The sequence below is a fragment of the Mus caroli genome, unplaced genomic scaffold (genome assembly GCF_978045245.1).
Source record: "Mus caroli unplaced genomic scaffold, Mus_caroli_1 scaffold_1, whole genome shotgun sequence".
In the NCBI taxonomy this organism is placed as follows: domain Eukaryota; kingdom Metazoa; phylum Chordata; class Mammalia; order Rodentia; family Muridae; genus Mus; species Mus caroli.
This window is the reverse complement of record NW_028227256.1, coordinates 184,747,810-184,819,898: the sequence shown is the minus strand read 5'-3', so window position 1 is coordinate 184,819,898 and position 72,089 is coordinate 184,747,810. Positions and strand designations below refer to the sequence as shown.

Sequence of the window (72,089 nt, the reverse complement as noted above, 5' to 3'; positions counted from 1 at the left end):
ATGGTGGTGAAGGTCGCAGAATCTCAAACAGGAAGGGTAAGCTTGAAAGAGCTTGCCTTCAATCCTAGCACTCAGGAGGCAGAGGCAGGCATCTCTGTGAGTTTGAGGCCAGCCTGGTCTACAGAGTGAGTTCTAGGACAGGCAAGCAATGTAAAGAGGCCCTGTCTCAAACAAAATAACAAACAACAACCAAAGAGGAAAAAGTTTGAAAGAGCTTAGAATCCAGCATGATGCCTTAACAGTCTGTTATATACTTAGGAACTGCTAACAGAGTAGATTTTAAGTGTTATCACACACACACGTCAAAATGAGATTTTTAGCCATAAAGAGGAGTGACATTATGTTGCTTGTGGTAAGCTATATGCACGCAAAGATGTGTATATTGGGAGACTAATCCAGTTTTGGAATGTACACATTTTCTCTTATCTGTGTGTCCTAGAATGGACATAGTTACATTAACTCATGTCACATGCATAGACTGGAAGTGGAAATGAAATATCTGTGGCATAGAGGATATGCTGGAGGGGAGAGGGGGGTGTGCTCAGCCTACAAGATATATGTATGAGCGTTAAAGAGAAAATAGTATATTAAAAATGTTTAAAATAAACAAGGTGGTGCATGTATTTGATCCCAGCTCTCGAGAGGCAGAGGCAGGAAGATTCTGAGTTCGAAGCCAGCCTGGTCTACAGAGTGAGTTCTAGGACAGCCAGGGCTACACAGAGAAATTGTCTCAAAAAGAAGAAAAAAGGAAGAAAGAAAAGAAAAGAAAAAAGAAAGACAGAAAAAGAAATGTTTAAAGTATATGAAGTAATATATAAGGTATATGAAGTAATATGTAATAAGTAGCTTGGTTTTAAACCATGCATGCTGCATACACATTTAAAACACATTGTATAGAATAAATTAATTTTGTAGAAAAGATATTTTTTGATGTGATATTCAAAATAAAAGAGGCTAGTGAGATGGATTGGCAGGTAGAAGTGTTTGCCATGCAGGCGTGATGGCCTTAATTCGTGTCCTGGAAGCCTCCGTGGATTCTATAAGGTTGTTGTCAGGCCTCCATATGCATGACTCGTGTCCATGGATCCAGACCCACACCACACATAAACACACATGCAAATTTAAAGTTAAGAAAAGGAAAACAGACTTAAAGAAAAAAAAAAAAAAAAAACAGGGGGAAGGAAGCCGGCAGCGTGAGGCCCAGGCTGCTGGGCAGCTGTGAGGAGAGAGATGGCGTGAGATCCATGGAGGCTGTGAGGAGTAAGATGGCGTTGGATCCATCCAGGCTGGGCTTGGCCACCCGCATCTGCACAGCATGTAGGAGCTTCCTGTCTAAGGTCACACTGGCTTAAAGAAACTGATCCAAAGCCAGGTGAGATGGCTCAGTGAGTAAAAACACACTTTACTGCCAAGTCTGGGAACCTTAGTTTATCTCCAAGATCTAAATGGTTGTCCCCTGACGCCCCCCTCCCCAAAGTGCCAGGTGGCACCCCATCACTATAGATAGAAAAAAATCGCTTTTTTAAAAAGGAAATACACGTGCTTTGGTGTTTCCTAACATGATCTTTCCAACTTAACTACCCTGTTGTCCAATAAGTAGAATATAAGGAGAAGAAAATGTTCAAAGTTAGGTCTTTTATTGCTCCTGTAATTTTTATGACTGTCCAGTATCCTTTAAAAATGCAACGTGGATGTCTTGAGTTTCTAAGTCGGCTCTTGGAAATTGCTGCTGCTTCTGACTGAACTGTGAATGAATCTTCTTCCTACTGCTGTGATAAACACCAAAAGCAGCTCGGAGAGGAAAGGGTCTGTTTGGTTTACGTGTCCCAAGTACTGTTCATCACTGAGGGAAGTCGGGGCAGAAACTCGAGTCCTGGCCCAACGCAGAACCATGAAGAGTGGTGCTCACTGGCCTGTTCCTCCTGGTTCTGCTCGGGCTTCTTTGTACCACCCAAGACCACCTTTCCACGAGTGACACCTCCCATAGTGGGATGGGCTCTCTCACATTAGTCACCAACCAAGAAAAAACCCACAGGCCAATCTGATAGGGACATTTTCTCAACTGAGGTTCTCTCTTCACAGATGGCTCCAGCTTGTGTCAAGTTGACCAAAGACTAATCAAGAAAATGTGATTTTCTGAACTAAAGCCTCTGGGAGGAATGAAACTATTCCACCATTACTTCATTTGAAAGCCTCCAAGGGCCTCCTGCTCCAGAATCTTCTGTCACTCTGACTATGTAGTGTAGGCTGGACTCTTAGCAATCCTCCTGCCTCAGCCCCAAGAGTGCTGAAATTATAGGCATGAGATACCTAATGCTTGCTTAAAGAACACTAAGTACTTTCAGTTTGGAAGCAACATCGGTAACTTCCCAAACAAGTGTGAGTTCTGGTTGGTTATCTTTCTTCCAGCTGCAAGACACCAGGGCAAGCGTTCCTTACATCAGGGCCTCTAGTGCTCCCTGGAGAAGCTTGGCTCTCTGCCAATCCCGGCTGCACTCAGTTCTGCTTTGCTGAGCTGCATAAGACAGAGTAGCTCCTGCTGACTTCCATAGGCACCGCTCCCTATCTAAGCTATAGGCACTTATGTAGTGTGGCTCACAAGTGCATGTGACTTCAGCTCTAAGGAAATCTGTCACCCACTTCTGGCCTCCAGGTGTACCTGCACTGATGTGGGAAACATACATATATACAGGCCGGCATTCATAGACATCAAGTAACTAAATGGATAGGTGGATGGATGGGTGCATGGATGGATAGATAGATAGATAGATAGATAGATAGATAGATAGATAGATAGATAGATAGATAGATAGATTTTTTCAAGAGGACATCTGTCTCTGGATGCTGATATAAGTTGGAGCTCTGTGGTAGATAGCTCAGCTAGTGTGAGCAAGTCCCCAAGTGTGATTCCAGTACAGAAAAATCATCTCAAATCCCTTAAAGTCACTCCAATCCTCAATCCTCACTGCCTCTCCGTTTTCCCCCTGATTTAAACAACCTTGAGTTGAGTCCTTGACAGGAAGATGACTGCTTCTCTGAGCCCCTTCGCTGTTACTTGGTCCTAGACTGGAATGTTCTCCGTCCTGAGTGTCACATTTGCTGACACTCCTAGTTTGGGTCCCATGATTCTCTCTCTTTTCTCATTAGAATAGACTACCTGGAGACCAAGAACAAGATTTAATTTGGGTTCCTCACAGAGCCGGTGGTGCTGACTGGTCTTAACTATGCAGTTCATTCCCAGGAGAGAAAGTCAGAATCTCTTACATGGATCCTAAAGCGTTCTAGAGCAGAGCGAACACAGAAATAGCATTTCTCCGTGGACAGCAGGAGAGGTGACGATTCGGTCAGTGCCAGTGGCTGTTCCTGACAGGAGAGTCAAGATGATATTGATGCCATCGGCTGTAAGGTGTGCTCTGGGGCTTCTGAGGCAGGCCGCTCCTTCCCACTGGGGGTTGATGGGAGATAACTCACTTAACAAAGAGCATTCAGCTGAACACCAGGGAGAACCTAACGAATGGATAACTCTTACTAACCTGGCCAGTTCTGGGTAACAGGTAACGGGTAGGAACTTAAATGCCTGCTACAAAGGAATGAGGTCGTGGAGATGCTAAAACTGCCAATGTTGAGCTCACGGTGTGAGTGGCACCGTTGAGTCAGCCAGGGCCTCAGAACTGCATTTTTGTAATCTTATAAAAAGAAGATAATGGATGATTAAATTTCTTTAAAGAGGACTTGGGGGATGGCTGGGAAGTGGCTCAATTGATAGTCTGATGTGCGTGCACGAGGACCTGAGAAGTGGATACTCCAGCGCTTATGTCAATGCCCCGTGAGGCTAGATGAGAGGACAGAGGCAGGCAGAGCCTCAGAGCTTGCTGGGTGGCCCATCCAGAATAATCACTGGTCTCAAGGTTCAGAGAGAGAGCCTGCCTCAAAAAGTAACATGGAGACTAAGAAAAGCTTTTGATATTGACCTGTGAACTCAACACACACACACACCAACATACATGTATACACACATACATACATATATAAAAATCCCCCAACACAACTCTCTGACACGTGACAGTATCACAATTTGCCTTTAGTGTCTTAGTCTGAATCCATGTGTGCCTTTTAGAAAAGTAAACTAAAATATTTGAGTCTGGGACCATGCATCTTTAAGCACCACATCAGAGGGAGGAGCTGTGGCCTCTGACCAGCAGGCTCCTCATTCTTCCCTCCCCTCGCGAGGTGAGCAGCTCCCTAAGGAGCAACGCTTACTGGGAAGATATTTGCACTGTGCAGTGCTGAATCTGTGCTCGGGGTGGCCATTGGCTTGATCCCGATAAATTGCCCGTTTCCTTGCGATCCTTTGGGAGCGCCCCCTTCTCAGTTCTCTGCTTCCTCTTCACCAACTTTGTCTTTCGTGCTGTCTTCCTGTGTGGCAGAGAAAATTCTCCAGATTTCCCAGGCAGCTGCCGAGCATGTCTTATTCATCACGAGCCCTGTTCTGCTCCCCTGCAGTGACTGCAGATTTCCATGATCACATAGGTAATGGGGCATTTGGGATTTGTGGAAGAGAACTAGCCCTGTTCCCAAAACACTTCCTCCAGTGCCCCTCAGCATTCGGATGCTGCATTCAGTCTGCTCTTATCCATATGGCTTTAGCTGAAATGCCTTCGTGTATGTCCTGTGTTCACTCTGACCTTGCCTCAGGGACTCCCCCATGCCCTTAAAGGCAAGGAGAATATATTCTTTATCCCAGAAAACCAGCTAGGAATGGGCTATGCTTCTGAAAACAACAGGGCAGGGATAACTGATAGAGTGGACTATAGAATATAGTTAATATTTAAATCCAGCTTAGGAAGGCAAAGCAGTCAGTTACATACATACATGCAGACACAGAGACACACACAGATATTCACACACACACACACAAACACATATACACACACTCACAGATACACACACAGATACTCATATATATACACAGAAACACAGATACACACACAAAGACTTTCACATACACAGATACACACAGAGAGATTCACACACACACACACCCTTCAGGTATATTTACAATTTCTTGGAACCCAGGAGCTCATTTCCTGAGTTTGCTTATACGTCAGGGCTCCTCCACAGTGCGGTATCTACCTCCCAAGGCCAGAGAAAGACTGCGGTCTTCTTCCCTTGACACAAGGCGAAGACTAAGCACCTGGAGTGGAGAAAGGATGTCCTGCTGCTTCCAAACCTCTTCGCTGAAGGTGAAGGGGCTTGTTGAAAACATGGCTGTGAGCAGATGGGCCCCTGAAACCATCTGCTATGAAGCAACTAAATGCTCAATGATGCATTACAGAATTATTTAGCTCTCAAAGAGCCCGAAAGTAGTTAGTAATGATGGCATCTGCACAGAGAGCAAACAGCCTATTTATATATGATCTATTACTTCATAAGCTGTATGAAGGCCCTCATTTCTTAAAGCAGCAGCCGTCTTGATTGCAAGGATTAAATTGTTGCCAAAAAAGAAAACCTGTCAATTATCATCTTAAGATTAGCATCTATTTTCTTCCAGTGAGTTACATAAGCTTCTTGTTGAACCCAGTACAGCCATGATTCCCGGTCAGACTAGACTGGTCTAAGGTGGATTGCTCTGACTGTAATTAAAAGGTAAATAAATACACTTTATACCTCCGAAAACCATATCCTCTGGAAATTTCATCTTCTTCATCTTTTCTAAAATAAAGCCTATTAAAGAGGTACATGGCATCTTATGTTTTTAAAAGACAAAACAAATTACAGTAGAGGGAAAAAAATCTCTCATCCAAAACCAGTCACGTTTCAATTCTTTTGGTATCTCTCTTGTGTGTTTTTTGGTATGCTTAGTTTAATTTTAAGATGCTCCCTCTTTTTTGAATGCCCTGCAAATCGGGTGTTTGGATTGGATTGATGGTTCAGTGGTTAGGAGCATGTATTACTCTTACCATGAAACAGGGTTCAATTCCCTACACTCATATCAGAAGCCTCACAACTGTACTTAACTCCAGCTCCAGGGAATCTAGTGTTTTGTCTCTTTAGGTACCTGTATATGTTCACATACTCACACAGAGACAAAGACATACGTTCTTTAAAAGAAAACACGCTGTGCTTATGTGTGTGTATGTGTGTGTGTGCGTGTGTGCTCATTTGCCTGTATATTTGTTTTGTGATACACAAACTGATGATATATTTCTTTTATTCATAACATCCTAGAAATACCAACATTTTGAACTCCTATAGCCACGCAAAGTAACAGTACCCAGCACTGAGCAGAACAGAATCTTAATATATACAACAACAGAGAGGCATCTAAAATGTGCTCTGCTACAAAACAAAAGCCACAGAGAACAATGAGCGGGGCTCTGTGGTTCGTTCTGGACAAGGCAAGCCTGCAGAGTGAAGAACAGATCAATGGCCACTAGTGGTCAGAGGTCAGCGAAGGGGTTGATGAGGGAGTTGGGGGAGGGACTTCTTAGAGACTGTTGGTGTTGGGATTTTGTCTATCTCAATTGAAGGAAAAGTTGAATTTATAGAATCCATGAAACTGCACACCAAAAATCCATCTGATGTACATTTAACCTATTTTAAAGTATATTTCTAATTTACTATAAATTCAAGAACTTATCAAGTCTCAGCTTTACATTGTCTCAGGAATATGCATTTATTCTGTCAGCAGCTACGGAATGGGAATGCTATGTATCCCAGGCGCCCCCCTCCCTGACCACACTGGCAGTCATCTTGCATTCTGGGGGTTGGGGGTGGAGTCAGTAAGGTAGGAGACTTACATATTAGGTCCTGGCAGAGAGCAGAGCAGAAAGGAAGAATGGAGGGAGGACCTCCCAGAGAAACTCCCATTTGCGTAAAATATTGAATGAGACAGAGGGTGACACTGGCTGCTTGTGGCAACCTAATAAAAGTCTCTCAGACACTGAAAGTGGGGTGAAGGGGTCGAGGAAGAGGAAAAGCCAAGAGAGGTGAGAACCAGCGATGTCTGCTGAGGGTCCTGCTCATAGTAAGAACTTCCCTTGGTGTCAACATTTAAGCAGTGGGCAGTAGTACACTCTTGCTGTCACTGACAGAATCATGCTATCTTGTGTGACTAGAGAACATCAAGGTGGTGGCCTCTGTGTGTGTATGTACAGCAGAGAGCGGAGAACATCAAGGTGGTAGTGGTGGTGGTGGTGGTGGTGGTGGTGGTGGTGGTGGTGGTGGTGGTGGTGGGTGTGTGTGTACACCAGAGAGCAGAGAGCATCAAGATTCAATCAAGGTGATTGATCTCTTTGCAGAGGTCAAGTCATCTGAACTTAAACACTGGGGATATCAAGGTGGTGGTGGTGGTTCAATCAACCAGTAAATCAATAAAATAAATACATAAAAATGTCAAATATATACAATGCAATTTTTTTAGCAAAAAAATTGCTTCCAAAATATAGGCTATTATAAAGTAGTGAAAACCAAAACCAAAATAGCCAAACGCTTTAAAAAAAAAAACTTAGAAAATACTTTTGAAAGCAATATTCTAACCTTTCCCCCTCATCCCCTCACCCCAACTCCAGCCACCTTCACTTCCTACCTGCCAATTAGCAGTTAGTTAGTCTCTCAAGTAGAAAGGCAAACTCTAGCTTGCTGACATCCAGGTGGCACCTGCCTCTCATGAACTGTGCTCCTCAGTCGGAGTCTGCCTGGGACTGGACTCAGGGTTCTAGCCCTAATTGTGATCGAATGCTTTTGTATTCTGTGTAAGCTATGGTGGCTCACTCTCCTCACAGGCAGTCCTGGCCTACCCCTCCAGGAAGACAGCCCTGTTCTTTCAGTCCCCACTGGTGCGACATCCACCAAATGGCCTCAGATTATTCAATCAACTCTGCTCTCTTGCCAGTCTAGTGTCAGAATGGGAGAGTGTTAATTGGCCCCTGCAAAATAGGTAGGCAAATTCGAGGTGTAAACAGCAGGCCTGCCAGGCTTCTGCGATGCAGGCCTGCCATTTCAATACAAAGGGATGAGCTCTTCCTCCGTGGGGTCCTCCAGAGCCTTCAACCTTGACCTACAGGGAGCACCTTTTCTACCAGTGACAGGTAATTTAGCTTTCTCGCTAAGTTCTGGGGCTCTCTGGTGGTGAATTATGTATGGTGCTTCCGTGATGCAGACACCTGTCCACTGAGAGCCAAACTAAAGCTGATAGATTCCTCTTAAAGACCTTAGATTAGATATAAACTACCTTTTTCCCCCTAGAAAAGTCGTCAAGGATGCCAATCACTTGGCCTATCCCTGCCTCCATGATTTCAGGGACTTGAGCTTTGCTGAAAACAGACTGGTTCTCAAGTCAGTGCTCAGGCTTCTTCTTCCATTGTCCAAAAGAGTTCTGTGCCCTTTTTAATTAATTAATTTAATTTAAAGTTCCTGCACTTGTGCCCATCAACATGGATTTTAAGATAATTCATTAAACTGCATAAATAAATGCATCGTATTGACTCCTTTTTAGCAACGATGTTTGACCAGTTTTTAAAGCAGCCTTTTGTTTTGTTTTGTTTGTTCTTTGAGACAGGGTCCCGCTACAGAGCCCTAGAGCCCTCCCTGGCTGACCTGGAACTCACTGGAGGGCCTTGAACTTAAAGATATCTGCCTGCCTCTACCTCCCAAGTGCTTGGATCAAAGGCATGTGTTGCCACAGACACCTTGGAAAGCAAAAGCAGCTTTCGAAGTAAAACAATTTCACACCACACTCTATGTGTACAATGTCATTTGGGAGACATAAATATTTCAGTGTGAAAAATAGGTAAGACATAAAGTAAGTGAGGTGGCAAAAAGCCTTATAGACACACACAGGGGCAGGGCACAGAGGACTGGATCTTTGGGGAAAGGCTTAAAGGGCTCAAGATGGGGAGTAGGTGTGTGGTGGGAGTCAAGAACACTGGGCAAGAAGAGGCAGGTAGGCTTCCCCAAAACAAAGCACACTTACACCCTGCTCAGGTGGCACCTGGCCAGTCAGGCTTTTCAAATCCAGATCACTACATCAGTGGAACAAAGTACTTGGGTTTTGGACATCCCTGTGGACTCTTCTATCTCGATGCTATGGGTCATTCTGGTGAACGTGAGCATAGGTGAGCCCAGACTTGAGATTGAGGCACTTACACAGGAAGCTGCCATTATCTTAGGATGAAGAGAGTTTCAGCCAAGCACTGACCTTTGAACCCACTTCCCTTCCCCTGAAAGTGACAGAAGCCTTCCTTCCCCTTCCCTGCTGCAGAAGAGACTCCCTGACTTCCTGTCTATCAGAGCTAGGAAGGGAAGTATGATCACCCTATGAGTCAAGGGCAGGCAGCTCCATTCCCATTAAAGATGGGGTGTAAATGGGGAGGACCCTCCTGAGATGAACCCCTCCCACAGCCCGGGTGCTCCAGTCTCCCTACGGAGAGCAGGCAGTGGAATCTCATTAGAAAACTAATACAATAAAGACATGCAGATCTTAAGGGTGGGTGAGGAGCGCAAATCAAATTACCTTCATTACTTTATTCTGCACCTCGCAGCGCTTCTGCCAGTGGACAATTGCATTAGATCACTGGGGCGATCAAAAGGCAAAAACTCCCTGGAAATTCATTGTCTAAAGCCAGACTAGGGGGCAAGGGAGTCCCAGAGGAGGAGGCAGGAGTAAATTGTGTTGACCCAAGGCATAAATTTATGACATCTATCCACATTCATGTTAGGCCTTTTGCTTTTCAGCTCCCAGGTCAATGTCTTGTTTTATGTTAGCTGTACACACAGGTCTGGGAGGAAGGAAAATAACACTAGCGGGCTATGGAGACTCACTTGACTTTTAGAGCCTTGCTTCTTAACAATGTCTAAAATTCACGAAGCCCTTAGAATTGTCTAACACACACACACACACACACACACACACACACACACACTTTACTGGAAGAATTCTGGACTTCATGCCAATACTTTTTATAGACAGAAACAAACATTTAGAAGGGAAAATGTAAGCATTAAATAAGTGGTCTAAGTTTTGAGGGTTTTTTGTTTTTGTTTTTTTACATGAGAAAAGGAAACTATAATCACGAGTGATGTGTTCTGAGAATTAAACTACAGAAAAGCGTGAGAGCAAAATGAGCTGTGATAGAACTCAACACACACCGTATCCAGCAAGAGCTGAGGGAGGTACTGGGTGCTAGGATTTCCTTCTTGAGTCCATTGATGTGTTGGTTGCACTACTTAGCCTGTTGTGCTACTGGGAAGTGATAGGGCCCAGTAGGGGTGTGATGATTAGCTTTGGCATTTTGACCCAACCTAGATCACGTGAAGATGGTCAATGAGGGGTTGCCCCCTTTAAATTGGTCCTAGGGCATGTCTGCTGTGGGAATGCTCTAAGTTAACTGATATGAAAGTACCCAGCCCACTTTAACACCATTCCCTGGCAGGAACTCTGAACTGTCTCTGTGGAGAAATGGACTTGAGAACAAGCAGGTGAGCTTTCATTTGTGTCTGCTAGACTGTGGATGTGATGATGTGGCTGACTGGATGTGATGTGGCTGACTGTGGATGTGATGTGACTGGCCGAAGTCCTGCCTTCACTTCCCCACCATGATGTAAACTGAAAGAACTCTTTCTTTACTAAGTTGCTTTGGATAAGATATTTCGTCACAGCAACAGAAACAAAACTAGAACAGAGGGGATATTGGGAACACAGCCCCCTTCCTCTCTTTACTTCTTAGCCATCTTGAGGTGAACAGGCCTCCCCCACAGGCTCCTGACCCAATGTAGTTTACTGCCACAGACCCAAAGCAAAACTCTCAAGTGATCACAGAGTAAAATCAAGCTATGAGCCAAAATCAACTTTTCCTCTTTATAAATGCTTTCTCTTGGTTATCTGTCACTGCAACCAAAAGCCTACAAAATACAATTGAAGTTGAAATAACACACACCAGAAAATGAAGAGGCACTCATCTGAGTCCCAGGAAGCAACAGGATGTGGATATAAACAAAGGGACATAGGAGTCAGCTAAAACAGTTCTAGTGACCAAAGCTTTGCTTTAGTATCTTTAAGTTTATGTTCTCTTTTTGCTGCCCTTAGCAACTGCACATAGTAAATGGCGGTTTCTATGGGTTGATTTGTAAGTGAATGGCTTGCATGGAATTCCAGATAGGCCTTGGGCCCAGCAGGAACTTGAATCAAACACAGTTATCTTGGTAGAGTGGGGGTGAAACAAATGGGAGAAAAGAAGTTCTGTGTATGGAAAGAAAATGAGTAAGAGAAAGACATGCAGGCAGCCACAGGAGAGAGATTTAACAATTATACATTTAAAAATGACCCATCTCAACACTTAAAAAGTCCTTTCATAGACTTCTTACAAGTTTTGAGCAAGGAAGCTGTAACTTAGAACATACATGAAATTCCTACACATCCATAGTTCCATACTTAGATGAAATTTAAGTGGCAAAGGAAGACTAGGAACGAAGCATAAACTCTCCGTGCCTTAAACCTGGGTTGTACATGGTGACATCTTTCTAGAAAGGCAATATGAAAAGAAAGCAGATGTGATGAAACACACCAGTACTCCTAGTTCTCAGAGTCTGACTCAGAGTTCAAAATCAGTCTGGTAAGATCCTGCCTCAAAATATAAATAAATAAATAAATAAATAAATAAATAAATAAATAAATAAATAAAATTCAAGTACAGTCACAGTGGAGTGGGTAAACCTGCCAGATCCTACAACCTCAGCCAGTGGATCTAGGTCCTTATCAACTCTGATACTTCAGAATTTTGGTGTGTCCTTGGCATGATAAAAATGACATTTTACCTCTGTGAACACGCTCCTAAAGACCCACAGCCCCAGTCTAATTATAAAGGGGAAAAAATCCAACTATTTTTAATTGTAGGACAAAGTACCTAACCAGCACTCAAAAAAAAAAAAAAAAAAAAAAAAAAGAACTGTCAAGGTCAGCAGAAATGAGAATGTCTGAGAGACTGTCATAGGAGGAACCTCAGGTGGTTTGATGAATAAATATGTCCTAGACTGGGCCAGAATAAGACACTAGATAAAGCCAATGGGACATTAGCCAGTGTGGACATTAACAGTAAAGTATGATCAGTGGCTCATGTATGAACTTAGCAAATCATGGTAATATACTGATAATGGGGAAAGGAAAGGGATGCTTGGGTATCCATGATCCCATGTGAGATGTAGTGGTTTATGGATGATGTTCTACAACAAATGGGTAGAAAATGAGAACAAGTACATATTAGTTTACTGTTCCATCATTATACTTGGAAATTCCATCAATGCCTACTCGTTGAGGAACTATTTCTCTGTACTCTTTAGTTTCAAATATCACATCCTTGGCTATCTTCACACTCCCCATCATAAGAAAAAGTAATTCTCTACTAACTATCCATTGTTTTTCAAAACCTGCTTGCATTAAAGAATATAGACGGGGCACTGTCTTTTTGCTTTTGTTTTCAATACAACACAAATTGCCCTAGATAGCCTGGCTCTTGCTCTCAAAGAACTTCCCATCAGGTCAGAAAGGAGTCAGAGAGGTCTTTGTATCTTTTCCCGTGCTTCTCAAGCTTCTAGAGTACTGTCAAAATGAACCTAAAGATTTAAAATATTAGGGAATCATTACTGGCATCATCTGAAATGACTAGTATATGAAGCCTAATCAATGTGAGGGACAGCCAGGTTGTATTTAAATGTGTTATTACTGAGTACTCCTAACACCCAGCAAAGCAGTAGAGTGCAATCTTTCTTCCCCTGTGGTCACCTACACGACTCTCATTCACTTTGTTTTACACAAACAAGACTTTAGGTCCAAGTGTTTTACCACACCCTCCAAGATAACTGTAGGGATAAAACATTTGGGAAGAAAGGCCTCTCTGGAATGCCATCCAATCCACACAGACTGACCAAGAACTATATGCAGTTGCAAAGGACAATTGGAAAGGGAATATAGAATTTAAAAAAACCAAAACCTTAAAAACAAAATAAGAATTGCAACATTTGCATGATTGATTTCAAAATAGCAAGCATAAACAACACATTGTTTATCTTGATTGCTGGGACTACAACTTTTAATGCTAGTTTCATGGAGAAAAATGAACTTTGACCAGGTCTTACTAAGAGAGTGGTGTATGAATTGGGTCACAAAGTAGAACTCAGGAATTTATAGCAGAGATAACTGGAAAGGAGTAAACAAACGTAGGGGGACATGAGGGGCTGGAAGAGTGGAGAATGTCTGTGGACGACTAGGGCTAGTACTGATGGAGGCCACCGAGAATTTCTGTTAATTTTATGGGCAATCTATTTAGAATACTTGGGCTGGAACACTAATAAAATAATGGACTGGCTGCGACAATAATTTTTCTCACAGGACAAACTTTTGAGAGTCAATCTACAGTGTATCTACCTATCTGAATTTAAACTATATATGCATACATATACATATGTCTCTGACCTTATATAAACTATGTAACCCACTCATTGGCCAATGGTGGTAGAAATCTATTCCATAACATTCAACTAATTATTATCTAAGTATTCCAGAGACAGTAATTTAATAGACAGGAAGCACTAGGACATACAGGACCTGAGAAAAATATTGGGGGAGCTGTCTATATAAACAATGTGATTTTAAAAATTCATGATCTCATCAAGTGTGGTGGACTTCAGGGCCAGTCTCAGATACATAATTAGTTAAAGACTACCCTTGGGTAACATGAGGACCTGTCTCAAACCAAACAAAACAAAAAAACATGATCCCATGTGAGATGTAGTGGTTTATTGATGATGTTCTACAACAAATGGGTAGAGAATGAGAACAAGTACACATTAGTTTACTGTTCCACCATTATACATGGAAATTCCATCAATGCCTACTCGTTAAGGAACTATTTCTCTGTACTCTTTAGTTTCAAATATCACATCCTTGGCTATCTTCACACTCCCCATCATAAGAAAAAGTAATTCTCTACTAACTATCCATGGTTTTTCAAAACCTGCTTGCATTAAAGAATATAGACCATTTCTTCTATAGTTTCCTGATACCATTTATTTGGAGCCATTCAGATCCTCTACATCACAGTACTAAGCATGAATACTGACTAGTGACTCCCAAGGCTGCCACTACATTTCATTGAGGATGACTACTAACAAAGGATTATTTAAAGTACACAGGAAAATAAAAATGCCATTGCATTTCCTGGCCGTGCTAAGTTTAGCAACTAGAACTGTACACTTAAACAGATATTTCAACCATAACTACTCTTGAACCCCTGGGCTGTTATTTATGTATTCCCAAATGCCATCCTTCATCCTGGGCTTCACCCCTGCCTTCCTTAGAGTACCTAAGGTATACTTAAGGACAGTCCCATTCCCATAACAAATACTTGTCCCTTTCTTTTGTTTTCTTAGCCCAAGTTCAGAAAATTTATTTTGCTAGAACAATTTGATATCTTAAGCATTACTGAGCCAACGGGACATCAGAATAAAAGTTGTCTAAAGTAAAGGTACAGCACATTAACAAACAAATGATCCTTAGTCATGAAGTTATAAATGCAGAGTAGGATGGGGGTAAGAGGTGAGTTAATCCAAACTACAACAATCAAGTCTTTAAACCACCTTCTGAATGGGTCTTCTGGATTGTTCCTTTCTTCTTGTCACTTTAAGCTCCCTTAAAAAGTATTCAATGGGGAATCACAGGAGGCACTGTTCTGTGGGTTCTTGAAGCTATATCAGGTATAGTCTGGCTACGTTACATGTAGTGGTTTCTGTATTTGTTTGGTAGAGTGACCTATGGCAAAGCAGGCTCAGTTACCCCACCAGTCAACCCCCTGGGAGCTATAATTTCCTCCATATCCATCACTGTTGTAAAAGCCTCCATAGCTACCTCCACCAAACCCTCTGCTGCTGCCATGGCTGCCTCCACCGCTGCGATTGTTGCTAGCACGGCCACTGCTGAAGCTGGAACTGCTGGCACCGCTACTTTGTCGATAGTCTCTAGCACCAAATCCTCCACTAAATCTGCTCTTGGACCGTCCACGACTGCCACCCTTGTAATGGTGTTCAAAAGCCATGTTTTCTAGCCAAGATGGCACTTCTTGTTTTGCTTCAACAAGAAGATCCAATAAATCTTTGGTAATATTTATGTTCCTCTCGTTGAAGAATGAGGTGGCAAGGCCAAGGTTTCCAACACGACCTGTACGGCCAATGCGATGCACATATTCTTCGATGTCACTAGGCAAGTCGAAATTGATGACATGTTTCACATTGGAAATATCCAGTCCTCTTGCAGCTACTGCTGTAGCCACTAGAATTGGACTTTTTCCTGATCGGAATTGGTGAAGGGCCTCTTCCCTATCTCGCTGAGATCGGTCTCCATGGATACTGGTACAAGCATATCCTTCGTGGTATAAGAAATCCTCCAGAGAATCTGCACCCTTTTTGGTCTCCACAAACACCAATATCAGGGAATCCTTGCCCGTTGCATTCAGGAGGTCAAGCAGAAATGACCGCTTGTCTGCTTCTTCCACCCACACGACTTTCTGTGTGATGTTCTCAGAAGTAGACCCAACTCTTCCTACGGCCAGAAAGATATATTCATCCAAGAAATCCCGAGCCAGCATCTGTATTTCCTTAGGAAAGGTAGCACTAAACATCATAGTGTGGCGGACACCTTTTGGAGGCATGGTGTCTTGCTCAACTATTCTTCGTATCTGAGGCTCAAAGCCCATGTCCAACATCCGATCCGCTTCATCTAACACCAAGTATTTGCAGAAGTCCAGTCCAATCTTTCCTCTCTCCATCATATCTACTAGCCGTCCTGGAGTAGCTACTAACAAGTGACAGCCACGTTCCAAGTCTCGAATCTGCTGCCCAATATCAGCTCCACCATAAACCACACAAGGACGAACTCGAGAGCGGTATGAGAATTTCCTGGCCTCCTCATAGATCTGCACGGCCAATTCTCTGGTCGGAGCCAAGACCAAGGAGATTGGATACTGTTTGCGACGCCCATACTTTCCATTCTCCTTCATGGCCCTCAAAGCTTCACCTGGACCATCCGTATAGATCTGACTCAAGATAGGTAGAAGAAAAGCTGCTGTTTTTCCAGACCCTGTTTGGGCACAAGCCATCAAGTCTCTTTTCTCCTTGATAATAGGAATAGCATGCTTTTGCACAGGAGTTGGGCGTGTGTAACGAGTGAGCTCGATGTTTCCCATAATAATCTCTCCCATCTCGACATCGCTGAAACTTTCAATATGTGGAGGGCAGTTATTCCCTGTCGCCTCAACCGGGATGTCATCATATTTCTCAAAGTTAATCCCAGTGTTGCCTCCGGAAAAGAGTTCCTGTTCCAAGCGTTCGCTTGGTGGGAGCGGTTTCGACCAGTCATCCTCGTCTGCTTTGTCACACCAGCGACTGTTCCCGCCCCGCTCAAATTTGCCAAAGCCACTTCTACCTCCCCGGCTGCCAACGCCCTCGTAGTCACTCCGCCCGCGGTCGTCAAACCTTCCCCTGGAGCCGCTTCCGCCGCGGTCACTGAAGAAACTGGACTTGGCTCTCGTGTCGCTGCGGGACCCGAAGCTGCTGTAGGCATCCTTGTCTTTACTCCACCGTGAGCCGTCTTTGTCGTAGGACGCCTTGGCGGCCTCCCGGTTCCGCAGGTGAGGGGGGATGTAGCGCCCTTTGCTGGCTGTGCTGCCCCCGCTCTGGCTGTCCGGAGACGTCAGGTCTAGGCCAGCCAACTGCTGGTCCAGCCCGAGCTCATCTTCCTCTGCCACATGACTCATCCCTGAAGAGTACGGAGAACTCTGGGGCTTGCCTCTGCCGAGCTACGCTTTCACCTCAGAGGTCCTCTGTGGGGTGAACGGCGCGTCCGTCTGTCCGTCTGTCCGTCCGTCCAGTGGGCGACCTGATTCCCCCAAAGCCCGCTCTGCCGGCGCCGCGGGCCTCCCGTCCCTCTCACGGCCTCTCTCCGCGCTAACGCTATGGCTTCTGCCCGCCGCAGCTCCTGCGCGCCGATTTCTAATCTCGCGAGACTTCCTGGTCAGGCCTAGCGCGCCATCGCCCGCGATGCGGTCACAGGGCCCGCCGCCCTGTCAGACTTACAGCGGCGGAACAGCACTCGGTTGAGTTCATAATGGAGTTAGATGTACACGGCGGCCCGTAGCCCCCCGGAACGTCGATCAACCCGACCGCTGCCCTGTTTGGCTTGAACTTCACCTTCCCTCTACTGCGCGATTTCCCCCGTGCGTGCCTTGGAAGTCCTCAAGATCTCGCGAGAACTCTGCCCTCTAGCAGTGAGGCCTTGAAAGTTCCTGTAGGCCTCTTGGCTCTCCGCTGCTCACTATGGCGTTGTTTGTTTCTTGTTGTGTTTTGGGGTTTGTTCTTCCGTCCTCTCCCGCGCTCCACCTTTTCCTGTCGTTTCCGAGCTGTGGCGGTTCTCCGGTTTAATTAGCTCTTGCTTTCTCCGAGGGCAGCCTTTCTGGGACCGGAGTTAGGCGGAAAGAGGCCCAAAACCAAGAGGGCAGCGGGTCACGTGGCCACAGGTGTCCCGTGGAGTGGCCATTTTGTGCAGTAGGAAACGGTTGCTTGAATACAGTGTTCGGAATGGGGGGCGGGGTAGGGGGAAGGGGCGGTTGGTGGCAAGGGTGGGGTCGGGGAGGTAAAGGGGAGTGAAGAATGTGTTTCCCTTAAGACCAAGTAAGGACAGAAAGCTCGAACCTGTTGACCAGGGGGAGGGGGCCACTCCACAGTTGCCCAGACCCCGCTTGGAGACCATGGAAAGGGCGCTGACAACCGGTGGTAGCACTGGTTCCACAGAGTAAACGACACACGGAAACCAAGAGATGCTGCCTTGCATCTCCTAGTGCCGGGTATTCGGAACCCTTAACTCCTCAGATCCAACCTGAGTGGGATTCACCCCGGATCCGCGACCTGACGTGGCCCTGCTCCTGCAGCCACAGCTCTGCATCTCCCTGGTGTGCAGGTTGAGGGTTGCTGGAGGGGCTCCTGCTCTGCACAAACACCTTGGCCATCCTGCTTAGTATGGGGCAAGGAGAGAGGGCTTGTGTATTTCGAAATAACTCCACGATGGGTGATTTGGGCCAAATAGTGTTTAAAGATGTGGCTTTGACCGTGGGTTCCCTTGGAAGTCTAAGGGATGGTGCGAAATGTGTGCCACTCATTTTTGTGCAAGATATTTGTAATCTGGAAAGATGACTTGGCACTTAAGAGCACTTGCTGCTCTTGCAGAGGAGGGGACTTGGTTTCCCAGCACCCACATCTGATGGCTCACAACTGTTATTAACGTTAGTTCCAGGGGAATTTGATGCCCCCTTCTGGCACCCCAGCAGTCACACATAAAACTGCAAGCACATACATAGACACATAAATTTTTAAAGTGGTTTAATAACTGCAACAGAAAAGATCATTACTGGTTTATTTCATAATAGATGTTGTACATCCTGCTTCTGCCATATATAAATGTTAATTGAAAATAGGGCTTCTCTCTCTCTCTCTCTCTCTCTCTCTCTCTCTCTCTCTCTCTCTCTCTCTCAGAAGCTTTAGAATCTAGGCTAAAATGACTGACCAATATGACCCTATATATTGAATATGATGTATGGGGTACAGAAGAGAGTGGATGAAGGATGTTTGTTTTCATGGGTTCTTCTAGGATCTTTAACCCCACAGTGGACAGCTGATAAACGAAGTCAGTATACCCAGGAGAGCAGAGATCAGAAACATAGACAAAGAGGGGATTCCTTGATCCCATTAAGTCTGAGGTCTGCCTAACCTTTGAAACTGAATTATATGAACTGTTAGGTCCTTTGTATCTTTATGCCATTTTAAAATGGATTTATTTTTTCATGACAGGGTTTCTCTGTGTCCTGGAACTCACTTTGTAGACCAGGCTGGCCTCGAACTCAGAAATCCACCTGCCTCTGCCTCCTGAGTGCTGGGATTAAAGGCGTGCGCCACCACACCTGGCTTTAAAATGGATTTTTAAAGTTACTGAGAACATAGAGTCCCCAAATGACACCAGTATGGGCTACTAAACCATAATTAGTCAAATCTTTTCACCATAAGAAGTGCAGAATAAAGGACCAAAGGGAAAAACACCCTGACCCTGACTTAACCTCAAGCTGGAGACCTGGGCCAAGAAACAGAATCCCACCAATCCTTGAGCTTACTCCAGAAACCCACCCATCCCTAAGCGTGCGAGCGCTCTTAAAGTAAAGAATTGAAATCCTACCAATCCTCACCTTGGAACCATCCATCTTGAAAGCTCCCCACTTCCCCCAAGAGATGCCACTGCCCTTTCTGCTCAGGTCCCTGGTGCTGCTCTACCAAGCAGAGCTATCCACCCTCCTGAGATCCAGTTTTCCTTCCAATAGATCTGTGAGGTTTGTTCTGTGGTGTGACTGCAGTCTTCCTTGATTCCTGATTGCCAGGATATCTCTGGCAGCAGAGATGTGATGTAACACTTCTGCCACAGCCTAGTTTTGGTTGGGAGACCTGCTCCTGCCAGAGCAGAAATGTTACACTTGCACTGGGGAAACCTTTCTGGGCAGCTGGAGCAGAGCTGTTACAAGAATGGAAACAGTATCAACTAGAACTCTGGAAGGCTGCTTAAAAGAACTTTGAAAATTAGGGAAAGGCCAGAGAGGGTCTTTGGGGTAACTGGGTGAGTTGAGTAACTTTATTCTGAATGTCCTGGAGTCTTTACCAACATTAGTGCTATGAACCTTCACTACAAGAGCTTCCTTGATAGCTTTTCTGATATTCCTAGGCTCATGATCATGTCATGGTCAGGGGGTTGGTTAAATGTTTAGCCTTATATTGCTCCAACTCTAAGTTTTAAAAATTCTTCCTTCAAATAAATTATTGGTGTTGAATTTCAGGTTGGTAGCTTTCCAGAATAGCTCTCTTTCTCAGCAGTTCCATGTTTTACTATTCCCCTCCCTTTGACTATAGAAGTGATAGGGTGGAATTTCTGTCATTAGGTTGTAAAACATCACAGATCATCTTGTTGGACTCCTGCACTATAAATAAGAAAAACTCAAGCTGTAAAATATAATCTGAAAGGAATCATAAAAACATGTCATGTTCTGGATTCTAAACCATAATAAGATGTGAATAAGACTATATATTTGGCTTTTCTTCAACTCATTCTTAATCTACAAATGAAAAAAAAATTACATATATAGTGCAAACCAGGACCTATCTTTGACCATGCCTTAAGATCTTCTCTAGTAAAAAGCATGCACCTGGCCTGTGTTTCTCCTCTGCTTCATTTGCTTCTCTGTCTGGATCCACCCAACCCCCACCCCTAAAGAATTTCAGTCACTCCCTACATTTGGCTGCCTCTCAACTTCTGAACTGAACTTCTAAAAGTTTAAAGGGGAGATGCTCTCACAAGGAGATTTGCTTGTCTCCAAGCCGGGCTGTGCCTTCCTTTAATTAAAAATGGTATTGATTTTTCTCTGCTTAATGATAGGCACTAGTCTGCCCTCCTGATGTTCACCACTGACAGCTTAAGTATGAAACAAAGGGCACTTATTCAGCACTTAATGCAAAATTATGACTGATTAAAAAGTGATTTATCATGAGAACTACATCTGCATAGGGTGTGTGTGTGTGTGTGTTACTGTACCCAGAGTTTGGACAGCACAGCAGGATTCTGAGAACAATTCTCTCCCTTTGTAGTCCAGTTCTCTCCAGATTTTCTCCCCTTGTTTCCACACAAAGTGGAGAACACAATATTCACTGAATTCAGGACCATGAAACACAGGAAAAGAATTGCGGAAGTCATGATTGTAGCGTCCAGCAACTGGTTATTGTTAGGATGCCCTGCTGCCTTCAGGAGGGAAAACAACATGGTCTTCTTAGTACTCCATTCTTCTGGTGCCTGCCTTGCTGTCTGCTGTGTGACATGCTGGAAGTGGACACAACACACTGGGTGAAAAAGGACCACTAAAAGATTTAGAAAGATATGAGAACCTAGAGGAAAACAAAAACAACTTTTTAAAGCCCTGTCTATAGCTGTATCATTTTCATACTCTAGAAAAACAAAGAAAAATATCTGAAGAGAGTAGAGGAATAATACATCTATCATACAGAGTAACAGAAAATTTTATTTTTATTTTATTAAATAACTGACTTCTCAGAAGTAATTCAAACAAGAAGAGAATGGAACACTAAATGTATGTAAGTAGTGGAAATATTTTGTTTTTCAATGCTGGGGTGTGAACCCAAGGGCTTTAAACATGCTAGGTAAAGATGCTAAAACTGTGCCAACCTTCATCTTTAACTGAGACTTAAAATGTTAAGAGAAGCAGCCACATGAAGTGATCCTTCAAATGTAAAGGAAAAAAAAGAGACTATTCACACAAAAATTGAGGGAACTTGTGAAAGAATTAAGAAAAAATTAACATGTCACAAATTTAGATCTAAGGACTGGCAAGGTAGCTCAAGGGTTAAGAGCTTCTCTGGCACAGGTCCTAGGTTCAATTCTTAGCACCCACTTGGGGGCTCACAACCTCCTGTAACTCCAGTTGAGAGTTTCTGAGGTCTTCTGGTGGCACACATATGTACATATAAAGTACGGGAATCTTTAAAAATACTTCATATCTAAGAGAAAAAGCAACAGAATAAAGAAATAAATGAAGATTAAAAAATTATTCTTAGGTGCGCCATCTGACAGTTTGCATAAATAATAATTTATGTAGCCCCATATGATCCCCTTTTATTATGTTAATGGATCAAATCCTTGATAGACTAATTATATGTAAGATGTCCTGATATGAGTATTGTGTGGGTTTGGACACACACTTGTACACACACACAGCCAGCAGAGTCCTTATATATGAAATGTCCTTTGTGGATGTCCATGATTTAGTATATATATATATATATATATATATATATATATATATATATATATAGAGAGAGAGAGAGAGAGAGAGAGAGAGAGAATCTTAAATGTAATATAGGATTATATTTAGATTATATATATATTAGGATAATATATGTAAGGTTATACATATAATATTAAGATGATACATCATCATATATAAGATATGATAAGATAATATCATATCTTATATATATAATACATCATCATATATAAGATAATATAAAATTCTATATTATATATAGATTATACACATATATAAAATATAAAGATATTTAATATGTAGGTCCCTGAAGACTATTGCCTGTGCTGTACAAATACCTAAAGAACTAAACAAAATCCCACAAGTAGATAGTGCTGTAGTTCCTGAGATTCAGTGACAAGGGCCTAAGTGGGAATTCTCAACCAGAAATATATGTCTGGTACAGGAAAGGAGTAGCTGGGAGTCCAGTGAGTCTCAGGCTTTGCCAAGGTCTGGTTTTTATTGTTGTTACTGCTATTGTTGCTGTTGCTGCTGTTGTTTTTGATGATATGTATTCTTGAATCTCTGATAAAGCTTGATTGTATGGGTTGCGTAGGTCAATATATCAGGTCATTTGCTAAGTGGGGTTCATGTAAAATAATACAAATTTAGCTTACATTAAGAACTATTGGTCTCTGTGATTCATCATATAAAAGGGACATGAGTGACTTGTTTAAAGATAAAGCCATCTCATGACTCCATAATAACTTATTCCATGAACATCTCACTCTGCATGCCAGGAACTGCTCAAGATGTTAGTATAGTAATGGGACAGACACATACACATATTGTCTCCTGCTCTGAAACAACAGCAAAGTCCGTGTGCTAATGGGGCTTACAATACTCATCGCATTACATACATTACATTCAATGCTCATCTGAATCAGACATGTAAGGGAAAATTCTAGTAGGAATATGTGAAGTGGAAATTTCTGGTTTCTTTGAAGACTCAGGTGTATCACATGATGCTTTTTTTGGGGGGGTGCAGCGAACTTTATTGATGGTATTCAAAAGAGTAGGGAGGGCTCCGTAGGCCCCTCCTGTTATGGGGGTCTGGGGTGGAAATTGTGAGGGAGATGCTCAATGTTGGAGGCCAAGTTGCTCTCAGTGTCCTTGCTGGGGTGGGTGGTCCAGGGTTTCTTACTCCTTGGAGGCCATGTAGGCCATGAGGTCCACCACCCTGTTGCTGTAGCCGTATTCATTGTCATACCAGGAAATGATCTTGACAAAGTTGTCATTGAGAGCAATGCCAGCCCTGGCATCGATGATGGAAGAGTGGGAGTTGCTGTTGAAGTCACAGGAGACAACCTGGTCCTCAGTGTAGCCCAAGATGCCCTTCAGTGGGCCCTCAGATGCCTGCTTCACCACCGTCTTGATGTCATCATACTTGGCAGGTTTCTCCAGGCGGCACATCAGATCCACGTCAGTTCCTACTGTTGGGGGTAGGAACACGGAAGGCCATGCCAGTGAGCTTCTGTTCAGCTCTGGGATGACCTTGCCCACAGCCTTGGCAGCACCAGTGGATGCAGAGTTGATGTTCTGGGCAGCCCCACAGCCATCACATCACAGCTTTCCAGAGGGGCCATTCACAGTCTTCTGAGTGGCAGTGATGGCATGGACTGTGGTCATGAGCCCTTCCACGATGCCAAAGTTGTCATGGATGACCTTGGCCAGGGGGCTAAGCAGTTGGTGGTGCAGGATGCATGGCTGACAATCTTGAGTGAGTTGTCATATTTCTCGTGGTGCACACCCATCACAAACATGGAGGCATCAGCAGAAGGGGCGGAGATGATGGCCCTTTTGGCTCCACCCTTCAGGTGGGCCCCAGCCTTCTCCATGGTGGTGAAGACACCAGTAGACTCCACAACATACTCAGCACCGGCCTCATCCCATTTGATGTTAGCAGGGTCTCGCTCCTGGAAGATGGTGATGGGATTCCCATTAATGATGAGCTTCCCATTCTCGGCCTTGACTGTACCATTAAATTTGCCATGGGAGGAGTCATACTGGAACATGTAGACCATGTAGTTGAGGTCAATGAAGGGGTCGTTGATGGCAACAACCTCCACTTTGCCATGTGGAGAGAAGATGGCAGCCCTGGTGACCAGGCACCCAACACGGCCAAATCTGTTCACACCAACCTTCACCATTTTGTCTACAGGACAAGGCTGGCACTGCACAAGAAGATGCGACTGTCTCTGGAACGGAGGAGCAGAGAGCCACGTGATATTTTTCTAGAAACTGTCTTATGAGAGGATGTTTTGCTGAGAACAGACATGTGGTATTTTTTGGAAGCTGCCTGAAAAAAGGACATGCGATGTTTTGCTGGAGCAGACACTTAAGAGGAGGAGACATGCTGTTTGGAAAGGGTGTAAGTCTAACCCAACAAACAGTAGACAACACTCCGGCATTGATTTGCCTTGCCACTCTGCAGGTCTTCATTGGGCTTTGCTATGCTGGTCTTCACTAAAGATGCTGTGGCATTGGTTTGCCTTGCCTTCTTTGCACCATTGCTTGAAGTGACTACATAGAAACTCACCAAAGAACTTCTTGGACTGATTGGCAGAGCCTCCTGCTTCTTCCAGATGGAACTGCTGTTGTTGATTCATGAATTGTGTCTTCCGTTGGATCGAGTTACCACTGCTGATTCATGTGACCTGGACTGCAGATATCCTGATAACAAAGACTGGAATCACCCAAAAGAACTCTTTCTAAACAGGCCCACATCCTCCTCTGACCTATTAACCTTTCCTGTCTACCACCTCTGGTGGGTGGTGGGCTAGAGATTAAACTAGATTGTGAAAAAGAAAATCTAAGCCTACAAATACGTCATAGCAATTTTAATTCAGGAAGTAGTAGCTGCTGGTGCCTTACTGGGTACATTGCTTAAAACCTAATCAGTATACTCAGAATTTTCTAATGATCAGAAGGACTTGCTAAAGTTCCTTGTGTAAGCAAGCTAGTGAGAGAGGATGCAGGGAGACTGTCTCTGTACTATAGCTTAACAGATTGACCCTTCAAGATTTTAAGCAGCTGCCTGCCTCTGCATAAACACCAGAGGGCGGCACAGCTGCAAAGGCATCTCCTGCTGGAGGACCTGAATGAGGACTGCCTGAGAGACCAAGGATTGGTGACACAGACAATGCCAGCCAATCAGGAACTGCTGTTTAGAAGAGATGCTTTCTGGGGACCAATGGGGCACAGGTGGAGGGTATTAAAGAGCGTGCAGCAGCATTCTGATGAGTTTGTGGTGTTTCTTACCTGCTCCTGGAGTCTATATCATTGTTTCTAGGCCACCTCACCTCCAATCCCCAAGGGGAAGTAAGATCAGGCAGCAGGTGGTCCCCAGCACAGGCAACAGAACAGCCCAAGCCATTGCTGCCTACCACAGTCTGAGGAGAATATGTGGAAGTCTACACATAATCAGCTTTCATCATTTTATAACCCCAGCCCTGTGATTTCAATTCTGTTACTTCATAACTCAGCCCTGGGTTCCTTATCCATTGAATGGGTTACCACATACAGATTTAGGTAAAGATTAAATATGTATTTCATACAGAAGTGAACATTTTAAATATATGCTGATTCTGTAGCATGCACAAATACCTCATACCTAAATCGTTTTCTGACGTTTGTCATACCCCAGGTATAGTTGTTAGTAGCTTTAAGTGCTTGCTGTCAAACCACAGCATATACCTCAGAAAATGTTTTCAGGGTGTGGGGGGAGTTCACTGATACAGCAACCAATTAAGCAAGATCTCCATAGTCACCACAACTTTCTGTGACTGTTACCATTTCGGCATTGGCCTTCCACCAGCAAACGGAAGCAGTTCCTGAAGGCTCACACAATTGGTAGCACACTCGTGCTAATGAAGTACTGTTAATTCTTAAATTTTGCATTACATTTGCTTATTTGTTTCCTTGAGAACACACACATACACACACACACACACACACACACACACCACGCTCTTTAGGTCACAGATTTGTGCTACATGACTGGAATCGGTTCTCCCCTTCTACCACGTGGATCCCAGGGAAGGAGCTCCAGTCTGCAGGCTTGCGGGCCTTCATATGCTGCGACATTTTGCCGGGCATCAGTGTAGTGTTTTTAAATGAAGGTTTAATGCTAAACTGAACATGGACATGGGCACAGAGGAGAGGGAGAGAGAACACTTATTGCAATTTTCACTTTATTACAGTGATGTGACGTTTTCTCCTTCATCAAAGAATGTGAGTACCCATCTTAGACAGTAGCTCAAAACATAGAGCAGAAAGTGACTGGATGGTAAAAGGTTCTCCCAGATCTCTCTGATATTGCTTTGTAGATGTACCCCGAGGATTCAAAACACTAACTTAGCAGAAAATGACTAAAGCCTTCTCTTTCTTCTTGATACACCACTATTTTGGTCTTGGAAATACTTGCTTAATTTAGGACCTCCCATTGTGGCAGAGCTAGCCCAACCCTTTCTTCTCCTGAGTTGTGTCTCTTCCTTCCTTCCTTCCTTCCTTCCTTGGTTCTTCTTTTCTGAAGGAAGTCCCTGCTCAGCCCATCACTCTGATGGAAATTCTACTCCCTGAATGGCTGATGGCATGGATCTGCCACACAGTAGTGAGCATCTCTTTCAGTCACTCTGAGGCTTCCAGAATGATCGGCAGCTTCAGTTCCACCTCCTCCTGAGCAGCTGCTCATTTCTTAGCCATTGTGATGTTGCCCCCCTCTTCCACTGCTCTTTGAAAGGACGCCATCATAGAACATCTTATCACATAATTCAGACCCTCAAGCATCATATCAGAATAGTTTGGTGTTGGGTACCACATTCTTATTCTTGAAATGTCCCCTTATCTGTCCTTGATGCCGTATCAATTCTTGTTCTGTCCTTTGCGTTTTTCTTTTTTACTTACTCATCCTGATTTTTCTAATCTTTAATTTTTCTGAGTTGATCTCCTTACCCTCTTACACAAAGACATTCATAGTTCCCTGAGTTCACTTTCATTTCTCTAGACTGTCATTCAAAGCTTCCCCCAAACCATCCCCAGGGTGTAGAGTGGCTATTGGTCTAGGTGGTGGAAGGCATAGTTCACTTTAGAACTATTTATTTATTTATTTTATATTTGTCCTGAAAACTTAGTAGCATGACAACACTCTAGGAAACACTCTAAGATTTTGACTAACATAAACTTTTGGAAGCCTCGTGGCAAGCTTATGAGGCAGGTGCTATGAGGAGATCTCAGAGCTATGACCGTAAACCTAGGAAGGGTGAGTCCATGCTGTCAATCACATTGCTTCTCAGCCAAGTCACATGCATTCCTCCAGACTCAAGTGTCGGTTCTTATGGACTACCTCAGGGTCACCACAGTGACAGCACCAGACTCCCACTCCACCCATCCAAGAAACACCCGAGCATGTCCCTCCTGTGCCATGCAACCCTGCCAATGGTGGGGATGAGACCACAGATCACCCAGGCGCTTGCCTGGTCACAGTGAGAGCTCAGGGAGTGCTGAGTGGAGACATAGTCAAATAAATGGAAATAATTTGTCAGATTGTCAAAGTTACAAAGAAAAACCAGTGCATGGCAACTCACCGCCCCCCCCCCATGAGCTTGCAGTCTTGTTTCTGTTTGCTCATGAGCCCTGGAAATTAACCACTGGGTGGGGGTTAGGGACACAGCAGTCAGAAGGAAGGGTCATAGGAGTGTGTGCTCTTTGGAGGTCACTCACTGTCCTTTTCTCTTTAAGGGGCAGAGACAAGGAGATGGGCTGGCCTTTTCATAAACCTCTCCATCCCTGCACTTGAACCTCCAAGGTACCAGACAATGGAGCTTCTTGTTGCCATCAAAGCTCTTCCCTGGCCTTCCATGCCATTGCTCGCTGTCAAGACCAGTTCTCTTGGGGGTGACACCTCACACATCTAAGGCGGCTCCCCTGCCCCATGTTACATGGGGTGTCTCAGAGTGGGAAACCCTCAGGTTTGTATTAAATCCCATTTGGCTTGGGCTTCAGCTCGTTCACATTTCACGGGGAACTTTTGCTTCCTCAAACCTTGGTAGCTGCTTATGAATTCTGCATTCACACTTGACTGGGAGAGACCAGGAGGTGGCCAGACAGGCCTGCTAGTGACACAGTGAGCAGCCAGGAGGGGCATCTTACAGTAAGAAGCTCATATCAAGGGAGTATGAGCTCAAGAGAGTTACCTAGGCTGAGAGAAGCAGCAAGAAACAAAAAAATAAGGAGCCTCCCTTTCCTCTCTGAGTGCCTCTAATGACCTAGGGGGAAACTGCACAGCAGTCATTTCGCAGATCCGATGGCAGGTCACTGCGACAGATGTTCCCAGCATATGTACAGAATTAATTACCCACTAGTAAACAAAGTCTGTGATGCGAAGAGTCATTTTGTCCACATTTCTTATGATTTTGCTGTTAGCTGAAGCTTACTTTTTCTGGATCATCTAGATCTCCTTGGATTAAAGCTCTTCTTATTGGGTTCTGAGGAAGGGGTCCAAAGAGAAACAAGAGCCTGGGTCACTAGAGAGGAGGAATAGGTGGAGGAGAGGGGTGGGAGGAGGGGAAGAATGCAGCAGTCAGGACAACAGAGTCAGCCATCCTGAGATGGCTGGCTACACAATGAAGAGTGATTGGCAAATTGTCTGATTAAAACATTGGATGCCAGTCGTATTTTAAAAACATTCTAATAGTTACCTTATATTTAACAGCACTTAAACTTAATTTAGCCTCGTGCTGGGGAACAGCTGCGGTGTCTAAAAGGACCTAACCACACTCAGAGAATGAGTTTCCAAACAGGATTCCTCTTGAGTGACTTTTAAGCTTCTGAACGTATTTCTGTCTGGGGATGTAGAAGAAATTCTGATGTCTAGCAATCAACAAAAGACAAATTAAAAGGAAGGACTCAAGAGCCTCTTAAGTTTTCTAAGGTAGTTATTTCCTTGACTATTTTCATTGTCAACAACAAAAACAAAACAAAAAACTCAACCCAAATACCCTCTAAAGGGCAGAACTGAACCCAGGCCAGTTCAGAACCAGCAGCTCTGTGTTTTGATCCCATTCAGCAGGGCTTTATATTTTTCTGGGAATGTGCTAGGGAGAGGTGAGTCAGAGGCATTGTTTGAATTCTCTTTCAGGACTGGGATATAACTAGGGATTATGGATTCCTTATGCTAGGTACCCATTTCCTGTTCTCTCTTCCTTCAAACTCCACCTGTCACAACTAATAAAAGTCTCTGCAAAACGATCTATGATTTTTGTTGTTGTTTGGTTTGGCTTATAAGACAGGGTATCTCTGTGTAGCCCTGGCTGTCGTGGAAGTCATTCTTTAGACCAGGCTGGCCTCGAACTCAGAGATCTGCCTGCCTCTGCCTCCCAAGCACTGGGATTAAAAAGGCACATATCACCATGCTGAGCTTGATCCATGATTTTTAATGCTACATTGGTATTCATTTTTGCTGCAAGCCACCAGAGTCTGGCCATTGAAAATTTTTGATGTAAAAGTTTCTTGTCCTCACTTCCCAGGGAACTCCAATTATTTGCCTTAATTCCCCCACAATTGAGAGATGGATTATGAACCACTCTTTTGTTTGTTTCTGCCAGCTTTGTTATTTAGAACATCAGCTATCTACTAAATACTTCCTGACGTAGGACTTCAGCTCCTTTGTCTTGGCTTGTTTTATAAAGCACGCCACCTGTGTCTTTAGTTTGGTAATTCTGAGGACAATGAGCTGTAATCTGGGGACTGGAGAGATGGTTCAGTGGTTAAACATGTGTTCCAGAAGCACAAAGACCTGAATTCAAATCCCTAGCATCCATGTTAAAAAGAAGCTGGGGACAACGATGCATGACTATAACCCTGCTGCTGTAAAGGGTGAAGTTAGGAGGGGCCACAGGGCCTGTCGGCTGCTAGCCTAGACCGTCTCAGAAAAATAAGGCAGGGCTGCCTTCTTTCTCTGGACGCCAGGTATGTGCATGAGTGGGTACATTTACCCCTGCTTCCTGGAAGTATGCTTACACTACACACACACACACACACACACACACACACACACACACACACACACACACTTTAAAGGCACAGTCATATTTATATTGCCTTGGTTCATCCGCCTTGATAGATGTTTGTAAGTAAACACTGACCCCAGAGGGTCATAGCGCAAAGATTCATGAACTTGATACAAGTCACCTTGAGATACTTAGTTACACTGTAACAATGCAGGAGCGTTCAGGAGGCAGTCTTCTGGGCATGTTGCAACTCTGCTGCATTTGACTACTCTCTCATTAAGGAAAACAATAGCAACCTAATGCAGATTGTCCATTTCCCAGCTTCTTAATCTCCATACCATTGTGTTTCCATTCCAGGCCTTATACATAATTCAATCCTATTTGAACGTGCTAACACGGCACGGTATGTCAAATATTTAGAAGCGGGTCAAAACAGACCTAGTTGCGGAGAGCTGGGGAGTCCTCAGCTGTGCTAATTTATTATTCCTCGCAACAAATGATTAAACCAATTCTCTGATTAATCAAAACTGTACTTTGGAACTAGCCACATGAGACCGGAATTTTAAATCATGTTATGCAGACTGTGGCAATATAAAGAACAAGATTGAAAAATTAATTCTATAAGAAATATTTAGCAAATAAGCATTAATCTTTTCCCAGACTTCATGAAAGATCAAAGCTACTCTCAAGTGCACTCTGTAAAGTGTGCTCTGCCAGGAACCAAGGAGGACAGGAGTGTGTGTGGTGGTGAGCTACTTCTTCATGAAGGAGATGTAGCACTCTGGATGACATTCCAGGATGCAAAACCTGCATCACTTTTCCTAGTGACTCTTCATGTCCTCACCCCATTCCATTCCAAAGAAGGCTCAGTTCTCATTTTCCACTGCGACCTCCACAAGTGTAACTCAGGAGACAAGGTGCACAATCATACCTTGCATCTAGTCAAAAAATATGGCATTTCCTTCTCCTATGGTTCCCACACATGCCTGGCATACACTACACACACACACACACACACACACACACACACACACACACACACACACTGGAGTACAAAGGTAAGGCAAAGATTTTGTTCTAAGAGAGCAAAGAATACTTATGTTGTTGGTGATGTGGATAACACAGAGATGTGGCTAGTTTGTGAATGGACAGACACTCTGCCTACCATATGATGTGCACCTCATGTTACAGCGGTATATGCTGTTGCATCTCATCATATTATCCTGTTATACAAGAAGGAAAAAGTACCAAAATGCATAGCATCCTGTGGTATGATAGCTCTATCTTTCTATATACAACTATACATTTGTGTTACGCTTTAGACAAGAGGTAGAAATGATACATGCCTAATTGTATAGAGAGGTGGAAGCCCTGGAGTATGAGATCCTGAGTGATGTGTGTTATTCTCTTGAGTGTGGCTATGTCAAGAATGCTAGATCAGACACATGGGAAAATGGCAATGCCCTGATCCCCTGGTCCATGGGTCTCAGAGGGATGGCAATATCTTCCTCAGGGTTTGTGTGCAGCAAATTCCACCATAGTTTCCTTCCTTTGGATATTTACAGCCTGAAGATTGCTTCACTACAGAGACTAATTAAGGCTGTCTCATTCATTGATCCATTGTGCACCATAAGCCCCACCTCCTTGTCCAGCTGTGTGAAATGACCCCATCTGTCTGCTCAGCTACACTGAGCTTAGAGGGTGCTACAGTTTCTCCATCGGGGAGACCAGTTTACTTGATCTCAGCCATTCTCTGTGTCCTTGTGGCTGTTTGTCTTTCCTTCATTCCCTAGTAAGGTCAAATCCTTGAACCTGTTCGAGGACACGGTACCTGATAAGTCTAATGTTCCTTACTTCCTGCCTACTCCAGCCATCTTTTCCCAGTGAAGAAACAGATAGTAAGATTTTCATGCCTCAATACTGTCCACCAAGGTTGGCTTCCCACCTCTCAGATCACAAAGTCTGAATTTCACTATATTTACTTAACCTTGGTTGCTTTGCCTGATCTCTTATCCCACTGAGCATGCTCTGGTTTTTCCTTCTCCAGTTCTATCCAGTCTTTAGGTTTAGCCCTACTGTGGTTATTAGTCACCATTTCAACTCCTCCATTCCCCAGCACTTCAGATTCTAGCTTTATGATGACAGCACATGGAGTTACCTGACTCAGTTTCCTCATCTTCATGTCAAGATTAATCACACTCTACAGTTCAAGTTCTCTAACTAACTGCTGGATCCTTAAAGGAGCCCTCTCTTGTGTTCAGTCCTACCCTGAATGCTGTACCCACTGTTTCACGTCTACTCGTGTTCTCTTGTCACTGCTTGGAATCTCATTCAGCTTATTAAAATATCCCAATGAGGACCATAGGGTCAAGGTTAGCATAGAATCTTCCCAGTCCCCACCTCCTCCCATCTTAAAGTGCATTTTCAGGGATCCGATGCTCTTGCTTGTTGGAAAGAGCCCATGCAATAGTGCTCTCTGCATGAACGGGATTCCTCCTCTCTCCTAGGAAGCGACCCTACCAAGGATTCCAGTTTCCTGTCTCTCAGTTCTCCTTTTCTTTCCGAACCTTGAACCCAAACATGTAGGATACAGAGGGATAACCAAGAGAGGGTTGCCCTACATTTTTCAAAAGTGCAGTTACTACAAAGTCATAGCCATTCGTGGTAAGCAGGTTAATGGGTGGTTACTTTATTTTCTTTGGTGTCAAATTCTTCTTCTATAATGTAAACATTTACCATTTGGTATCAACAGAGCCTTTAGCCTGAGGGACTGCTTTAAAACATCTCCATTTTTTCGCTGGATGCTCAACAGAGTCGTAGATATTTCTCTGAGTTGTGTCTGTGTCCCGGGGAACTCCTTTTCATTTGCTGCACATTTCAATGCTGCTTGCACTGTTGCCTCTTTCAAGGCACAAGAAGCATCGAGTAACTAAATAAACATGTAATTATGGTAAATTATAGAGTGGGCAAGAGGAGACTTCTGTGATTGGCAATTAAGAATCCTGGGCACTGAAAGTAATTCAGTTTAATTCCCTAACCTGAACATACCAACTTCCTAACAAAATTAACATTTAAAACATTAAAAGGCATTTATAAAAATTATGAACAAAACTTGAAGGAAATTAATTTACCTGTAATTACATTAGCAATAATCACTTGATGTTCCAAGCACAACCAAATTCATGTCCTATTAATGAAATGCGGGTGACTCCCCTGCCCTGCCTGCTTTATATTTTATCTTTGGTGGAGCTAGGAGTTAAACTAAGTTATACATGCTAAGCAAGCGCTCTACCACTGATAGGTGTCCCCAGCATCCTTATTCTCTTTGAAAGATGAAACATGCATTTAAAACTACCTATACATTATGAAAAATCTCTTTAATTTATCGACGAGATAAGTTTAACAAATTAAACACCAAGAATGCATTGATATAAAGAGGACCATCTTCCTAAAATGTATATATAATCACTTCTTTTTAGTCTTAAAGGGGCTGCTCATACATTCTTTGTTTCTTGGCTTTTGTTTCTGGTGAGATTCCTTTTTAAGCAAGCTATACTCATGAGTCTTAACTGAGGGGATTATACTAGCATGGAAATTCCTCACTTCGGTGACCTGTTTTGGTGATCTGTTCTGCCACTTTAATAATGTTTTCTCTATGATTTGTTCCAGTACCCACAGACTTTCTTTTCTGTTCCTGATACTGTGCTGTGTGCTGAATCTTAAGAAGAGATTGAGGGGTTCATGCCATGCTTACAAAGACAGTACTCACATACTGTATTCCTTTGGTCTCAGTAAGATCCCCGGATGGCCAACCTGTAAGGTCTACTTTAATTACACATAATGTGGAATACTGACATTGCCCCACTGCTGAAGCGAACTGAAGAAACTTCAGCCCCAGCAATGGGGTGTAGAGCACACCTTTGTTACCAGATGTAGCCCTTGGACTGCCGTGCTGTTCTGTTCCTCACGGTTCCCTGCCTTTAGTGAGCTAAAGTGCCTTAAGCGTAGCAGTCATTGTTCTGAGCAGCATTTAATCCCCTCTGTGTTTTCAAAAGTTCTTAAGCTTAGAAATGAAGAAACTGAGACCCTAGGGTCAATTGCTTGACCAAATTCTCATATCTAGAGAACAAGAAGCTGAGCTACACAACAAGATCTATCCACAATAGCCCTGCCTCCCCTGGAATAATATGCTATTGTGGTAAACACCAGGTGAGTGAGAATGGCTAGTGGACACTTCACACAGAGAAGCAGATACCAAAAAGGCAGAATGATGCACCCGTGGGGAAGGTAAAGCTCCCCCACAGTCATGAGATAGTTTCCTTGGGGCTAGGAGATGGCTCACTCAGTCAATCAAGTACTTACCTTGCAGGCACAAAGCTTGACCACATTAGTTTGATTCCTGTGCCCTACAGGATGAAGGGAGAGTACCTGTCCCAAAGTTGTCTTTGATTCCAGCCAGCCCTCTAGTCTGCATGGCTAATTCCAGTCAGTAAGAGACCTTGTCCCAAAAAAGAAAATGGATGGCCCCTGAGGAGCAATACTTGATGGTATCCTCTGATTTCCACATGCATACATACCCATACATATATGCACACACACATGAACATACATGCAAACACACATGAACACACATATACACGCTGAGGGGGCGTAGGCAGGAGAGGGAGGGAGGAAAGCAGGATGAGAGAAAAAGAGAGAAGATGGTGTTTTTTGGAAGGCCTTTCTTTGGTGAGTAACCCATGAGCTGGTCTGTTTTGTCTTAGCTGCAGCCCCTGGAGACTTAGAACACTGGATGAGAGCTTGGCAGTTCTGATCTGTCAGAGAATGCTCAGTCTGTACACAGAGATTCTGTGTTTGACTCTCTTACAAATTTTAAACTTGTTCAAATGTTGTTAATAGACCAAGACAATTTGGTTTAAGATTCTATACTCATCCAGGAGACAACAGATCTGATCATATTCAGGGAGGAAAAAGTGGTAAACAAGAAAAATAGTTCTGGCTCCCCACTGACTCTGAATTCATTTTGCCTGAAAACCTATTGACTTAATTTGCAATGATTTGGGGAAGTAAGTAGATTTCTGCCTCTGTGACAGGTTTAGAGGAACAACTTTTGTTCCTACAGGAAAAAAAAAAGTTGATTAATATGCAGGCAACATTAACTCAGGCCTTTTACAATCACCAGTGGATCTCCCACTGAGCGGCCACCAAACCAAGACAGCTTAATCTAATAGTGCCCTTAACTTAACATCATCACTTAGCACCCAAGCTCCCAGAGGGCGTCAGGGTGGCCTGAAACAAGCTCCTTGATTCCAGAGGTGAAGGGACCCTGTTCCTTCCTTAGATACCACACCTGCCTTTTCCATCCTTCCAAGAGTGTCTGTGGAAGGCTGCTGGGTCCCTGGCTCTCAGTCTTTCTGAGTGCGTACTCCAGGTCTGCTTGTCCAGTCTGCATCAGCAGGATGTAAGCAATGCTCTATCATAGAGAGCAGAGGAGGCTAAAAGTCAAATGTCAAACAGGGGAACTGGAGAAGGGATGAAGCCAGACATGGTGGTACATTCTTACAACCCCAGAGCTCAAGAGATTAAGGGGAGCCTGGGGGGGCTCTATAGTGAGAGCATATGACCAGGGCAGAGTGGAGGAGGAAGAAAGGGAGGAGGAAGAGAAGGAAAGAGAAGAAATGGAGTGTGAAATCAAGACTATACTATCATTGCAAGATCAATGACCTTGTCAGGCTTCATGGCTGTCAAAATGTCATCAGTGCTTCCTGCTACAGTGTACTATGGCTGTAACAAGGCTCCACTTAGAAAGGGCATGTATTAGCTCCTTTTCTGACCTCTGATAATAGACCTCACGGAAACAGGGAAGAGAGATTTATTTTGACTCGTGCCTTCAGTGTGTTCGGTCACATGACATGTGATGGAGAAGGTGTGGTGAAGTTTTCCATAGTATCAGGTCCATGTGGCAGAGTTCTTCATGTAAAAGAGACAAAAGAACAGAGCCATGAAGGGCCACACCACAGGCTCCCCTCCACCAAGTAGCCCACAATCCTAAAGGTCCCACTACTTCTCACAATACCACTACCAGCTTCGGACCAAGCAAAAACAGACAGGTCTATGGAGGGACATCACACATTCCAGCCTCACAAGGAGTGAACACAGACTGAAGCACTTTTAAAGAGCTGCCATATAGGCTAGGGGTATATATTTATATGCCCCTAGGGTTCTATCAATATCCCAGTGATGAATATCCTACTTAGCACACCCAACATTTTGAGAAAATAGTTCTCAAGTGTAATTTTCTTTGCACTCAACAATGGTACCAGTTACTTTTCCAATGTTGTGACAAAACCCTGTGACCCAGGTTTAGGACAGGGTTTTGTGGGCTTTAGGTTCAAGGGGCCATCACTGTTGTGGGGAAGCAACAGGCCTAGCAGCTGCAGCAACAAGCTAAGAGCTCACATCTTGAACCACAAGCATAGAGCTCAGGAAATGGCACACTGAGAATGAGAGGAGGCTTTAAAATCAAGCTCACTCCCAGTGATGTACTTCCTCTAGCAAGGCTGCATCTCCTAAACCTACCCCCAAAACATGTCCAACTGGGGACCAACTGTTGAAATGCTGAGGCTGTGGGGGTCATTTCATCCAAACCTCACAACAACCAGGATGTCCTGAAGAGCAAATGAAAACTCAAGAGATTCAAACAGGCTTTCCTCCAACAAGCAAGGCACAGGGAAGCCCATGAGTCAGTATTGACTTGCTAGTGGGAGTCTGAGTTAGCACAGTTGACAAACAACTTTCAGAACAAACAGAAAGCACATAGACACACAAGGCAAAGAGAGATTGTAGATCTTTGCTTACTGGTTTGCTATACAGTCAAAATAAGCCAAAGACAGATTATTATATTGTTTGAAAAATCAAGACCATCCTCAAAACTTAGGCTTTCATGTCACGGACTGGAATCAGTCAGTCCCTCAACGTGTGGGACAATCAGAGTCCCAGTACTCAGGTGGGCAAGGAGTCAGCAAAGAATGAAAAACAGACAGGAACACCAGAGAGAGTGTTGGATCTGAATGCAATATCTCAAAGCGAGCATCAGACCTATATTACAGAAGAAAACAAGGAAGTTAAGTGATACATTAAGGTCATCCAAGGTACATTGATGTTACCCGATGCAAAATGACTCTTTACACAAAACAGAGAAATGTATACATAAAAGCTAGCAGGAACCAGGCAGTGTTTACTACTGGGATAAAAATCAGCCCTATCTAAGGTCAGCTTATTCTTAGAAGCCTGGGGCAAGGGCTTTATGCCCTTGCCATAGTTCCAATTCTAGTCTATTGTATAACCCACCTTCTCCCTAGGCCATTGTAAATTCCTGTGTATGAGAGTGACTCAACTGTTATTCTAAGTATTTTCTCTAGTTCCTTCTTAGACCACAACCTAACTTCTTCCTAGGCCATTGTAAATTACTGCATATGGGAGTGATTTGGCTGTTATTCGAAGTTTACTTTGTAGAACTAGACCTGAGATTTCTAGCTTTTATCCAGTAAATTGTAATACCTGATTTCTTTCACTATCTACACTGGAGGCATTTCGTCTGAATGAGTAGAATTCTTACTAAATTCAAAGCCCAAGGTTGGCTCAACGATTTCCTAAGATATTGGAACACTGGTGGGGGCCAATCTAACTTAGCTATTTGTCAAATCACTCCTTGGAGGCACTTATAACAAAACAATACTGAAGGAAAGCACGAAAAACTCTCAGGGAGAAATCTGAAACACATCTGTGTTATGGGGATGCCAAAGAACTTCCAGGAGACTAGCTTCTGTTACCTCAGAACTGTAACCAAACTTTTGGGCTTGTCACACAGATTTCACTGGAGTGGGTGTGGCACTTTCAATCAGTAGACCACATAAACGTTAACTTTGAATCTTGAGTGGCGCTTCTTCCTCACTGCCTGCAAAGCAGGATTCCAAATAGCAAACTGATCCAGGCCATGGCAGGGCATTCTGGCATTTTGTTAAATTAGGTCAGACCAGGATAGCCTATTTCTTTTTTAGATTTACATTTTCTTTATGTGTGTGCTTGTCTGTGTGGGTGTGGGTGTGTGTGTGTGTGTGGGTGCACTGTGTGCATGCAGTGCCTACAGAAGTTGTTATTAGATCCAATGTATTTGAGTTACAGATGGTTTTGAGCCACCACGTGGGGTCTGGGAACTGAACCTGGTCCCCTGCAAGAGCAGCAAATGCTCTTAACTCCTGAGCCTCCTCTTCAACCTCACTGGTTCAGAATATTGCTTGTTGAATGTTCAACTCAGGCTTGCCTCTATGAAGTGGGTGGAGGGGAAGCAGGTTGTCTTAGGGTTTCATCACTGTGAAGAGACACCATGACTACAGCAACTCTTCTAAAGGAAAACATTTCATGGGGCTGGTTTACAGTTTCAGAGATTCAATCCATTATCATCATGGCGTGAAATATGGCAGCATGCAGGCAGTCGTGGTGCTGGAGACGAAGAGAGTTTCACATCTTGATCTGCAGGCAACAGGAGACTGTCTCACAGTAGGCATAGCTTGAGCATATATATGACCTCCATGCCTGCCTCCACAGAGACACACTTTCTCCAACAAGGCCACACCCACTCCAACAAAGCCACATCCACTCCAACAAGGCCACACCCACTCCAACAAGGCCACACCTCCTAGTAATGCCACTCCTTATGGACAAGCTTCAAATGTGGTCTATGGGGAACATTCCTATTCAAACCACCACACCGTTCATTCTAATGATCTGTCTCTATATTCCTTCCTGAAGTCCATGCATGAACTATAGTTTCAACATTATCATAGTAAATAAGAAGAATAAATAGCATGACAAACATGCATTTGGGTTTTCTTCTTTCTGGTTCTTTTCTGGGTTTAGGCAGCAAATGATCCCGAGCTGAAATGGACAAAAAGCAGTTTTAAAAAGAATATAGGTCAAGGCATTAATATAAATTTGATCACCTCCTTTTTACTCTCTAACATTCCCCATGATAAATCAGCCTTTTTCCCTCCACCTCCTCGTCATGCAGGCTTCACCCTCCCGCGCTGATTTCGGATCTTGGAATGTAAATCTGTGACAAGGGCATCTATATATAATATTAATAGTGCTGAGGAGGGCTGGTGTGAAGTGTGTGAGCTTGCCAAGAAACGAGAGATCTGAGCCCTAGTGCTCATCCTTGGCGGCAAACGTTACATCTTCAGCAAGACAAATGTACCATCATTAGGAGGTAGAAAAAAAAGAGAGAGAGAACGGAAGAGATAAAAGAAAGGGGAGGAGGAGCCGGGGAAGTAGCCATCTTGCAAATGGGTTAGGTTCAGGTTCCCATCAATCTTACTAAGCCAGGTCCCCTGAGATACTGTCAGCCGCTACGGGGCAAAACAGATTGCTGGAGAGATCTCTTAGAGTCAGACAAGCAAGGCAACAAAGAAACCGCAGAGAAACACACCTCAGAGAGGAGAGTAGCTCAACTCGCAGCGGACATGTGAAATGTTTGCCCTCTTTATGCACTTGGGAAAGAGAAAGGACCTTTACCTTATGCAGGAGGGAAGGAGACCGACCAGGAAGTGCTACCGTTTGGGAACTTTATTAGAAGTCACTAAGCATCACCCGTGGGCACAAAACTATGGCAGGTGCTTTGCGAGATGTGGATAAAAAGACAAGGAGACAGTCTTCTAACCCTTGATCTTCACTTAAGGTCAAATACCAACTTCTCCGCAGCAAACTGGGATGCTGTCCAGTTCCGTTGTGTCTTTATGTCAACCATGGAGGGCATGAGGGTGGTTTCCAGCTAAGGGTCCTTTGGGGTGGGCGTGGCGGGCACACGCACTTTGAAAGATTACCCTGAGTTTGAGGCCAGACTGAACTACATGAGACAGGTCACGTGTCAAAAAGCAAACATACAAGACTAGCTCCTTATCCCTGCTCCTGCTGAGTCACCACAGAAAACTCACAAGTCCCACAAGCTAAACTTGGGTGGAGTTGTTACTTTGTTTCAGACTCCTCAGGAAATAAATAAATAAATAAATAAATGATTATGCTAAACCCTAAACCCTCTGTGTGATACCATTAGGATTGGGGTTCAGATCGGCTTCACAGAGGAAGAAGACTCCAGAGCTATCTCCCTTCTTCATCTAGGGTTCAGAGGGAAAAGAGTGCACTGCTACCCAGGTCCTTGGGCATGCTCATGCTGACACCCCGATCCTGGTCTTTCAGTTTCTTCTCAGCCATGAGAAATGAACATTTGTCCTTTCAAACACCCAGACTTTGAGTTTGTTAACAGCCGTATGATCTGTCTAGACCCACTAGGAAAATGAAATTCACCTGTTCCTTAATTGTTTAAGCCCCACCCACTCTGCTTTTATTTGGCCACTTCACTTAGAGCTGGATTCATTATTCTGTTTATCAGATGCCAGATGTGAGCAGAGAGCTGACTGGTGGATTTTGTTACAAGTATTTTTAAGGTTTGCTTTGGAGAAGCCCCATGTCCTGTTGCCAAATGTAAAAGCGAGTCTGAAGCCAGTCTAGAGTTATTAGCCCTGAGAAGCCTTCCCCACTCCCCCACTTTCCACCACTCTTGATAACTAATTCGGCTTCCATTTTAGTGAGAAATGTTCAGCATGATCCTGGCCATTAGAATCCAGCTCCCAGCGCCTACCACCAATCTGTTTTTGAGGCTCATTTGAAAATAGTTCAAAACAAAAGAAATCAGGCATTTAGCTTTTGTAGGAGTCTTCTTTACAAATTATGAAAAGGGAAACTATTATCCCCTCCAAGCATTCAACTCAGGATTCTGTTCTTTGGAGAAAATAACTTATGGGTAGTTGCAGACTTAGCTTCATGGGGGGTGGGGGGAAACACCGGTACTAATTGATGCAGCCAGACTAAGCAAACACATGCTCTCTGCACTCCCTTCATTCTTGAAGTTCTTGAAGGACTAGGTCATCAGCACCTTGCCGCAAGCAAGCTGGTCTCAGCTGATCACGGAGTACTCTGTTCTGTCGGTGGCCATAAGTTGTACTTTGTTGAGACTAAAATGTATGAAATTATGATGACAGTTATGGAAGATGATTGGGAGAACTTATTTAATTACCAATAATGAGTTGTCTTAGCCCTAAATGGCATGTCTTCATCAATCCCTCTCCTTAGGGCCAGGGAATCCGTGGAAGAGGGAAAAGAAAGCAGAGGAAATAGTGAACACCAAAAAACAAGGCTGTCTAAATGAATGGAGCAAGGCTCATATAAACTGACAAAGACGGAGGCAGCATGCACCCCCAGCACAGATCTACACCAGATCCTCTGCATATATATTATTATATATTATATATTATGCCTTTTAATCTAGTGTTTTTATGGGATTCCCCATGTGTGTGCAAGCCAGTGGATCTCTGATTCTTGTGCCTTCTCTTGGGCTCTTTTTGTTTTTCTGTCTTGTCCAACTTCAATGTGATAGCTTTTGTTTTATTTTATTATTATCCTTAAAAGCCAGTTCTTTTAGAGACATAAAGGGAGTGGAGTCAGAAGGGAAGGAAAGTGGAGAGGAACTGGGATGAATAGAGGGAGGAAAAACTGTCATCAGAATATATGATGTGACCAAAGAATCTGTTTTCAATAAAAGAAAAATAACATATTGTATATACATAGTATGCTTTGTTACAAAGAAATATAGTGGACCTTTAAGTAGACGGTACCAAAGAAAAAAGTCCTTTAAATAGAAATTTGATTTGAATGTATGTAGCCCACTCTCTATATCTGAATAGGAAAGGAGTGGTCCTCACCAGGAACTGTGTCTTTATTAACAATTCCAACAATCTACCAATCTAGTCTGGAAAACAATCTGACACTGGCTCCACCAAATAACTCAAGGATCCATACGCATTTTTGTTATGACCTCTCTTGCAAAATAAAGCAACATGAACTGAAACCTGGCAATCTGGGAACGAAGAAGGAATATTTTCTTACTGGTCTCAAAACACCAACAGTAAGTTTATTCACATTAAATAAAATACTATGTATTTGCTTAACCTGCTTAAATTTGTGGTTACATAAAAATGAGGATGTTTGTAACAATCAAAACTTTGCTGTAGAGGCCAGGAAGTACAGGGGTTGGTAGAGTCTTTGCCTAGGTTTCAGGAAGCTAGACTTGACCTCCAACATTGCTTAAGTGGGATGAAGTGGTGTGAGACTGAGGCCCCAGGCTTCAGGAAGTGAATTTCAGAAGCTCAGAAACCCAAGGTCAATTCATAATATCAAACAACAACAGCACACCAATATAAATGTAGTTTGATTTAAGTTATCTTGATTGATGTCTCGTATTTACGGGTCATCTCTTTTTTATTTTAAATTTGTAAGAAATTAATTTACTTGCTAGCATTTAAATGTTCTCTATAGTTGTCTAAGTGGAATTCATCTTCTGCATTGTGCCAGTATTAGAAAATATACGGTACAGTGTGCTTGTCATGATGACTTTCTTCCCCAAATATAGACCTGTGATTTATTCATTAAATATATCTGACATCTTGACTAAATTCCTAGCTCAGTGTAGGATGAGGCTGTCTCTCATTCATCTTTTTATTCTGAGCACTGACACAGGCCTGGGCCCTGACTGAACGCTGTGGCTCTGTGTAAGTCTGTCTGAAGGCTTATTATTTCTTTGATTAACGAGAGGTTTAGCTGAGATGATCAGAAAGTTCTGCTCTGATGAATTATGATTGAGGATGCCATACACACACTCTAAAGTTGGAATCGTGGTAGGTCTTTCTAAAAAAAAAATAGTGTAAAAATTTGACAAAATAAATAGCATAGTCAAAAAACTGTGCAGGGAGAAGTGCTTGCCATGGGCTCAAATTAAAGACAGACAAAATGAAGAAGACTTTGAAATGTGTATCCATCGATGTGAAACATTTCTAGGACGGGGAAAGGGATGGCAGTGCTTCAGCCTGCAAAAATAGCCTGGACTACGATAAAAGTTTGTTTGGAGAATGGCTGATTAGGTCAAGGTAGCTGGACTCCACTCTGTAGGTGTAATGGAAGATGAAAATCACACTAATATTAAAAGCTGGATTTGAGAGGAAGGAAAGACAAGGCCAGGCCATGGTGCATGGGCAAGCCACTGCAGAGGAACTGGGATTTGAGCTGAATCTTGGGAAATGAGAAGGATTTGAGGCCTGGGAGAGGATAAGGTTGAATTTAATACTGAGCAAGTGTATCTGGTAGATATATTTAGGTCAAGGGGACAGTTTGATTAAAACGAAGCGTTTGGGAGAAAAGATTGTGAAATGATAGACGATTACAGGGAGGAAGGAGCATGTGTACCAGAGACTTTAGCTGTTTCTCCTGTCCTGGGTAACTCGAGCTATGCAAGGGGCTCCTGAATGAGAGGCAGGAGAGGTGGAGTCATTGCAGACACAAGATGGCACAAAGACTGCACTAGCAGATAGAGAAGGAAAATGTTACCTAGACCAAGTATGAGGTAATAAATAATCAGAGAGGAGACCTGGCAGGGGTCAGTAACAGGGCAGGCAAGTGTATGAGGGGAGAAAACATAGAATGAAGTTTTGAGAATGTGGCACATACATGTCATTTATAACACATAGGAACATGCAAAAGTGTCTCATTTGTTCGAAAAGTTTCATTCTGTATGTGTTCGTTCATTTGTATTGAGGTATATATATTTGTGCATGCATGCTTTGCCTGTGTGTGTGTGTGTGTGTGTGTGTGTGTTGTGTGTGTAGAAGAAAGAGAAGGAGGTAAGGAGGAGGGATGGAGGGAAGGAAAGGAGGAAGAGAAGAAGAGACAGAGAAAGAGACCACAGAGAACAGAGGTTTTCCTTGGGCAATGTCCATCTTGATTGCTGAGACAGGCTCTCTCACAAGGCTGGAGCTTATCTTAGTCTAGGCTAGCTGATAAACCAGCCCCACACCCCTGCTTCTTTCTGATTCCTAGAAATGGGATTATAAGCACACACCACCATGCCCAGCCTTTTGACATAGGTCATGGTAACTGAACCCAATTTTAATGCTTGCGCAGCAATTTACTGACTATATTATATTGCAAGTGTAAAGTGATGAATTCTATTCATTGGTATCAAATCTATTGTGGCTAAAACATATGGTTAGCCACAAGTAAGATATATTTGATCATTGGCTACAAAAATAGGAATACAGTTGTCTCAAATAATAATAAGATTGCTACTATCTGATGTGTAGATTTAGCTACTGGAGAAACTAAATTTATATTTCGACTTTCTTAAATTTTTACTCTTGTCGCCTTCTGACCATGATACTTCTGTACCTCCAGATATTAGGTTAATATTTATTTATGACAGGAAAAAAGATTAAATGTATCCTTTTATATTAATCTAGAAGGGTCTTGCTTACATTTTATTATCCAGAGGACCGCCATGCTCGTTCCTAGTACCCAGGGCATCTGAGCACGTGCATCCTAGGGATGCTGCAAAGCCGAGATACTACTGTTAACAAGAACATGCAGGAGCAGGAGTGGCATGGGGGCAGTTGGAAAGTCAGACTAGAGTGGTTTGATAGCAGAGTAAATGAGAGTTCTACAAGTGGCTGTTTTCAAGTAGGAACAAGTGAGTTGTCATTGAAAGCAGACATCCATTGGTGTACCTTGGGATCCTTTGTCCTCTGAGTTCCTCACTTGATGCTGCTTCCGTTTTCCCAGCTGCAGGAATGGCATATTGGTTTGCCACTATCCTTTTGCTTGTTTATGAACAATAAAATCTATCTATCTATCTATCTATCTATCTATCTATCTATCTATCTATCTGTAACAATAAGATGTCCTCGGTAGAGAATTCATCTGAAAAGAAAAGAAGCCCATTAGGGCCCTTTGCTGTTTACATCAATAAAGGAAGGCCCAGATGGGAGCAAAAGCTTGAGGGCATCATTGAAGTTAATAAAAGAGATACATTTACAATTTCTCTAGCAGCCTTGAAAAATATTTACCAGCAAGAGAAATCCTAGAGTAGTGAACAGAGTCTTTCTCAATGCTGACTGTGAAGTTTTTTGCAAAAATGCAAAGCTGGAAGAAAATTCTTCAGGGATCTCTATTTCTAGGAAGTTTGGCTGGAAGGCAAAGAATGAAGAAAATAGATGACAAGTGTGTACACCAAAACCTAGTCTCTTAATAGAGAAAGACTCAAGAAGGTTGAAATGTTGATGAAAAAGGAATTAGCAAGTTTCATATGTTCTGAAGACTCTCAAACTGGTTCCTCTAGCTGTCCCGCTCTGAGCTCCACATACACATACCCACGTGTCACGTGATGCTTTGACCTGATTATCTTACAGTCACTTCATGGATAAACAGCTTGGGATTAGACACATGACCTCCCCCATAATCCCATTCTCTATTATTTTTAACCCATTGCTTCATCAAATACCCAGCTTTACAGATATTATCTCCTTGATACATTTTCCCTCATCCCTGTCTTTCTGATGACCAAATCTAGCTCTCTCAGTCCATTCACTGCCAGTAGCCCCAGTCTTGCACTGACCTACATAAATGAATCGATCCATTCGATCACTGGTCATCATAAAGATTTTCTCTACTCCAATCTTTCCTGATCATCTAATCAAAATGATTTATGGGAAGTCTTCTATGATTCTAAAAACAGACCAAGTGTTCAAACTTTGGCAAAAATCTCTATGGTTACCTAGCTCTGTTTGACCCCCATCATCATCGCTAACTACTCTTTGATTTGCTGTTTTCTGCATAACCACACTAGTCTAATTTATGAAATGCACTGTTCCCCCACTCTACTCAGGGCGTTGATTAGAGTTTCCTACATCCCATCACTGCTGCCCAGACCCCTTCTCTTCATTTCTCTAATTATGCTGATACCTTATTTCTTATTTCAGTTACAATTGAATAATTCACTTCAAATGACTGGTTCACACACAAGGCCATAAACTCTACAAAGGCAGGTACTGTGGATTCTTGGTCCCTCGTACAGTACAGCCTACGGTGGTAAGTGTCAGGTGAGAACTTGCCAAATTGGAATCACCTGGAAGAAGAGCCTCGCAGCACGATTGTGGGTGAGGACCTTGATTACACTATTTGATGTGGAAAGCCCCACTTTAACGATGGGCAGCACCATTTCTGAGGCTGGGATCCTAAGCACTGTAAGTGGAGAAGGCGAACTGAGCAGGAACTCTGCTTCTGGCCCTTGGACACAATGTGCCTGACTCCCTCAAGCTCCTGCTACTGTAGCTTATCCACCATGGCGTACTATATACCCTGGCATTGTGAGCCCTTGTTAAATTGCTGTTGTCAGTGTTTATCACAGTAACAGGAAAAGAAACTCTGACACAGCCAGTGAATGAATATACAGATGCAAGAGTGCCCGTCAACCACAAAATCATCCACACAGCTTCGTCTCTGAGATAGGCCAGTTATAGAAGAGCCATTTCACACATAACTTTAACTTATCACATTTATAGTAATATCAGGTGATAAAGAAATCATCATCTGAGTGGCAGGCTCAGTTATGTGACTTGCAGTCCCTTCCCAGAGAGCTGCAGATGCCACCTTCCTGACAGCAGCAGCAACCACGTGATTTGGTTATGTGAAAATACATAATGGTGGCCATCGTAAAGGGAAACTTTAATATCTGACCACATGCCTTCCATCTCCAGTGGGATCATGGTAAGACCATTTGAGACAGTAACAGCATGGGTGTCAAAAGAAGACAACCTAGTGCAGGCACCTGACTAAGGCTATCCATGATGTGTGATTGACAGTCAACACTGCAGTGGGAAGAGATTGAATTGAGTGGTCCTTTGTTGGGAAATATGTTGCGTAAGTACCCAGATTTGACTCTGAAGTAGTCTATTAGCTTTCTTGTGAAGGTTCCAGACAACGGAATAAGAGTTTAAAAGGATGCACAGCCCACAAATGTGGGCAAAGAAAATAAGTGATTGTCTCTACGTAACTCCAGGAAAATAACTCAAAATCTATTATGATAATTAGAATTTGATTAAGAAATGCTTGTTAGAAAACTAGGTCATATTTTTATATCATTGATGACAAGTCAGATAACATTAAAATATAGTTCTACTTAAAATAGGAATAAAGTAATTAAAATGCTGGAAATTAATAAAAAGTTAACAAGACTTAGATAGTTATATTAAGAAAATCACTCATTTGGCATTCAATAGATATATATCAAGTGCCACGCAGTGGTATGAGCTCTGCCAAAAGTGGATAAAACACTACATTTCAGAAGTGTTTATCCTATCTGGAGATGATATACAGCAAGCAAATAAATTTGCAACCTGATATGTAATAACAAAGGTAGGAATAGATGCTGAGGGAAAAGCCATGGTTCAGGACACAGGAAAAAGAGAAGTAAAAGAGGAGGGTTGGTGTTTGTTTGTTTAAACTCAGAGTGCCAAGCAAAGCCTCCTGGGAAGTTGACATTGAAGCAGAGACTTGAGGAAGTGAGGTATGTGTTGGCAGGCTCTCCAAAGGCAACAGGAAATGTCAACATAGGGACTCAGGATGAGAGCTGCAGGTTCCTGAATTACCAAGGAAGTCAAAGTGACTAGAGGAAAGACAACCAAGGGAAAGATAACAGGAGACGGCATCTCAAGACCAGCAAGGGCAGGAGATGGTGATGGAGCCTGAAGTAGAGGGCTTGCAAGCCTTAATGTGAATGATATGGCAACTGTGAATTTTACTGGAGAACATTGCTCACATGGGAATAAATGCAGAGATGAGTGTCAGTTTGAGGACCAAAAGGCTCAATATTCTAAGTTACCGTTCCACCTTACTGTCACATAAAAATTAGGATATCTCATGAAGGACCTCAAGAAACTACTTTTAGAATTTGACAAACCCAAACTAGCTTTTTTACAAAGTTTATCTGGAATAAGGTATGTTGAGCATTCTATATATAGAATAAGGAACACCGGCCGTCAAAATAGGCTCTGGGGTCATAACAGTTAAAGATCGTGATATTACCTAGAAAAAGATTATTTAAACCACACAGAGTAGCACAGTACACACAATATGCTTCTTCCTGTGTGATAAACGGCTGTGAATGAGTGGATAGAGGGTTCCATCCCATGGGCAGGCATCAAACTCTAACGTTATTACTGAGGTCATGTTGTGCTTGCAGACAGGAGCCTAGCATGACTGTCCTCTGAAAAACTCTACTAGCGTCTGATTGAGACAGAGGCAGATACTTACAGCCAACCATTGGACTGAGGTTGGGGACCCCTATGAAAGAGTTAGGGAAGGACTGAAGGAGCTGAAGGGGATGGAAATCCCATAGGAAGACCAACAGTATCAACTAACTCAGACCTCTCAGAGCTCCCAGAGACTAAGCCACAAACCAAAGAGCATACACAGGCTCATCTGTGGCGTCCTGCATATATGTAGTGGAGGACTCTCTTGTCTGGCCTCAGTGGGAAAGGATGCTCCTAATCCTGTAGAGACTTGATGCTCCAGGGAAAGGGATAAGTGGAGTTTTGGGGAGCATCCTCTCAGATGCAAAGAATAGGGGGAAATGAGGTGAAGAACTTTGGGAGGGGAGACCAGGAAGGGAAGGCAACATTTAGAATGTAAATAAATAAAATAATTTAATTAAAAATAAGTAAGTAATTTTTAAAAAGCAGTTCAGAGCATTGGAGGGATGGCTGGGAAGTTAACAGCACGTGCTGCTCTTGCAGAAGACCCAAGTTAGGTCCGAACACCCACAGGATGGCCCACAACCTCCTACAACTCCACTTCCTAGGGATCCCATGCCTTCTTCTTTGGCATGAGGCACACACAAAGTGCATATACATGCATTCAGGTCATACACACATGCACATGCACACAAAATAAAAATAAATAAAACTAAAATCCCAGGCCATGAAAGAGGAGTGACTTTAGGGAGTTCTGAGTGGAAGCAGAGAGACTAACAGGAGAAATGTGCACTACTCAGCTGGAAAGAATTTTCCAGTTAGACTTGCACTTCCTGTTAGAATAAAGTCTGAGTTGATGGTCGCTTGCATGGCGACTTTGTCTCATATTGGCAGATTGCCTGCCTAAAAATAGGAAAGCATGAGTTCCTCATCTTCATTGATTATTAAACATTTGTTTCATTTTTTTCACATGTGGTAATGGGATGGTCAAAATTTTACACTAGTTGAAATAATAATAAGTTAGATACTTCTACATGTAATAAATATTTTTAGCTTTTTAAAGATTTTGATATCAAATTCAAAAATGAACGATCCTCTTTATCTGAGTTTGCAGCTCAGTAATATTGTCCACTTGGGCCAGAGACTCTGTTTTGAAGACGCTTCTTCTAGACTCTTCTCAGACATCAGAGTCTCCTGGACCTTTCTTCTTCTTAAGGTCTGGGTTAGTTACGATTGCTGTCATGATGAAATGCCAGAGGAAAATCAGCTTACAGCAAGGATTTTCGTTCACCAACTTAGAGAGTTCAGCCCTTGTCGTGAATCCTTGGCTTTCAGCCTGTGATGGTCCAAAAGATATCTGCTCACTTCATGATTACCAGGAGGCAAAGAGAAAAAAAGCAGAGGTCTCCAGATCCGCTCTCAAACCTTACTCCCAATCATTGGCCTTCCTCTCACTAGATCCCACTTTTTAAAGACTCTACCATGCTCAAATGATGCCACCAAGGGATGACCAAACCTTGTAGATGCCTTTGGAAGGCAATCCAGACCATAGTAGTGTCTTTCTCAGTCTTCCTGGTGGCCAAGGCTATGAACGTTGGAGCACCTTTAGAATGTTTTAAAATTGTGAGGAATTTGGTCCCATTCTTCACTCATGTCTTCCCTTGGTTAGTTTAATCTTATAGTGTGGAAAGACTCTTACCACCCTTAATAGCACCCCAGGTCGGCCTCACACTCCTGCCTTCTCCCCCCAGGCCCTGGCATCAAAACATCTCAGTTATGTCTATAAAGGCTTCTCAAATTCAATCTGCCTAAAGCATGCTCACGATCATGATTGGTGCTCCATAGTGCTCATGTCAGAAAATATCACTCTATGTCTCTGATCACCTTCTCCATCTGTCCAGCCCATACTTTTGAGGTTGTCCTCCATAAATATCAAACATATGAGAGGAAATAAGGAGACAAGAAATGCCTACCTAGCACTTTAATAGAAAGACAGAAATGAGAGACACATCCATCATAAGAGATTAAGTAATCATGGCCTGTCATTGAATGAGAGACTATGAAGTCTTTACAGACCATGAAATAGCCTGATTGCTAAGTGTAAAGAGCAACTTGCAAAGCAATAGAATATCAGTTGGAGAGAATGGAGTTTTCATCAGAGTGGAGAATGCTGAGGTCACAGGCACCCTAATGAGGCATTTACCACACTGTCCCAGCTATTTATCTGCAGGTTGAACAGCCTTAATCCAAAAATAGGAAATGAATTTTTTTGAATGCCAACAGGATACCATCAGTAGAAAATTTCACACCTGACTTCATGTGACTAAGAGCCACAATAAATATACCCTACAAAGACTGTGCTAAGGCCAGGGGTGTAGTTCAGTTGGTAGCATGCTTGTCTAGCATGCACAAGGCTCCAGCTCTTCTCTCCAGTGTCATAGAAATGAAATATGAAGGTGTATTCCTATCACCTCAGCACTCAGAGGGCAGAGGCTGGGGAATTAGAAGTTCAAGTTCATCTTTGACTATATAGTGAGTCCAAGGCTATCCTGAGATAAGAAGAAGGGGTGGTGGTGGAAAGGAACAGCACACTAAAATACAAGCACATTAAAACAGGGGAAATAATTTTCTCTTATGTAGTTCACCTCGTAAATGACCCTGTAAATGACCTTGGATTTGACCTTCATTGTAGTGAGAGTTTTGGCTTCTTAAAAAAAAACCCAGTTATATTACAGGAATATGTTTTTGTTTTACTCTCTAGTGTGGGATATGGGGCTACTTCTGATTGCCCGTTGTAGGCTTAGATTTCTCAAAACGCACATGTAATAAGGGTTCTTAAATGCTTTAATGTCCCTGTAGCCCACTACCCAGAGCTAGTGAAAAGGAACGGTTAATAGAGCAATGGAGGATGTGGACCTGTTTAGAAATATTTGTTTGGAGCAAATCCAATCTGTATTGCCTGGATATTAGCAGTTCAGGTCACACAAATCAACAGCAGCTCCAGTCACTCACAAACACCATTCACAAATCAGCAATGGGGTAGGTGGATCCAGAAGAAACCTCAAGGCTCTGCCAATCCATGGAAGGAGCAAGAAGCTGTCTGAACACCATCAGAAGTTTTTTTGGTGTGTTTCTCTTTCTAAAGTCACAACAAACAATGACCAACAAAGAATGGTAAGGCGTACCAATACCATTCAGCATTGTCCACAGTCATTTGGGTTATTATATTTATGGCCTTCCAAATATCATGTGTGCTTTCAAGCATCTGCTGTAGCAAAACATTATATGCTCCCTTTCCAGGCTGCCTCCAGAAAAACAACACTTATCTGTTCTTAGCAAAACGTCTTCCCATGTGTCTGCTTCAGCAAAAATATCCTTTCATAACCCAGTTTCCAGAAAAATACCACGTGACACAACTGAGTCTCCAAACAAACCAGGAATTTCCACTTCAGTCCACAGCAGCTATGACTTGTCTTATGCTCTGTCAGGGGTGTGAAGATAGTTTATGTTTGGAATTCTGGGGACTTTTTAAAGGGTATATAAATTCCAGAGCACTGAGAAAGGAGACTGCTGCTGCTGTTGCTGCTATTGCTTTTTGCTGTTCACTGGTTGTTGGGTTGCTTGTTGCTCGTTGGGGATATTCTGACAAGGAAGATCAAACTTGTCCCCAAGGAACTTAATGCCACTACTTATCAGGAAATAGCCTAACAAGGTCAACACCCCCATTTCTCTCTGACCTTCCTTCTCTCCTACCGAGTGTTGGGAGTTGGAAGGGTGGGTAAGGATGATAGGAAAAAGAACCCAATAAAGGAGCCAAAGGTCAGGCTGCACTTTGGGATTTCTAGGAGACAGCTTTTTCACTGAACCATGTGTCTGGTTCCAGGCTCTCCACTTTGTTCAGCTGAGCCACTTCCATCTGAGTTTATGCTGTATGGCATTGTTGTCATAATCGGACTAACTGAAGAACGCAGCCTTCCGTGAGTGTCGGCGAGCTAATGCCGAAGACAATCTTGAACTTATTTGTTTGATGTCATAATCCTTTCCCCTTGTGTTGTCACACTGGCTAAAACTCTCCTTATATTATAGAATAGAGAGTCCCTAAGCACTTACACTTCTGATTTACTTTAAAATATTTTATGAATTAGAAGGTAGAATCTATGACAAAGCAAGGAAAGTATAAATATAAATAACTCTAAAGACAACCTTGCGGTGCTGAGTGTGTGCATGGATGTTCACTGGAAAACCCAACCTTCTGGAGACTTTTAAAATCTGACAAGAGGGGCTGAATAGATTGCTCAGTGGCTAAAAACACTGGCTGCTCTTGAAAAGACCTACTTTCAATTCTTAGCATCATGTGGTGGTGACCTGACCCTCTGCAACCCTAGTTCCAGAGGATTAAACAGCCAAAACATTCATAAACATAAAGTAAAATAAACTATTCACATTAAAAATAAAAAAAATATTTTTAAGTCTGACTAAGTTTTATTTGAGCAGTCAGACAAAAGAGGAATATGTAGTTTCCTTTCAGTTACATACCAGCAGAACTCTAGACCCATATACACTGGAAGAACCTGTTGGTATCAGGAACCAGCTTTACATCACAGGTTACCTCCATCCAAATTGAGTGATGATGTGACGTCACCCATAGGCCACAGGGACTCTTGCATCTGTTGCCATGACAATTGCCATACATTCCCACATTCCCAGCATCCACCTGGCTCACCTCCTACCCTTACCTGTGAGTGGTTACATCACTGCCTAAATAAAAGGCAGACCCTTTCTGACCTCCGCCCCCTTTCCCTCTTTTTCTCCCTTATCTCTGTCATCCTCTTTGCCCACTTTCCCCACAATAAACCTCTCGCACGTGGAACTGTATTGGCCTGGTGTGGTCAGTCCAGATGTGAGATGCAATTCTAACACAACAGAACCCGAACTGATAGAGGAAAGGACAGGGTGTTATGACAACTTAAACTTTAGCAACTTTATACCAATTAATTACATCGCAACTGTACTTGTGCTACAAGGATGAGCCCTGTCAGAGCACTGTGCTCCTCTTAGCACATCACCAACAGGTCCCGGGCAGTTTGACCCCAAAGCCCCGAGATTCCACTCAGAGTGAAGATTTCAGCTCTGCCTCACTGTGTGAGCTTTAGAAAGCTCTAGCCTGCCCTTCTCTTGTCTCATCAGGAAAAGAAGACTATTGCTGATGCTCATATGACCTCAGAGGACAGCATAGATTGGTTGTAAAGAATTCACAAATGCCTTCCATGCATTCAAGGATTTTCTTTTCCTTTTCCACTGAGACATTTTTTTGAGTATTCCTTGGGGAGTTTCTGGGCATTTAAGTTGTGGTGTGCTATACATTTCTTTCCCACCCTTCAAAGTTGAGCCTACTGTTGTCTTCATAGCAATCTCTTAATAAATATTTATTGACTTGATCTGATAACCTAACCTGATCAAAATGCATTTATTCCTGAGATACATTAACTACCTCTTCATTACAACCACCTCCACCTAAAGAACATGCTGCAAACCTTGAGACTCATCCAATTCAGTAGACGCTTAGTCCTGGTACTAATCCTAGGGGACCTTGAAGTGACGGCCGCATTATGTCTAGGGCTTCCTGGTCCCTCCCACCCCCGACAGTGATACACACCCTAGAGCCCAGAGAAGAGATAATAAATCTAATTGATTGCCTGTGTGTTATCTTAACACTGAGTCCAGCACAAACCATGCTGCAATATTTAAATGAAAGCCACACAGTCAACACGATGCCAAGGAAGAGAACAGACTGATATTCCTAATTCTGAAAAACTGTATTGGTAATCAATTGGAATGTGAGAGCAATTGAAAAGCTGTCCAATTTTCAATTTCAGTATAAGTTGGGAAACAATTTGAAAATAATAGCTCATACAAAGAGTTTTTGAAGCAGTCAATATGGACTCCGTGTGAAGGACAAATAAGAGTTTGGCAACCTTTGCCATGCTCAGCTATGTGAGTCAGATAGTGGCTGGAGCACCCAGAGATGCCCCACCCCCAGCAGAGTCAGAATCTTAGAGTGTGACTCGGGAACCTTATAAAGAGGGACAGTCACAAAGAAAGCAGTTCTCATAGGTACAAAGTTCTTGCAGACATTCCTATTAATATTTGGTCATTTTACAAGTATTTACATGCTTGACTCAGGGACACGATCACAATGGCTCTTTACATTCAACAGTATAACTACATTTACACAAGTATAACTACATTTACACAAGCACACATCATAGGAAGATTCGTTTCACTACCACTCAGGGATTCTGAGCTGCTGCTAATTCATTCTTTCTTATATGAAAGATGGAATCAAGACAAAAACTAACTGCATGTGGTGGTCAGAAACTGGAAGCTCAGCGTTCAGGAGGTGGAGGCATGGGGATCAGGAACTGGAGGTCATGCCAGATGGCAAGCTCAAGGGTAACTTGCTCTCGGTAAGATTTGGCTCAAAACCAAAACCAAACAAAAAACAAAACCAAAGCAAGTAAATTTACAGATTATTTATTTATATTAAGAAAAAGATTGTTGGTTAAATTTAATTTTGTCATATATTTTGGAGATAGAAGAAAATAGAACTCAATGATACATTTAAAATTTTAGATGTTCAAGTCTGTTATTTTTTAAGATTATTTTATTATATTTTAATATACTTTTTAAAAAAAAATGTGGGTTTGTGCACTTGAGTGCAGGTGCCCTTGGAGTCCGGGAAGAAGACATTGGATCACCTAGAGCTGGATTTAGAGATGGTTCTAAGATGTCCAACATAGGTGCTGAAAACAGAGATATCTCTGGTCTTTTGCTAGGGCAGTCATCTCTCTTAGTGGCTGAGCCATCTCTCCAGTCCATCAGACCTGGTTTTGGAAACTCATATAAGCTATGGCGATCGGATAGAATGACACAGAAGACTAAGTCATTTGTGCTGTCCTCAATATTTAGGACATCCTTTGTGTTATAGTTTACATTGTACACAATGCAAATATTTATTATCATTACAACAGAGGCGGGGGCTAATTGACTTGCGGAGTTCATTTTCTTGTAGATAAATTTGTATTTAGTTTTAGAAATTTGTGACCTTTCTAGAATAAAATAATTGTCTATGAAATTGAAAGACACAAAATAAAGGTACCATGCCCCCTATTTTGTGCACTCCCTTTTATCTAATGAACTTACTAAACAGATTCTCTTTCTGTGTTGATGTAAATGCTGTGTGCCTGGCACAGTCATGGGCTGATGCTGAAACTCTTTCCAGCGCTGGTTTGCTCCTTTTTATGGAGATTCACCTTTCTAAGCACCTCATCTTCATACTTACATGAACAGAGAGCAGACAGCTGTTTCCCTACAAGCACCACACTTGGACCCACAGACATGCAAATTAGCTGACACACACTTAGTGCAGTTGCATGTTTATTAAATTTTCTCACTTCCTAACAAGCCTCCTTGATAGAAGCTGAAGCAAGACCCTCTAAATGTAGGTCTAAATGCGCACTTTTTAAAAATAAAGTGAGATTTTAAAAAGACACCTGGAAAGAAGCAAACCAGAGTATGATTGTGAAAACATTCTTCCAAAATAGATAAAATAGGTTGAAGTTTCAAATCTGTGAAATTTGTCATGATAATCAGCATATGACTTTCCTCTGTGTCCCAGGCCGCTGCCAGAGGTCCAGAAGTGCTGGTCCCTAACCAAGCAGCTACTGACAGTTGATGGCTTCTGAGGGAGAAAGAGTCCGTTTTCTTTAAGGGTATGATGATTCCTCGTAGGTCAGACACACCCCAGGACACGGCTACACAGACAAGAGTATACAGGCAATACAGGTTTTCAGTTCACTTAAAGAACAGGTCTTGAGGTTGGAAAGGAGTAGGGTGGTAGAGGGTGGATCTGGGAGGAGTTAGGGGTGGTGTGTGGGTAAATGTGTTATTAAAATTCATTGTATACATATATGAAATTCCCAAAGAATTATAGATTACGTTTTAACAAAGAAGAGTAGCCATTCCCTTCCCCTGAAATTGTCAGCCGGGTCACTGTAATGACTTTGTTTTGTGCTTCAAGTTATCATCAGACACAAGTCATTGCTTTCAAATTTCCTCCTAAAAACACTCTTCCCTTTCCACCCTTGACAATGCTGTATTTTAGAAGGAAAGATGCCACAAAAGACAAGGGCTTTCTTGAGAAGTCTGATACCTAAGCAAGGAAAAAGGGGTCCTTGAGGGTGCTGAGGGTGATTCTGTCAGTTTGTGTACCAAGCACTGTCTACGGGGTAAAAGCAAACACTCATGCTTATATAAATATGGCTTTTAACAAATGTTTAGGATGCATGTGTGTGCGCGTGTATATGTATGTATGTATACACACACACACATATATACATATATATCATAGATTACCCTCTTTATAGTTAAGCATGTACTAAAATTACATGCTTAAGATTATAATTACAAATCTTATTGTTATTAATATTATAACTTAGAATTTTTTTTATTTCTGGATTTCCAACCTCCTGTGGGATAGATTATGAGTTATAATTATATATAATTTTACTAAGTCTGAGACAGGAAGATCATTGCAAGTTCAAACCCAGTCTGGGCTATTCAGTGGGTTACAAGTTAGACTGGACTAGGTTGAAAACCTGTCCCAAAACAAAAGGGAGAGAGAGAAGAAGGAAGAGTAATAGATTTTCTCCCTAACTCAATGCAATTAAGTGCATCTATGAAAATAGCAAACAGATTCTGGAGTGACCCATTGGAGAGACCGGAAATGTATCTTCAGCCCTGTGGACACTAGAAGCCACATGCTTAAGATTCCAATTTGATTGTAGTCTTAATTAACCGGAATTTGAAATTTCACGAAATTTTTCTTTTTTCTTTTTCCTTATTCTGAGACAGTGCTTTGTGTAGCCCAGGCTGGCTTCCAACTAGTCACGTGGCTATGGATGACCTTAAATCCAGGTCCTCAGGTATCAGCCTCCCTCTTAGGTGCTGGGATTCCAGGCATGTGATGTCATAATCAGTTTGCAGGATTTAACATTTCAAAGCTAGTTATCAGAGTAAAGGAATAGACCAACCAGTATTCCTGGTTAGAATTAACCAGGTATAGTCATAGAAAATAGCCACCATTCCAGGAGATTATTCTTTTGTTTGCCAGGATCTAAGGACTCTGGGGCTCTTCTCAGCTTCTGCCCCAGAGAAATAGCCTGGCAGCCGTATAAGCCAGTCACAAGCTTTCCTGATCTGAGTCCATCTGGTCTTATGCAAAAACCACCTCTGTTTCCTGGAATGGTGTAGTCCTGCTATTCTTTCCCCTCTGTAATCCTCCCCCAATAAGATTTTAAGATGAGTTCCTCACAAAATGATGACTATTATATTAAATAAGCAGGAATATCGTTAAAACCTAAAGAAAGGGGCAGAAGTAATTTCAGGGTCAGTCATGTCTTAGTGAATGCTTTGTCCAAGCATGTCATTGAACTCTCCTTCTTCCAAGTCGAGCACACTAAGAACTCTAATGTTGGATTTGCTTCCATCCCAGGTAGATGCAGTCACTGCCAGCACCAGGCTGGGCTTCCTGCATTTACCTATCATTTCACAGATCACCTCATATCATCCTCACAGCCTTCACACCTTCAACCCCAAAGTCTCTCTCTGTGCTATCGCCAAACATCCTGGGAATTCTTTGGATCTGCATCTGTCTAATAATCTCATCTCCATGTGCAAAAAGCACTGGAAGTTTGCTGTTGGTCCTCCGGGTTAAGGTTGTCCACTATTCAAAGAAATTTAAGATCATCAAAGCCTCTTGGAGAGCCAAGTGCTATACTGGTTGGAGTCTGTAAAACTGACATCACAATAGTTTACCAAAGAGTCGTGGGTCCTCCCACAGCAGTGTGTGCATGATGAGCTCCGGGACCCCCTCAAGCCCCAGGGTTCCTTCCTCACAGCTTGCTGGAGGAATAACAGCCACCAACATCCCACAACATCAAGGCAACAGCAGCGCTGAAATGGAATGTACAGTTAAATAAAACCCTCACTCCAGATCCCTTCTCTGAAAGGACCTAATTTCTGTCCCCTCTTGGAGTGGCTTTGAAACAGGGCTCGTTCTACAGGCAAGAACAGTCTTTGTTCACTGATTGCTTGTGACATAATTAGCTGATGGTCAGGCTCCTGCATATTATGTGTGAACAGGACAACAGTGTGTGTGTGTGTGTGTGTGTGTGTGTGTGTGTGTGTGTGTGTGTGTGAGTGAAGAGGCTTAACCAATCTGGAAACTTTTTGACTTTAAAGGAAAACCTGAAAAATAAATAGATGAGATGCTGGTGCTGTTTGGTGCTTCCTGGTGCTGGCCAGTGCTGGCTGGAGCTGACTGACTGGTGCTGATCTTTTAAGACACAATCAGTCTGAGTCATTACAATAGCAGCAGAAGAAAGCAGCAAGGCCAGCCAGGTCGTTGTGAGTCAGGAATTTTTACCTCAGGAAATGAGAATGCTGCTCTTCTCTTCTCACTTGTAGCAGTGGGAAAAAGAGTCTGAATTGAATGATTTTAGACCCAGAAAGCTGCTGTTTAGAATTCCCAGCTCTCCTTAAACCAGGGTCTGCAAGCTGAATGTTGGTTTCCAAGAGATTTTTAGTTGACTTTTTTTTTTTTTTTTTTTTTTTTTGCCTCTGTGACTTTGGATGTTATTTTGATGACAGATTACCAAAACACTAAAATCTATGTTGGAAACATCACTAGCAAGGAGGAAAAATAAAAGGGGGAAATAGACCTGCTAAATAGAGAAAATATTGAAAACCTCTTTTTTTTTTTTTTTGGAAGAAAACAAAAGGCCAAGCTGCATATGTTTACTAAGTTTGCTATGACATTAGAGTGACTTTTGAATTTCATGTTGACAGGAACTAAGCTGTTCAGTTACTGCCATCTTATGTCTCAGACTTCTCTCTCCGTGCATGGCCTCTGGTTTGTGCCTCTGAGATTTCTAGAGACCCAGAAGGAGAGCTTTGAATATCTTGTGAGTTCATCCACAATGATTCTTCTCTCTCTCTCTATCTCTATCTCTCTCTCTCTCTCTCTGCCCCCACCCCCACCCCGAGTGTGTGTGTGTGTGTGTGTGTGTGTGTGTGTGTGTGTGTGTGTGTGTAGGACAGTAGGTTTGATTGAGGAGAAGCACCTCCCTGGCTTTCCCAGATCACATCCATCACGTTGATCAGCCCCCGAAAGGCAACATATTGTCTGGGACCGGGCCAAGGAGGGATATCAATTTCACAATTGCACTTATGTCGTTCAGCCAGGAACCGGTTTATTTTTGGCTAGTGGAGTCTGAGACCCACTTTGGAAGCTGCGTTCACAGGTTCTCGCTTTCTGCCAGCTTCTTGGGAACTTTCTCTTTAGTCAAACAGAGGCGTCTCTTTGCAAAGCAAATTCGCCCCCTGTGTGCCAGTCTGGAACCAGACATCTTCCATAAGTCATGTTTTATATTTTAAGAGTTCTGAGAGTTTTTCCTCTTCTATTATTAATTCTTTTACAAAGAGAGATTTTATCAAGGAAGAGGGATTCCTTTCAAACGTAGATCTAAGAAAAAGCCATGGTGGGTAGCAATATTATTTGAGGAAAGTTTTTTAAAAGCAACAATTGTATCAAGAATTTGTGACATCAGCTAATAGCAGCGACAGTGATAAAATATCGTTTATGCTGTTAAGAAGGCAGCCCTACTGAGGCGCATGGCTTTTGCTGTCTGGCATCTAAGTGTCTAAATGTCTTTTAAAATGATTTTTAAAATATTGTATGTTGAGAAATAACAGAGTCACATATTGTGGTTCAGGTCCTTGTCAACGTTTAACACAGATGGTTCACAACATTCTGACCATGGTCACAGCTTGTATGCTTTTTCCCTTTAAGACACACAGCCCGTTAATTCGGTTACTGTGCTAGTTTTTTTTACTGGACAATTTCTCACCCTTTGTAGTCACTGCTCTTGCCTGGAATTTTGCCTGATTAGGAAAAGTATGCTCACAAGGGAGAAAATTATGTGGATTATTAAAGCAACTATTTGAGAGAGGGAGGGAAGGAGGGAGGGATGGAGGAAGGGAGGAAGGGAGAGAGAGAAAGAGAGAAAGAGAGAGAGAGATCTTTGGAATATCTCAAGTTTTAGTGAATTGTCACAAGTAACTCAAGTTTAGTGTGTCATTTTTGTTTTGTGAATTATATAACAAATTACAGAAATAAATTAAGTAACTTTTTAAAAATATGCACCTAGTTCATTCTAATAGTTGAAAAAAATTTAGTGTTATAAACTTCAAATGCCAAATAATACATTTTTTTCTCTGAGTTATATTCTGATAGATAAGTGCTTAATGGTGGAACTGATAGTAAATATGATTAAGTAACTATTTATTAAACAAATATTTGTAAGGCATATGTATGAGGCTTAATGGTGAGTGTGATACTATTCTTTCAGCTTTAAAAATATCCCCACGGGGTAGATTTAGCACTAGCTGCAAGCATGAAACGGAGCATTCTGTTTAAATCATTTTCCTCAGAGAGCCTAGGTCTCCCTCAGCCGGCGCCCAGGTTTGATCATTTGAGCAAGGTTCCTTTTGCGTTGTTGGACTGAGGTGAAACTTCTTTACTGTCACAGTGTGCCAGGAAAACCAGCCCAGCTCTTGTTCTGAGCACAGTATTGCACCGGCTCCTTAACATGTTGAAATGAGCTGACGTGTGCTAATGACCTCCAGCGAGAACTAGCTCTGAAATGTACGGCTACATTCTTTAATTACCTGTAAATGGTTTCCTTGAATTATTTGAAAATGATTCCTTTTGGTTTGGGGGAATAAAATGACTCTCTCATGGCCTGTGTTTACAGTTTAAACATTATAAACAATCTTCCTTATTTTTAGCATAAGAACTATCTTTCTTTTAGCATAAGAAATTCCTTTCTTTCTCTCTTTCTTTCTCTCTTTCTTTCTTTCTCTCTCTCTCTCTCTCTCTCTTTCTTTCTTTCTTTCTTTCTTTCTTTCTTTCTTTCTTTCTTTCTTCCTTCCTTCCTTCCTTCCTTTCCTTCCTTCCTTTCTTTCTTCCTTTCTTCCTTCCTTTCTTTCTTTCTTTCTTCCTTTCTTTCTTTCTTCCTTTCTTCTCTTGAGACAAAGTACTGCAAGATCTCATTTTAATTTCCACACTTGCTATTTCTCCAGAGAGGGCTTGTGCACTCAAGTTCATCTTAAAGGACAAAAATACTAATTAATACTTGTGAATCAATCAGTAGTTGTATAAAATCTTTATTTTTTTAACTGTGTGCACTCCATGCGTCTTTAAATATGGCTGTCACTCCATCACGAGACAGAGGAAAGGTGAAAGGTAGCTGTCTGAAATGTAGCACATTCGTGGAATGGTGAATCTTGACAGGGAAATACCAGCTGAATAGTGTTTAAAATTTAGAGTTTGGTAACACATATTGTAGTTTTGATTGATTGTATTCCTAAGTGTTTGTTTCTCTCTAAATCATATCTTAAATCCCAGGATGGATTCTAACCTTAACGGTGATGGAGGAAAGCTATTACTCGCCTAAATGAATTTCACAACCCGAGATAATGTATCATTAATTTAACTGAGTTCCTTGACTTTCTTCGTCTTGATTTTCCCGTTAGATATCTACCACCTCCACACACCGCCAAGATCAGCGCGCACCGAACTAAGTCAGCAGTTCTGACGTCTTTATTTCAATGTCCTTTTCCGTACCTTCAGCAATGTTAATGTTACAAATTACAGGAGGGCATATTAATAGCCATACCCAAGAAGCAGAAAGAAAAGTGCATTTTTTTTAAACTAAGTACTAACTTGGGATTTCCCCCGGCCCATTGTCAAGTCAGCCGAACCCACAGCTCCTCCATTGTGATGATAATGGATTCCGTGTTGTTGGCGCAAAGGTCGTGAGGTCACCGTAAGCTCCTTAATGGACTGTGAAATAACTGTAACTGCATTAACCTCTCTGGATCACATGGGTGGCACCAACAGCCACTCCTGAAATTCTCATTCGCTTATAGAGACAATACCATTAGATTATTATATTTTCCATTTGGAACAGCACTGGACTCAAAGCAATTATGCAGCTAAGCATTTCCATTAAGTGAATAGGACCTTAAAGAAGATTAACTAGACCATCTCTGACACTGGGTAGTGGGGGAGGGGCAGACATTCCAAAATGTCACCCGACTTTAGATGCCTTAAACTCAAAAGTGGCTGCTACTCTGGGGTGTATGTAGGTTATATAGTCACAGGGGGAAGAAACTTATATTCCTATATGTTGGGAAGTAGGTGTGTGTGTGTGACCAAATTAGTTCTTTCTGCTAAACTGTACATGTGTATGTGCACACCCAATATGGATTCGTTCTGCTCTCTAAACTGATGGATTAATCTAGAATAGAAACATCTTTCCATCTATTCATTTCCCTATGCAGCCAAGAGCATGGTAAGAAGAACTTAGACCAGAGAAAACTATAGTGGAACCTCAGGCTAACCTTTCCCTGGCTTTCCAGACAACACACACACACACACACACACACACACACACACACACGCCTTTCCTCAGGAGCTGAACTACTGCTGCTCCACCTTTTAGTTATAGTGTTTAAAAGACTAAAGTGATTTCCTCTGAAACCCCACAAAGCTAAGAAGCCTTGTTTCCGAAGGCTGGGAATGATTGTTACTGGTTTGCGTGTTATAGTCAGGCATCTATTTACCCACAAGTGAAACCCCATTGGATAAGTATCCAAGAGAGATTTAAAGGCTACCCCTGTCATCAGTATTATCATGAAAGTACCTCATTGTCATCTTGACATGACATCACAGAAACACATAGCGCATTAAACAGATGCTTCAAATGCAATTCGGTTTCCTAGTGGGATAGGGACTGGAGCCTGAAAACGAAGCGCACCCCACTTCCTGCTTCTAGAATGTATGCTGTAATGTTTTGAAAATCATAATCCAAATTGTAGTCATTTTGCCTTTATTCATCATAGCCCTTTAACAATCCTGGGGACTCTATTATCATTGACAGTGTCTTAGAACTGGGAAAACACAATGAACTAGTTGGGGATTAAAAAAAATGTCCTTTCTTTGATCTTGATGTGTGTGTGTTGTGTTTTAACCTTGAAAAAAATGGTTTTTTTCTTTCTCGTCTTTTTTTTTTTTTTTTAAGGATTGGATAGGAATCGGTTATTGTTTTCCAGCAGTAAAAACGAGAAGGTGAGTGGAAGACAAGGAAGGCAAGCTTGGCCTATCAAGTAGAAAATGATACTGCCAGTGCTGACCAAAAATTCTGATTGGGTAAGTCATAGCTCTGCTAAATCTACATACTTCAAAATAGCATCATGATAGCTATAGTTATGTAATAAAAAACATTTATGGGAATCTTTGCCTGTTTTCATGGATGTTGCTTTGATTCGTCTGGTCAGAACCATCACGATTCAGATTGTCATCTATCAAATGGATCAGTCAGCTTGCTATATCCATTTATTTGAGACCCAGTTATTGGGCTGTGACTGCGGCTCTGTCTGTAGAGAGCTTGTCCCACATGCAAGAAGTCCTGGGTTCTGTCGCCAGCTAACTTAAAACCTCTGGGCTGTTGATGCATGCCTGCCATCCCTGTGCACAGGAGGCAGAGTCAGGAGAAGCGTAAGTTCAGTGTTTTCTGCAGCTTCATAGTGAGTTCAAGACCATCCTCAAATCCATGAAACCCTGTCCGCAAAAGGGGGAAAGCAAGTAAGCCATGTGCTTTTAGTGTGCCAAGCATTTTCTATCTATGTACATCCAGGAGATACAGACTAGGCAGTCACTTGAGCATGAGGTGAGATCACTGTCGCAGTTGAGACCGACCCAAGGAATATAGGACTCAGAAAAGCTATTATCCCACACACTTGATAGCTGAAGTAAAGCTCTCTTTCAAGCTTGCCCATCATTCTTCTTGCCTCATCACAATAACACCCCTTCCCAAAAGGCTGGGTGGTCCAGAATCCTTTATGCTGTCTTTGATCATCTTCCAGCTTCTGGAAATGGCTTTCCAACCGGCCAGCCTGCGGCCAGCCTGAGCTACCTCTATGGTTCCAACCGGCCAGTCTGAGGCCAGCCTGAGCTACCTCTATGGAACATCTATGTGCTCAGAATATCAGGCATTATTGATAGATCAATTGCTTCCCCATCTCACAGCCCAGTTCTAAAGCCACAGCTCACTCAGTTAAGTAATTTATTTGTGTGTGTGTGTGTGTGTGTGTGTGTGTGTGTGTGTGTGTGTACAGAGTACCTGGTATGCAACAGGAAGGAGCTGGCTGGACTTTTTGCCTTGGCAATATGGATTGATGAGGATACAATCAACTATCATTTGATGGAGTAAGCTAAAGGAAATCAAGTGTTGTCAGTAATGCTTAGCGTTCAAGCCAACAGTGTCAACACATAGCAATGAATACAAGATGCTGACTCATCAATGTAGTGCTCCCCGTTCTCTTGTGTCTGTTGTACTGCCAGGGACTTGGCCACCCTGGATAACTGGATAAAGTGCACACGACTTTGAAATGTCTATAGTTACATAGAAAAGAACTGTACATGATAGCCAAATGGGAGTCATCCCAGCAATGAAAGGACAATTTAACATCCTCTGATCTATCTATCTTTATCTATCTATCTATCTATCTATCTATCTATCTATCTATCTATCTATCTCTATTGTACATGTATATATACATATAAATATATATGTATATATAAAGTCATGTTAACCAAATGAAATACAAAACTCACAAACCACATGATCATCTCAATAGATATAGAAGGAAAAGTCATTTTGATGAAACTCAATGCCCTGTGATTTAAAATGCAAATAAACCAAGGAAATCCATCCAGAAAGAAAAATAAAACTGAAAATATATAACAAAACCAGCCCTGCCACAAACAGCATAATAATGAAATAATGGTGAAATAGAATGCTTCTCTTTGTCTCAGGAATAAGAAAAGATACCTAATCTTGCCGCTTCTATTGGGCATTTGTACCAGAGCCTTGTGGGTAATTAAGCAATGAAGAATGATTAAAGTAATCCATATTGAAATGAGAGCTGTAGTGCCACTCCATCCACAAAGGACATGACCTTCTTTATAGAAAAGTCTAAATAATCCACTAAAAAGTTATCAGAACAAATAATGAAATCACAGGGTTGCAGGATGCAAGATCGATACAGTAAAGTCAATCACGGTTCCTTATACTTTCAAATGAACAATTTGAAAAAATGAAGAGAACAATTCCATCTATGACAGTTTTGAAAAAAAAATGAAATGCTTAGTAAGAAATTGAATGGGGAAAAATCTAAGCTCAGACTCTGAAACACAAACAAACAAAAATACTATGAAAGGTCACTAAGGGATTTAGTGCCTAGATGGAGAACAAGTCACATGGTCACGGATTTCTAGACAAAATATTAGAAAGGGAACACCTCCCTGTATAGGCGCTCTCCGCAACTGCTGTGACACTGTTGGCTGCTTTTGTCTGTTTGTTTGTTTATTTTGGTAGATATTAACAGTTTGATTCTAAAGTTTATGTAGAATAAAGGGCCCAAAGGAGATAAGATGATCTGGGAAAAAGATAAAAGTGTTTTAGAGCACTGACACTTGGTGACAGCACAACAGTAGTCAAGATGCTTGTGGAAGGAGCTTGAGGCATGTATTCAGATTAGGTGGCTACAGAGACTCCCTCAAACACACCCTTGTGATGGTCAGAGACGTTTATGACTTAAACTACCACTTAAATAAACTTATTATTAAATACATTTATTTAATTTTATGTTTTGAATGCACTTATTACATTTGGAGACGGTATGTATCTATTTGTTTGCTTTCTGTTACTGTAATAAATCCGATGACCCAAAGTAACTTGTGGAGAAAAGGTTTATTTCATCTTATATTTCAAGGTCACATTTCATCTCTGAAGGAGACCTGGAGGAAGGAGCTGAAGCAGAGACCATGAGGCTTACTGCCCAAGAGCACCGCCGCTCCCACGGAACCCTACTGTGTGTCAAGTTAACAAGACCTGTCTGCCCCCAGCATCTTTTTTTTTTTAAAGATTAATTATTATACATAAGCACACTGTAGCTGTCTTCAGACACTCCAGAAGAGGGAGCCAGATCTCACTACGGATGGTTGTGAGCCACCATGTGGTTGCTGGGATTTGAACTCTGGACCTTCGGGTGCTCTTACCCACTGAGCCATCTCACCAGCCCCTCCCCAGCATCTTGCTATGTATCCTTGACTAGCCTAGAGCTCACTAAGCAGCCCAGTCCACAGTACCCTCCCCCTAAGGCTCAGCCTCCCAAGTGCCAGGATTACAGGTAAATGCCAATCAACCCAGCTGTTAAATCAAATTACCTCCTCTAAGACATGCAAATGGTTGGTAAATCCCCAGCAGAGTGCATCACATTGAAGACTAAAGTCAGACCATTACAAAGGTTGGCAGAAACTGGGAAAATTTACACCCCTCCAATGCTGCTTCAGTCACTTGGAAAAGAATCTAGCTTTTCTCATGGCTAAACATTGAGTTTCTGTATAAGCCTCTAATTCTACTCTATCCATGAGGATGGAAACATACTTCCACATAAAAGCTTATGTATAAGTGTTTATATTAGCATTATTTATAATAACCAACAAAAGGAAACATCTAAAGGACCTGCAGGCAAATAAAGAAAACATAGGATTTTCACACAACAGAGTGTTACACACACACACACACACACACACACACACACACACACACACACACAGTGTTGATGCAGTAGAGACAAGCTTTAAAAACACTAGCTCCAACTATACCAGGCAAACCAAGCTAATTGTGAAGAGACACACATGTTATCATCAGTTTCATATGGATGATATAGTTTGTGGGTTTGGTGTAAAATGAAATTGCCTTACATTGGTCATGGTGCTAGTGTACACATCTATAAATATTCTAGGATCTATTGATTTGAACACTTTAGGTAAGTGAGTTGTATAATATGTGAATTGTATCACGCAGTGCATAGTTTATGACACGCACTCTAGAACTCTCTAACTATCTTTTGGGTACAGGGAGCCATTCCCAATAATAAATATGCAATATAAAGAATTTATTACCATCAGAATTAAAGTTAAGAATCTAACTGGAGTAAGAGTTAAAGCAGTTGGCAGCAGACCTTTGAAGAAATAGGGAAATCAACGTTTATTTTATGCAAAATGTCTAGGTCAGTTTAACCTCTGCTCCTCCCACACAAGCAGCAGGAGGAACCTGATCTCTTCAGCCCTAAAATCTCAACAGGATTAGCATGCCAGTAATCTGAGTTGCTGTCACTTGAGTGTCAGAACCCTGTCCCCTTTCCCATCTAAGTTGGCTTTGTCAGCTTTGGTTTCCCGTGTGGTCTTCTCCAGTTCCCACAACTCAGCCCAGATCTACCTTTCCTTTAAAATTCTTAAATTAACAGCCACTCTCTTCTGTAGTACAATACCACTACAGCATCCCTCCGAAAGTCGGAAATAATATTCTAAAACGGAGCAATGTTTAACAACTAAGTATGCAATCCCTTCAGGATAAATACAACCTCAGAGCTCAAAGAGAGACCCTGAGCTGCATTTCTTGTCTGTGTGGAGCGGAGAGATAATGGGCAGCGGTGTCTGTGGGTAAGTGTTCTTGCTGAAGTTTATTTGCTTCAGGTCCTAAGGTGGCTGGGCATGTGCCACAGAGGCTCTGGCTGCCTTACATCGTTCTGTCTGAGTGGCTTTACCTTCCCAGGTCTTGCTCCCATTAGCGCCCACCGCATGATGGATTTGTAATCCGCACAGGCATTTTTCATACATCAGAAGACACTTTAAAAAAGCCTGGAGATACATTTATTAATTTCACACTCTTCAAGGGCATTTCAAAATTCCCCAGTGGGCTGTTCCTTTTTCTCTCTTCACTGTGTCTGATCTAAGAAAAATATCAAGCTGGGTTCTGTTTGCTCCTTCATCTTTAGGAAGAGAAGGTCTAGAAAGCACTCTGTGAAGACTCACTGAAGTTCGCTTGCTCGCCAACCTTTACATGAGCCACATCAAGACTCAGTGATGTGGTCAAGTATACCAAGCTTCAAAGCCCTAGAATAAAGATGTGAGATGATCAACTTTGATATTTTGGCTCCGGGTTTCTGAGGTTTCTGTCTGTGACTGCTTGGTTCTGTTGTTTGGAGGCCTATGTGCTGAATACTGTGGCAAGTGGGGAGTGGTGGAAAATCTCCTGTCATGACTGTAGCAGAGCAGAGAGTAGGGACCAGTGTCTCAATGTCTCCACCGAAGTCACATCCCAGTGACCTGACTCCCAGCAATCTGAATGCCTGTTAGATTCTTTCTCTTCCCAAAAGTTCCAAATGCTAGTGACAAAGTGTAAGTCATCCAAGCCTGTCTCATTGCCTGGAATTCACAAAACACTTACATACGAATTTATAAGACTCAGCCCTCAAGGGGTAAGGGCAAAAAAACACCTTTAAAACTGGAGGGGAGGGAGGGAGGGAGGGAGGGAGGGAGAGAGAGAGAGAGAGAGAGAGAGAGAGAGAGAGAGAGAGAGAGAGAGAGAGAGAGACAGAGAGGAGCTGGTTAAGTTCTGGCTGCATAAGCATAAGTTGGATCCTGAGAATCCATAGTGAGCATGTTTGTCACCATGGCAATAGCGTTGCAAAGGCTGATAGAGATTAATCCCTGAATTCACTGGCCAGTCAGCCTGTCCTGCTCAGCAAGCTCCAGGCCACTGACCCTGTATCAAAGAGCAAGATAGTTATCCTCTGGCTTCCACACGTATGCACACAGACATACCCACACGAATGCACACACACGGGGTGTAACACAGGAAGACGCAGGAGCAAGTTTTGTGAGAATTCACAGGGGAAACTGCACCTCTCTGGAGTTGGTGGTAATTTACTGGAAAGGGATCTGATTTCAGTAAGTTAATGAAGGGAACAAGAGTACGAAAGACAAAAGGAAATGCGGAGACACAGAGCTCAGAGCTTGAGACAGTTCAAGGAAAGGTGAATTACAGTGTTTAGCTGTACTATAGACATCAGTAGGAAAAGTATCTTGGGAAGAAATTGAAGGTAGAACAGGATTATCCCTATTGAAGAAATGTGGATTTTCTAATGAATATGTTAATCAGGCTCTCACAAGTCCAAACAAGCACTAAGGAGTACTTTCTAGACAAAACGTAAGGGTATTGCTTGTCCTGAGAAGGGTTAATGTATCAGAGCATTGGTCCTTGGGGTGATGATGTTATGTCTACATGGTATAGAATCTTCAAAAGGTGGGGCCTTGCAGGTAATAATTAGGTCCTTTAGAATGCTACCCGGAAGGGAGCAAGAAAGCACACCTGTCTCTCCAGCTCACTGTGATCTCTGTCCCCCTGTGGCACATACTCCAGCCTCGATGCTATCCACCATGCTGGATCCAGCCAGGGTTGCTCTCACCAGAAACAACAGCACCATACAAGGCTGGAACTTACAGACTCAACACCCTGAGTTGAACACCCCTCTGTCTCTTTTGAAGTTCCTTCGTTCTTTTGTGATAGTAGTAAGCAAGAGAATACTAGACTGGCTGGATCTAGAATATGAGGAAAGGGAAAATAAAAACCCCACCGGTGGCTACATGAGAGCATCAGAAAGGAGAGGTTCAGGTGACTGTGAAACAGTGAGGGTGACTGCTCGGCTCCCCAGGTGTGTCAGAGTGTGAGGAGGGGTCAGGACTTGGGAGGGTCAGGACTCTGGAATGTAACTTTGGGGTCTACCTACACTCATGGTAACTTAAAAAACATTTTGAATCATAAATAGATAGCTAGATCGTGAGAGGGGACCCTCATGAATGGGAATTAGGCCTCATAAAGCAGATTTCAGAGCTATCCTTTGTGGGCTGACCACCGTGCTTGCAACAAGGAAGAGAGAATGAATTCTGGTGGCATAATTGCCCTGGTGCTTCTTAGCCAGAGCCATTTGGAACAATTTTCTGTTGTTTATAAGCCATTGGTTTTATGGTATTTTTGTCTAACAAACCCCAAACACTATCATGACCTTATTGCTTCATAACCTTTTGTAATTTAATATTTATCAACTTATAATGCGCTTTCCAAACTTCTGAGGAATTTAGGAAAATTTATTGGCCAAACTATCTTTCAAACAGTTTCTAGCTTAAGTAATCTTCAGAAAACCAATGAGAAATCCAGCAAAAGCTGAGGAGATAGGATAATTATCATTAAAGAGTAATTAATGCAGCTTATAATTAATTAATGGGGACTAACCTCAATGAGACCCTCAAGTTCCAACATCATTTGAAGGTGGATGAATTTTATAAAACCAACTCATAGTAAAAAGAATAAAAGGATTCAAGTTTTGAATTAACAAAGCAAGCTGTGAAGGTCAGCTTCAACCTTTACAACCACGGTAGGACAGAGACAACTCTCTACTAAACTCAGAGGTTAAATAAAGGAATCAGGACAGAAGAAAAGTGTGCCCAAGGCAATCAGGATTAAACACGTCCAAGAAGAGGCTGTGACTTCAAGTGAAAAGCTCCATTCTTCAGTAATAAAAAATTCTTTATATAATTGTTAAATCTTTTCTTTTCTAGATATATATCATGAGAAGACTCCATTCCTTGCCAGTAACTTAAACTCAAATCCTAGGAAGAAAAGCCTGCACATTTAACTAATTGCTTCTTTTTTTATTTTTCTAGATAAGTGAATATCTCAAGTAGAGAGGCTGTTTCATTTGGCTGGGGGCAGCCGGGAGGGAAGTCTTTCTGTTTGTTAAAGCAACTGTACTTGGTTAGGGAAGTCGGCTCTGTAACCACTTTGAAGGATGACCTTGACGTCTCTGATCAAATCCCCGGCCTGAAAACTTAAGCAATATATGTTGTAACCATTAACTCAGCGGCTAAGGATGGTGTGTGCAAACTCCCAACATCCTCTTGGGTTTCCTATTTCACCGTAAGTTTTCTTTCTTCTCTTTGGTGACACTGGGACCTGATTTTACTCTTAAATCCAGACTAGTTTTTCAGATCCCTTTAGAACTTTTCATATAACTCATATCAGTTGAATGTGTTTTTAAAAAACAAGGAAGTCCTGGAGCTACATGGAGCAGCGAGGACACTTTAGAAACACCAGGGGACTGTCTCACTGCGAGTTGGTGCATCAATGAACGCCTTTTACAGGCAGTTGTGTTTGGCATGCGTCCTCCACAGTGGAGGTCTGTCTGCTCCCAGAAGGCTCTGGTGTTTATTGCTACAACTTCTGGGTAAAGAAGAACTTGACCTGTGATGCATGGGATGCCCAGTGAACACCTTTCCTTTCTGTCTGTCATGTGTATCCGTGTGGCTGTGGTGATGCATGTGTGCATAGATGTGCGGGCAATGTTAATCTGAGCAAGTGGAACTGCAGGTAGGCAGTCACATTCACCAGATGTTTTAGTGGGGACTGGAAGTCCAAACTCCAGCCCTCTGTATCTCTGACTTAGTACAAGGGAACTCAAGGAAGTTCTCCTTTGATGCCCGGATACTGGAGGAAGCCCAGCTCTGAAAACTGGATAGCTTGCTTACATTCAGATTTGAGAGGCAGAAAAAAATTCTGGTGACTTACCCTAAAAATCTTTGGGACTGTGGACAACTAAGTTAACCCCCGCCTCCTTTTGGCCTCAGTTTCTCTATAACACCCATGCGATAGTTGTGAAAACAGAACAGTTTGTATGACACGTAAGTGAACACTTAGTAAATGTTTTATCATTCGATCTTCCTACAGGCAACTTGCAATGACTGGGAGATAAAATGCAAATATGTCTAGAGAGTGATTGAGAATGTATTCCGAGGCAATAAAATCTAAGTATGTAAATAAGAGGCAAACATCACAAATTGGCTTCTGCAC

The 72,089-nt window shown here is 42.5% G+C and overlaps 1 protein-coding gene and 1 pseudogene across 1 annotated transcript; both read right to left on the bottom strand.

Annotated features, from left to right (window-relative positions):
- Positions 1 to 13,777: 13,777 nt before the first annotated feature.
- Positions 13,778 to 17,573, bottom strand: LOC110302889 (putative ATP-dependent RNA helicase Pl10). The gene has a single exon (XM_021173686.1). The coding sequence runs from the start codon at positions 16,800 to 16,802 to the stop codon at positions 14,820 to 14,822; it is 1,983 nt and encodes a 660-aa protein (XP_021029345.1). The 5' UTR covers positions 16,803 to 17,573; the 3' UTR covers positions 13,778 to 14,819.
- LOC110301986 (glyceraldehyde-3-phosphate dehydrogenase pseudogene) lies at positions 16,845 to 24,100 on the bottom strand (annotated as a pseudogene).
- Between the last annotated feature and the right edge of the window lie 47,989 nt (positions 24,101 to 72,089).

Excerpts from the sequence above, each read along its gene's own strand:
- LOC110302889 (XM_021173686.1), bottom strand. The coding sequence starts at position 16,802 with ATGAGTCATGTGGCAGAGGAAGATGAGCTCGGGCTGGACCAGCAGTTG.